Below are 72,089 nucleotides of genomic sequence, written 5' to 3' on the forward strand. Positions count from 1 at the left end.
GGATGGACATGAAGCGGCATGGAGTATCTCCTAAGGAAATCAGTCATGCAGTTGCCAGAGAGGACAGCAAGAAATGCTTTGAGCATCTTCCCTGGGGAAATGAAAACTTACATTCACAGAGAAACCGAACAGAGATAGTTTGTCAGCTTTATCTGTAACAATCCAATTCTCTCAAAAGAGGAGTAAAGGTAAATTTATACAATGTAACATTGCTGACTTATTTATTTTGATGAGGAGTTATAATATCCGGATATAGTGGTTATATATGTTTGATTTAAAAATTATAGTTATCTATGTATCTATGTATCTATGTATCTATGTATCTATGTATCTATGTATCTATCTATCTATCTATCTATCTATCTATCTATTTTCTAGTGCTGGGATTACAAGCGTCTGTCACCATGACCGCCTTAGTGTAGCTATGGGCTCAGAATAGGCTCCTCTGTTGTGAAATTGCAGTGCTGGCCTACAGCTTGCTCTACTGCAGGGAAATGGGAGTCCTTTAGAAGCTGCAGTTTGCCCAAGCTGCAGGGAGTCTTTTCTCCATGCTCAGGGCCTTGTACATCTGGGGCCACACAGGAAATAGAGCTACATGCCTACTTAAGTATATTATTATTGTTATATTTTACCTGGGACTCTGATATGCAAAAGAGCCATCTATAAAACTACTTGGTTTGTCCCAGCTGCAAATCAGTGATGAGCAAATGCACCATTTTCCTAAATACTAGTGCCTTTTCCTTGCTTCCCTGAGAGTCCAATCTATTCTGATATTTTGAACTACTTAGGGTTTTTTTTGGTGGTCATCAGCCACTCTGTGTAGACACTTCCCTTTTGCCAACAGTTTTCTGATGGGCTCTGTGTTCATAGAAAAGCAGTGTAGGCCCTGACGGCTGACATCCAGTCTCTTCTCCCAGAGTACATCTCTGCTTCCGGCGGCTGAGGGCTGTGGTGTCTAGGCAGGGCCTCTGAGTAATTACAGCGTTGGCCTGTGGTCCTTTTTCAGGAAACACCAAGTACCACTTGCCCTAGTGTGTTCCAGCTGTCTTTGTTCAAGGGACAACAGGAAACAGGTGCCCAATAAGGACATCCGGGAGCAGCTACTGCTGGTCTGAGAGGACAGCAAGGCTGACACATATCCACTGCCCTCCTTAGATCCTCTTCAAGCTGCAGGTCAGGGGTGGGGGGGACCTGTGCGCGCGCCATGCTGTGACGAGGCCCTTGCTGCACCCCCGCCACTGACCGTCCTCTCGACCCGGGAATGTTTCTTCAGCTCTTTTGAACTTTACTGCTGGTTCTCTCAGAAACTTCTTCAGAAAGAGTCTCTGCTTTTATAATTTATTTGAGAGAACCGTAGCTTTATTAGCGTCTACCCAGGAATGGGTTTCCTAGGACTATAACTCAGTGTCTAGAATTAAGCTTATTGATTGTAGAAATCCAACTCCTCTCCGAAGTGTTAGATTCTGATGTGTGATGTGAAATCAGGACAGGAGGGGAGGAACTGGGGTGCAGGGGTGGGTGGGTGCGGGCAGGATCTTTTCAGATGTTACAGCTGTCTAATTCTCGCGGCATCCCGACCCGTCTTCCCCTGTCAAGTGGAATTTTGCTAAAATGTAAAAGGAGCTAAAGCCATGGAGCATGACGTGACCATTAAACACCTTGAGCTCATCCCAATGATTTGCTAGCGATTTTGATAAATCAGTGTCACGTGAGGAAAAGAAAAGGCGGAGACGTGGTGCCACAGGGTAGTCAACGTGGATTGCTTTCATCGGCAGCTTGTCTCGGCGGGGTCAGTAACTAAGTCAGCCTCCGTGAACCGGAGCCCGTGGTGCATGGGTTCCCTCTGCCTGCCCTGTGGCTACTCTACTACCTCGGCTGTGTGCTAGCCGTGAGTCACCGATAGCAGAGGCTGAGTCAAGTTGTCAGGTCAGTTTGTCCAGCTGGTTGCTTGGCACCTCTCTGTGTTTTGATGCTTGCTGGTGGCTGTTGACTTGTATGACTAAACGCTCCCTGCATTTTATTTTCAATATATAATTTTTCCAGATAGTGGAAACATTTCCTTTCTATGCCAGTGCTGTGCCCTCACATCTGCTACTGTGTCCCAGAACCTTAGGCTGCGGCCATATTTGGAGATGGTGCCTTTGCTGATGCAATTGGCCCAATATCTATAAATGCGCTGAAAAACACTGACTGATGCTCTCAGAGGGAGGAGGAGAGGACCCAGAAGTGACATGACGGTACAGAAAAGACACAGGTCCACAAGACTCCCAAGAATTTCCGGAGAGTTCTGCAATGTGTCCACCTCAGGCTACAGAGAGAATCAACTCTGCTGCTTTGTTTCATGCTTCCGGGCTCCTGGACGTCAAGCTAGTAAAATCCAGGCCACACGTACTCGTCAGCTCCTGGAAATGAGTGTGGTCTTTTCCCAGCTGGCCAAGAGCTTGCTACTGTCTGTACATCTGTGCCTAATCTAGAGAACGTCACTTCCCTTGTCACACAAAGTGGGTACCAGGCATCCACGCTGAGGGACGGCCCTAACTACTACCCTGTGAGGTCTCCCTGAGCTGTCGCAATCGTCCATGACTTTGATATATTTAAAAGCAAAGACCACTCTCCTTCAAGTACTAACCAGGCCCAGCCCTGCTTAGCTTCTGAGAGGAGGTGAGAGCGAGTGAGCCCCACCAATAGACTAATAAGAAAAGGTTACAAAGAACATGTGAAGACACAGACAACAGCCATGGACAGCTGTTTCACAGGAGGGGTAGAACATGCCCTCCGAGCTTGGAGAGACGGTCAGTGTCACTAGGGACAGGGTAGTGACACAGAAATCAAGACCACAGTGGGACACTATTTCACACCCAAGCACAAGTGGCAGATGCTCACACTGCCAGCTGTAGGGACAGCTCAGCACACAGAGCACCTGTCACGCTTGCATGCTCGCAGAGGACGCGGGGTTCCATTCCCAGCAGCTACCCAGTGGCTCGCAGCCACCCATAACTCCAGTTCTGGGGGAGCCAGTGCCCACTTCTGATCGCCACAGGCTCCATCACATACATGGCTCACAGTCATACATGCAGGCAGAAACTTATACACGTGAAGTAAGTGCATCTAGACATTTAAAAAGCATCTCTTACCATGAAATATTGAAGAGGCTGTGGACTAATGGAGTAACTTATACTTCTGGTGGGGTTCAAGTGCTTTGAAAATAATTTGGCATTATCTCCTAAAGTGAAAGTTGATCGATTCATTGTATGATAATTAATTCTATGTTTAGGTGGGGCTTGTGTGGGGCGGCGGTGGGGGGATGTTGTTGGCTATTTGATCACTCTATGAACCTGGAGATTGTGTTGTTTACGGGAAAAACCTGTTTCCAGTTGTGCTGTGGCTCAGCTGTGGCCACCACACAATTCTGTAAACATGATTAAATAAAACCAGTCACAGGTTAAGCAGCAAAGCAAGCAATTAGTTGACAGGGAATGGACATAGGGAAAAACCGTAGAGTGTGAGGGGAAGTCTGGAGGAAGGATAGAGAGGCACACAGGAAGTAGAAAGCAGGGACACTCAGTGTGGAGGGTTTTTAAGGCATTATGAAGAAAGGACTTTTTCATTCTGGAATGTGAGCTGAAGAGGAACATCATCTGGGTGCTTTCTCTGCCTCTTTGAGCTAGCAGGCTTTCATCCCAGCATCTGGCTCCTGAGTCTTTATTGGTAAAATTGAATAGTTGGAATTAAAAAAAAAACAACAACAATAGAAAAAGGCAGGCAGAAGAAAGAAAGAAAGAAAAGAAAGAAAAGAGAACCTCAAACTGTCCATGCACCTCTACATAGGAATCAAGAATTTGCATGGAGACATTCTTTTTTCTTCTTTAGATGGGTTTAACTATATTAATATGTTTGTCTCAGGATATTTTGAAAAAGCAAATCCAAATAAATGCCTAGTGCCAAGGGAGCAGGTAAATTACAGTAGCTTTATATGTGTTATCTTACTGTAAAGCCAATAAGCAAATATAATTAAATGTTAATAATATAATTTGTGTGCAAAATAAGCTCCCAGCCATCTGGGTAAGATGGCTCAGTGGATAAATCACATGTCGGGCATGTGTGAGGGCTGGCACCCCAGAACCCACACAATCGCCAGGGCAGCCTGGCAGCCTGCTGTCTCCCAGGGGAGCAGAGCAAGATGGCTAATTTCGAGAAACTGATCAACAGTGAAGACAATACAAGCAGACATGAGAAGCCACCAGCGTTGCGTGCTGTGTGCATGGGTATTTGGTATTGAAAGATTGACACAAAAATTATTAAATAAAAGATATAAGAAAAGCATGGCCAATGGGAAAAAAACTGAGGCCGTGTCATAGACTCAGTATTGTGATTAATCTAAACTTAGGCAGGAGAAACACAGCGACTGGGTATTGAGTATACAAGGAAGTTTCTAGCTGATCCAGGACTGGGAGGAACGGGGTGTGGATGTGAGACAGAGACAGACAGACTTGGGGCTGAGAGAAAGGAATGCCAAGGGGGTGAGAGAAGTAGTCTGTGAAGAAAACTTGTGAAAAAAAATCCCCTTTGTGAGGTCCGGGAGGCCAGGAAACACGGACATAGAAGGAGCCGAACTGTGTCCTGTTCTGAGCTCCAATGCAAACCTTTGCTGGTGTCCAAAACCCACCTAAAACTGTGCCCTGTAGATAGACAGTAGACTGTGTAAGTATAAACAACAGAAGTCTATCCGCTCAGCCATGTGGCCGTTATACACTTAATTATTGGGCTTCTGCGTTGTGAAAGAGTGCTACCAGCGGCAGATTGTCAGGGGGGAAAAACAACGAAGACAGTCTGTGTGGAAATAAAATATGTCTCATGGATTTTCCACTTAGAATGTGATATGGCTTGGTCATTAGTATCCTCACAGACAAGTAGAGGAAATGAGGTGAGGGTCCTGTGGCTCGTAAGTACAAGGCGGGACTGTTGTCCAGGCAGCCCTACTCACTCCTGAGACCACAGCTTCAATCTGTTTATAAAATGCCGGGCGTGGTGGCTCACGCCTTTAATCCCAGCACTCAGGAGGTAGAGGCAGGTGGATCGCTGTGAGTTTGAGGCTAACCTGGTCTACAAAGCGAGTCCAGGACAGCCAAGGCTACACAGAGAGACCCTGTCTCGAAAAACAAAAAACAAAAAACAAACAAACAAACAAAAGGTCTCCCATGGATACACATCAGCACCTGCAACAGAGCAAGGGGTGTCCTGACCTCACGCAACAGTAAAATCCAGAACCACCTCCCAGGAGAGAACGGGCGTTCTTGTTGGTGCATCACTGTGACGTTTCTGGTTAAAGTGCTTTGGGAAAATCGCTGCATTGGGTTTTAAGGTCATCCACACTCACAGTAACCAGGTCCTGGGCGCCAGAAGAAAAGACGATTCCCAGTGGCTTAAGTGGAGGTGCCGCAGGTTCTGGACCAAAAACAGCCCAGGCTTAGGTGATGGCTGAATCTAAAGGCCATACAAAACATGTCCTTGTGGTTTCAGGTGGCCCAGGGAACAAAGACCTCCAGGGAGGGGCACACCCACTGCTGGTGGAGTTACCAGACAGATGAACCTAAGCGTTTGTTCTGGGAAGGAAGGACTCCGTCCCCTGTTCCCACTGCCCCCAACACTGGTGTCCTTGCTGTGGCATTTCCTTCTAAAAGCTTCAAGCTTTTCTGGACTTCTTTCCCGCCTAGTCCCATGATGCAACAATGTATCTTTGAATTTCAAGTTACCCTTCCTCTCCATATAACTATTTTAGTATTTCCAGAATTTGATCCTTCCCCTATTGAAGGGGAGGAGGAGGGAGGGAGGGGAGAGGGGAAGAAAGAGGGGAGAGAGAGAGAGAGAGAGAGAGAGAGAGAGAGAGAGAGAGAGAGAGATATTACTTGGAAAAATTCCAGGCAACAGCTATTCCATTTCTTGGAATATACCCAGAAGATGCTCCACCACACAACAAGAACACTTGCTCAACCATGTTCATAGCAGCCTTATTCATAATAGCCAGAACATGGAAACAGCCTAAGTGTCCCTCAGTAGAAGAATGGATAAAGAAACTGTGGTACATTTACACTATGGAATACTACTCAGCTATTAAAAACAAGGAATTCCAGAAATTTGTGGACAAATGGATTAAACTAGAAATGATCTTAATGAGTGAGTTAACCCAGAAGCAGAAAAACTCAAATGGTATATACTCACTTATATCTGGACACTAGCCCAAGGGCATGTCCTATAAAAGTCTTCACCTACCAGGAAGGTGGGATAGATGTGGGGACCTCCTATTGGGACTCTAGGTGAGAGAAATATGGGAGAATGAGGAAATAGAAAGATCCAGAGGGTCATAGAAACCTACAAGAAGAACATTATGATGGGCAGATCTGGGCCCAGGGGTTCTGCTCAAAATATGGCACCAACCAAGGACAATACATGCAGTAAACTTCAAACCCCTACCCAGATCTAGCCAATGGACAGGACATTCTTCACAGTTGAGTGGAGAATGGGGTCTGACTTTCACAGGAACTCTGGTGCTCCATATTTGACCACGTCCCCTGGATGGCGAGACCCGGTGGCACTCGGGAAAGATAGCAGGCTACCAAGAAGAGACTTGATACTCTCAATTACAGTCATAGGGGAGGGGAATAGGGTGAAAGCGGGAAGGATGGAGGAATGGGAGGATACAAGGGATGGGATAACAATTGAGATGTAATATGAATAAATTAATAAATAAAAATGGTGAAAAAAAAAGAAAAATTCCGGGCAAGACCTAGGAGTGCGTTCGTCTCCTCATCCACATACCTTTGACAAGAAACCAGATGCATAGTTTGTGCTGAAGCAAGTGCTTGCCTTGAAGGAGAAGGATTTGGTGAAGCATAGCATCCCTTAAGAAGGAAACAAAGACCCAAAGAGTCAGAGTTGGACGCTTACACATGGCCCTGCCTGAGCCAAGAACCAAGAGCAGTGAGCTGCGGGAGTGCAAGGAGGCAAGTGGCTTGGGGTGGAGAGGTAGTTGGTTGGCCAGAAAGGTCCCTTTCTTTAAATAATCAATGTGGCAGAACGGCATATTCTGGGGTGGTGGAGTTTTATTTCCTTCAGAACATATCAGCTATGACTGACATCCTGTTGAATGAAAGGACGAGAGAGTAAATTAACAAGTCAATATAATTTGTAAAAATTGCCATCCAACTACTGCATCAATGCCAACAAATGAAGCGGACAAAGATCAGCCATCCAAAGAGCCCAGGCTACATTTAAAAAAAAAAGTCACTGTGGAGAAAGCAGGCTCTGAGCGAGAATTTTTAAGGGTGGTTTCACTTGTTATGTCTGTGTTTCAGAGTGGTTTCATGTTGAGATGTCTCCAGTGTGTTCCTTGCCACTAGTTTATATGTTTTCGGATGGTGTCTGTAAACTGCTTCCTATGAAAACAGTGTTCTAACGGAACAAAGTTTCCAAAGACAATAATTACCGTTTTTGCATTGTCTTGCAGAACCAGACACACTATTTGACTCAAAGCTAGAGGTTTATGTTCATAGATAAACACAGACAACTGAATCTAAGCCTGGTTGCTTCCTGGGGCTGCAGTCTGTGTCTACGCATTGCTGGCCACATCGGCAGCAAAGGGTTTGTTAAAACTATTGCTGGTGGCGATTCCATTACCCGAGGGCTTTTCCCCCGCCCCCATCAGACTGTTTTAAGTCTATCAATAAACAGTTTTCACTTTCAATCAGCTTGTGTTGAGACATTCAGACATACCAAGCAGTAACCAGGCAAATGGCAGAGTGGCTGACCACTCTGCTTCCTGACCACCCCACTGTTCATACCCTTCTCCTGCGTCATTAATCAAGTTTCAGTCCTCACAAAGATAAATGATAGAAATGGCATTCCACCAGCCCTAGGCATGCCCAGTGCGTACCTAAATATGACACACTCAGCTAAAAACAAGCAACAATTGTCCAAATAACTGTACCTGGGGCTCCAACACAGCCACCTGTCCAGGCTACACTTCCCCCTTCCCACATTGTCTTCCCCCTCCTCTGATTGAGTGTTCTAACCGGAAAATGTGCTGCATAGATCTGTCTCATGCTGAGACACCTTCCGTATGAACAGCCCCTACCCTTTATCTGCTTATTGGTGCTCGGCTATTTTCTGAGACTAGAAGAAAAAAACCAACCCCCCCCCCAAAACAAAACAAAACAAAACAAAACAAAAAAACCCAAAACAAACAAAGAGAATAATCCAGAGCCCTGGACCTTCCAAGTGTTCTCTCAATCAGACTCAAGTCCCTGCCTGCCAACGCAGGTGCCGCTGGAGTGACCTGAGCTGCTTTCCGTGTATCTTACGAGAAGACAGACACTAGCGCGCTGTTAAGGTCTGGACGTGGGTTCAGCCCCAGAGACTCCCATGCTGAAAGCCTGGAGGTGTTATGGTGAGGCGAATCAGCCATGGGTTCGCCCATTCCATAAACACCTGGGTTCATCAATGAGTTTTGTACTCAGTTGGCTTTGAGGAAGCGAGGCCTCGTTGGAGGAGGCAGGTCACTGTGGGATGTGGTTTTGGGGGTTATATCATGTCCTGGGCCCCTTCCCTCTTATGTTTATTGTTCCTGGACACCATGAGTGATTTTCTTTGCTCCCAGACACGCCCTTTTCTGTGGTGTTTTGATTCCTGTTAGGTCGGGGGGGTGGGGGGTGGGGGGGGTGGGGGGGGAAGGTACTCGACTTGGATTGCAAATGCTAAACCCAGGGCCCTAGATGGAACAAATCCCTTCCTTTCACGAACTGTTTACCTCAGGCATTTACTCAGAGGGGTTTTTCATCCGCCCCCACCCATTGCTCACGTTGCTGTCTGCTGCCAGGTGTCGCTGCAGTAAACTCACAGTTTTCTCCTTGCACTTCGTCGGGATTGCAAATGGCAGGCGGCTTAGCACTCTGTACCACACCCAGTCTTCGCTCGCTGGCTTTGCTTGGTGGCTGGCTTCTGTCTTGATTTGTCTCTTTTGTGGAGCTTGCACAACAGTTGCTCCCTTTTCCCTAATTTTTTTTCTTTTACATTAACTAGTTAATCATTGGTATGAAAACCTTTCCTCCTTCTCCGCTCATTTCTTTCTCTTCTCATCTCTTTAGATCATTATTTTCTTATGTGTTGTAATCGGTCACTGCCATTGCGGATCTTAATCCTTGATTGTCCCCAGGTCAGCAACGGGAGGCCTTCCTGCTGATTCCCATGGCTCCTCCACACGTCCCCATAACTCTTTGTTCACATCCTTTCTGATATAAAACATCATCGTAGGCTCATTTTGAGTTCCATTTGTTACATGCAGGAGATCAGCTTACTCTACGGACCGGAGGCCCGGGAATCTGGTGTGCACGTCACTTAGGGGACACCAGCGCATCCAGGGTCTCTTAGTTGCCTGAGCAACGGTCCATTGTCGTGCAAATATATAACTGCTTCTATCTGTATTTATAGAATACACATAAAAGCACACATTCACTTTTGGCTCCAGTTCAGGTTCAATATCTTAATATTGTTTTCATCTTTTCCTTAACCACATCTTGAATACCTCCCACCCAATGTTATTTCTCGTTTGGGCTATGTGAACAAGCTCCAAGGTACAGTGGTCACTTCCAATGCCTCCTCCGCACTCAGCGGTGTCCTTGGCAAATGTTTCGGTCTTCAAAAAATGTTTCATTTATTATTATTTTTTGCTGCTGCTCTGTTGCTGCTCCTCCTCCTCCGTGTGTGTGTGGGGGGGGGTGGGGGGGCGTCAGGGGACAAGTCTGTGGAGCTTGCTCACTCCCTCCACCTTTTTGTGGGTTCTCGGGATTGAACTCATTTAAACCTGTGATTGATGGAGTCTGTGTCTGTGGACCACACAGATCTGGAATGAAAAGGATTGGCTGTTGTGTTAAGGGAAGGCTACATGCCGCCAGGTGCTAGCCTCTTAAAATGTCAACCTGAGACTATTACGTTTCCTTCCCTCAGAATGAGCCCACTGTGTCATTGTGCTGCTAATCACGGCCAGTGGCATGCTGCTAATTGCTTAAAAACAGTCACTTCCTCTAAAGCAGGCTTGCTGTAGCGGGCGAGCCTGCAGCCCAGTTGGTTATCACATCTACTGGAGCCTATAGAAAGCCAAATGTTTGCTGAATAAGGTTGTGGCTGACAACAGACGCAATGTCCTAGTTGAGACAGTATGAACGGTTTCATTGGGGAAACTGAGTAAAGGCTATACAGGTGTCTCTTTGAGTCATTCCTTACAACTGCTTATGACTTTAAAACCATTTCAAGGCACAACATATTATTAAAAAGAAATCTGCCACTTGAAACTTGCGATGCAGTTGAATTAGGATCTTTCTTATGTATTCCTACAGGTGGTCATTTAATTAAACCAGAGAATAACAGAATAACAGAGTAGGTAAGTACTGGGTTATATGGTTCAAGCCTTTTATTTTAAAATGGGGATACAAGATCAATGTGTGTGTGTGTGTGTGTGTGTGTGTGTGTGTGTGTGTGTGTGTGTCTTCATCTCTCTCTCTCTCTCTCCCTTCCCTCCCCCCTCTCACACACATGTATATATCATCATCATCACCCTAAATATGGTGAAGAAGGGGGCCTGCGCACGTTGGCTGGCCATCCTGTGACAGCCACAGTCTGGTTTACTTGTTCAGAATTCCTGTACATATTATTGTTTCTACAGTTGGGAAAGTCAAGCTCATGTCAAGTTACAAAGCTAAGTAGTGCTGGGCTTGGACCCAAAGGTCCCTGGCCTATACCAGGGTCTCCCTCTTTTCATCCTTTATTTAGAATTAGTGTAGTGCCTCAGCCCAAACAGCCAGCTCTAAATGAAGCTCAGAAAAGGCCCTTATGGCATGTGATGCTCTGCTCTATGCTTTACTTATATGCTATTCTTTTATTTTAAATGTGTTTCCTTTTTCGAAAATAGTATTTTTGTGCTATATTCTGATTGTGGTTTTCTCTCCCCCAACTTTTCCCAGTTCTTCCCTACCTCCCCTCCCCTCCCCTCCTGATCCACACCCTTTCTGCGCTCATTAAAACAAACAGGCATCTAGGGAATAATAATAAAAAAAAACAATATAACATGAAATAGGATACAACAAAACTCAAAAATTGTAGATAAAGGATTTGTACTTGGGTTGGTGTTCATGTTTCTCCTTTGTAGCACGCAGAGGACCTTCGTGCTACACTAGTTTGTAGGGATGAAGGTTATAATTAGATATCAGCTTGACTGCGCCATGTTCATTGAGTTGTGTAGGTGTGTGTGTGTGTGTGAGAGAGAGAGAGAGAGAGAGAGAGAGAGAGAGACAGAAAGAGAGAGAGAGAGAGAGAGAGAGAGAGAGAGAGAGAGAGAGAGAGAGAAAGAGAGAAAGCAATAGGGCCTTATCATCAATTTATGGAGAGCGGCCAATAATTAGCCTTGGAAACAACCTGGGGTGTTTGAGGTTCCCAAGGATCCCCCTTGGTCAGTAACTTGACTGGATTCAACCCATCCCCAATACTGGAAACCTGATTTGAGGATGGGAGATGTCCAGCTGGGGCCCCGTTTCCCCTGTTCTTTGGCAATCTCACTTAGATAAACTTCATCTATGTATATGTTTTAGGAAGCTTCTACTGTATTTGGTTTCCAAATGACCCCTCAAAATGGCCGTTGGTTTTGGCTGTCTCTGCCTTTTTTTTCTCTCTCTCTTTTCCCCTCTGTTTGACTCTCCTGTTCCAGGCTCTCCATGCAATTGATCCATAACTATAACTATATATATTCTATTTCCCCTTCCTGGGGAGGTTCCCCTCCCCCTCTGTTATATCCTTACAAAACGCACTAAGATCGATTCGATAGTTTATTCATGGTTTGTGACTCAGTTTGAAAAACCTCAGGATGTTATTTCCCCCTCACTTTCTTCCTTCTGGTAACACTTTGGAAGAAAGTTTCTTTTCACTGCTGTCCAAAGTCCTCCTCTTTGTTCTGCCAAGACCTTGCATGCCAAATTAAAGGAAACGCTGTCCTGGCTAGCTCTGCTTATTTAAATTTATAATGGCTCAAACAGGATTCTGTAACCTGATTTCTACCAAGGCCTTAAGCCATTCAAGGTCCTGTTCCCCGGCTTTCTTCCTCACCCCATTCCCGGGAGTGGGGAGATAGATCTGTAAACGCGAACCCTGTCATTTTCTGAACGGATGGGTGGTTCGCTGTCTGAGGAGACGTCAAGGCCGTGTCTATAAGAGGCACACGTAGACGAGTGATCCACTGATTTGCATTTGGCTTAACGCCTTCTCTGAGTGGGTGTGTTGTGTGGGAGGAGTGTCGGAGCTGGGCTCTGTGTCATTTGCCCTGGCAATGCTCCACGACACAGAGAGAGCTTGGGTGGCCTGTCATTCCTAACTCGTTTCCTGGTGGATGTCACGATGTACCCCCAACTGTGTCAGCCATCCACAATCTTCCTTGGGTAGTGTGGTATATAAGTACTCCAAGTTCCTGGTCCGCAGTGCTATAACTTCTCAGGCTCAGAAATTCCATGGGTCTGTTAGTGGCGATGTTGGCTTTTGATAGTTGTTGGCACTGACAGCCATTTAGGTCAACAGTGTTACCTGCATTGTCTCATTGCATTCACACAGAAGACCTGATGACACTATTTACTTTACCAGGGCTGGCTGGAGGGTGGCTTTTATTTAGTAGGTTCTTATAAGGATGTGAGGGTTAGAGAATAGGAGAAGAAGGGAAATGGTAAAGATGAAATTCACAGACAGGCACACACACTGTTGTAAACCAAATATGACAATTTTAAATTGTAGAATCTTGTCTTTGCATTTTTCCTTTCAAAAGATGATTGAGCTTGGGTCTCAGATCTGAACTTATTCTGTAATCACATGAGGGCTCAGGTTCCAAGTGAGAAGTATTTTATTTCTTGTCAGGTAGTGGTTCTTAAAATTAGTGCACACACAAACCACCTAGGAAGCGTTTTAAGTGAAATTTCCTAGGCATCAGGGTAAATTTACTTACTATGTCAACAGGCTGGTCTTGAACTTGTGACCTTCTTACTTCATCCTCCTGAGTGCTGAAGGTGTGTGACACCACACCTTGCCCCAGAGTTTGTTTATATATATATATATATAAAACCACATTTAGATCTAGTGGTTTGAATCCAAGTGAGTCATATTTTTAGAAAGCTACCTGAAGGCATTGTAAGGCTATGGAAAAGTAGCCCATACTTTGGCCCGCAGATGTAATGTCCATGCTCTGGAAGCTGAAGCAAGGGGATTACGAGACGACCCCAGCCTGGGTACGTACTGACTTCTGGACCATCCTGGGATACATAATGGAAACTTTGTCTTGAAAAAGAAAGATAATAATATAATAACCTTAGGTGAAGAATCAAACAGTGCTAGGATTCTATTCAAAAATATCCTCGGGCACACTGATGCAATGAGGACACACGACCTTTGCACACGTGTGCTGGTGACTGTGCAGGCTTGCAGCCTTTTGTGACTGAGGTGTTCTTTCCGGGTTGGGTTGACACGTGACTAAGCTTAGGTGGATGGGATGTGACAAGAGCGCATCTAGAGTGGTTGCTAAGAGCCCCGCTGCAGTCTTTCGAGAGCTTTGTCTTCCCCTCTCCATCTTCCAGGCTGACCTTGCCAGGAGACTGAGGAGCTAGAAGATGGTGAAACAAGATGGAAACAGCCCAGTTGTTCGAGCTGCTGGCTGGAGGAGAGCGCTTGGCTTGTACTGAGTCGCGGCAGGAGCAGCAATCAGTCTGCTTCTGCTAAGCCACAGAAACCTGGGGGATTGTTTAGATTTACAGAGCTACAACGTGGATCCTGTGTCCAAGAACGCAATGTTACACTGTTGCTGTGATGGGACAGTTTCACTTAATAGTAGAAGAGATAACTCCTCACTTAGCCCCCTGTTGTTAACAATCTAACAGGACGGAATCCAGGCAACCAGGCCAAGGAGAGCTTCCTAATCAAATGTTTCTTGAAAAGTTTTTAAAAGTCTGTCTTATTTAACATGCAAGGAATGACTACCTTTTCCTTCCTTCCTTCCTTCCTTCCCTCCTTCCTTTCTTTTTTTCCTTTTTGTCTAAAAGAGGTTTCTGGCTTTATTACCTCAAATATAATCACAGATTGTCATTTTTAATTTCGAGGTTCTGAACTCTCTCAAATGTCACAAAAAGAAATGATGTCCACAAATTAAATGGTTCACGAATGTACTTTGTAGCCAATGAGAAAACAGAACACAATTACATGGATAAAAGATGATGAAAACATAAGAATTTGTAGCTGCCATTCTTAAATTTTAATTTTTTAAAATTTATTATTATTATTATTTTTTAAATAAATTTATTTAGTTGTTCATTTTACAACCCGACCAAAGCCCTTTCCCTCCTCTCCTCCTGGTCCTACCCTCCTCTTCCCCCTTTCCTCCTCCCCTTTTCCTCAGAAAAGGGGAGCCGCCCCCCTACAAACCCACCTGCCACATTAAGTTGCATCAGGACTAAACACATCCTCTTACACTGAGGCCAGACAAGGCAGCCCCATTGCAGGAAGGATATTTGATCCCATTGTGAACCCTGAGATCGTGAACTGTAGAACCTTGTTTCTTGTTTAGTGTAGTTGAGCCCTAACAACACACCTTTAATCCAAGAACTTTCTTTTTATTGCAAACAAGTGATTATGGTATGACTTAGCCCTACCTAGCACACACCTTTAATCCAAGAGCTTTCGGTAAAATTAACCCTAGGTCAAGAGGTGGAGCAAGAAACCAGCTGACAGGATTAAAGAGAAGGGCAGACTTTGAACTGAGGGGCATTTAAGACAGCATGGATAAGGAGGCTTTTAGGCTTTTGAGCTTTGAGCTAGCAAGCCTTTGGCCTTGGGTTTTTTGGCTTTTTACTCTTGGGCTGTCAGCTGAGCTAGTGAGCTTGTTGGACTTTTTCCTCTGAGACAGGAACTGAGTAGGAAGAAGGTCAGCGGGGTGCTTTCTTTGCCCCGCTTGACCTAGCAGGTTTTCACACCAGCATCTGCCTCCTGAGTCTTCTTTGGTAAAATCAAACAGTTGGGATTTCTATTTTTTAAAACAACACATCCTAGCGAGGGGAAAGTGATCCAAAAGCAGAACAGAGTTCATGTCAGGGACAACCCCTGCTCCTCCTGCTAAGGGACCCACATGAAGACCGAGCTGCCCATCGCTTGCATCTGTGTAGGGGTCTTAGGTCTAATCCACGCATGCTCTCTGGTTGGTGCATCAGTCTCTGTGAGCCCCCATGGGCCTAGGTTAGATGACTCTGTTGAACTTCTTGAGTAGTTCTTGTCCCTTCTGGGACCTTCTATCCTTTTCTCCACTCTTCCATAAGACACCCCAAGCTCCGCCTAATGTTTGGCTGTTGGTCTCAGGATCTGTTTTGATCTTCTACTAGGTGGGGCCTTTCAGAGGACAGTTATGCTGGGCTCCTGTCTCAATCATAGCAGAGAATCATTTATAGTTTCAGGGGTGGGTCTCAGACTGGGCCAGACATTGGTTAGCCATTCCCTCAGTCTCTGCTCTGTCTTTATTCCTGCACATCTTGTAGGCCAGATAAATTTTTCATAATTAATTAATTAAATCACTTTACATCCCAGTTGTAGCCTCCTCCCTTCTCTCCTCCCATTCCTACCTTCCCTCCCTCATTGTCCTATTTTCCCTCTCCTACTTCCCAGAAAAGAAGACCCCTCCCCCACCAAACCACCCCAGCACGTCAAGTCACATCAGGACTGAGAGCATCTTTAACCGCAGTGGCCTGGCAAGGCGGCCTCTCCAGGAGGGAAGTGATCAAAAAGCATGCAACAGAATCTTCGACAGAGACAGCCCCTGCTCCCCTTACTAGGGGACCCAGATGAAGCCAGAGCTGCCCAGCAGCTACATCTGTGTAAGGGGCCTAGGTCCAGTCCATGCATGGTACTTGGTGGAGGCTTTAGTCTCCACAGGCCCCTCTGGATCCCAGTTAGTTGGCTCTGTTGGTATTCTTGTGAGGCTCCTATCACTTCCAGGTCCTCTTCTCCTTTGCACAACCCTTTCACAAGGCTCCCTGCATTCTGTTCTGCCTAATATTTGGCTGTGCATCTCAGCATCTGTTTGGATCTGCTGCTGAGTGTAGCCTCTCAGAGGACAGCTATGCTAGGCTTCCGCCTCCAAGCATAGCAGAGTATTGTTAATAGTGTCAGGAGTTGGCTCTCTCCCATGGGATGAGTCTCACATTGGGGCAGGCATTGGTTGGACATTCCCTCAATCTCTGCTCCATCTTTACTTCTGCACTCAACTGAAGAATGGATAAAGAAACTGTGGTGTATTTACACAGTGGAATACTATTCAGCTATTAAAAACAAGGACATCATGCAATTTGCAAGCAAATGAATGGAACTAGAAAATATCATCCTGAGTGAGGTAACCCAGACTCAGAAAGACACACATGGTATAAACTCACTTATAAGTGGATTTTAGCCATATAATACAGGATAAAGATACCCAAAGAAGCTAAGTAACAAGGAGGATCCAAGACAGGATGCTTAAGGCTCAGTCAGAAGGGGAAATAGAATAGACAGCGTAAGTGGTTGAAGAGAGGGAACAGGGTAGGAGAGGGAGCATGAAGAGAAATGAGTCTGGAGATCAGACATTGGAGGAGAGGGTGGTAGTGGTGGTGGTGATGGTGGTGATGGTGGTGGTGATGGTGTGGTGCTGGTGGTGATGGTGGTAGTGGTGGTGATGGTGGTGGTGATGGTGGTGATGGTGGTGGTGATGATGGTGATGGTGGTGGTGATGGTGGTGATCGTGGTGGTGGTGGTGGTGGTGATGGTGGTGGTGGTGATGGTGGTGGTGGTGATGGTGATGGTGGTGATGGTGGTGATGGTGGTGGTGATGGTGATGGTGGTGGTGATGGTGGTGTTGTTGGTGGTGATGGTGGTGTTGGTGGTGGTGATGGTGGTGGTGATGGTGGTGATGGTGGTCGTGATGGTGGTGGTGATGGTGGTGATGGTGGTGGTGATGGTGGTGATGGTGGTGATGGTGGTGATGGTGGTGGTGATGGTGGTGATGGTGGTGGTGATGGTGGTGATGGTGGTGATGGTGGTGGTGATGGTGGTGGTGATGGTGGTAGTAGTGGTGGTGGTGGTGATGGTGGTGATGGTGGTAGTAGTGGTGGTGGTGTGGTGGTGAGGACAGAGGGCCTGCAGAAAGAAGAGAAACCATGGGCAGAGGCATCTCTGTGACAAGCTGGAGACCTAAGACAAGGTAGGCTTCTGGGAGGCTATGGGGGTGACTCTAGCTGAGACTCTTAGAAGCAGGGGTCAATGGAGACTGAAGAGGCCACCCTCTAACTAGACAGGACTCCTAGTGGAGGGAGGGGAACACCAATCCACCCACAAAAACTTCAACCCAAAATTTACCCTGCCTACAAGATGTGCAGGGATAAAGATGGGGCAGAGATGGAGGGAATGGCCAACCAATGCCTGGCTCAACCCAAGATCCACCCCATGGGAGAGAAGCCAAACCTTGACACTATTAATGATGCTCTGCCATTCTTGCAGACAGGAGCTTAGCGTAGTTGTCCTCTGAGAGGCTTCACCCAGCAGTGGATTGAAACAGATGCTGAGACTCACAGTCAAACATTGGGAGTTTTGTGGAAAAGTGTGAGTGTGTGTGTGTGTGTGTGTGTGTGTGTGTGTGTGTGTGGCGGCGGGAGGGGGGGCACAGAATAGGAAGGCCTGGAGGGGACAGGGGCTCCAGAAGAAGACCCACAGAGCCAACTAACCAGTGCCCAGGAGGGGCTTGCAGAAGAGACTGAAGGACCAACCAAGGACTATGGCCCTTACACAGATGTAGCCGATGGGTAGCTCAGGCCTCATATGGGTCCCCTAGTTAGGGGAAGGGGGCTGTCTCTGACATGAACTCTCTCGCCTGCTATTTGATTACTACCCCCTGGTGGGGCTACCTTGACAGGTCACAAGGGAAGAGGATGTGCTGTCATGATGTGACTTGGTGTGCTGGGATGAGTTGTTTGGGGTAGGCTCCCCTTTTCTGGGAAATAGGGAAGGGAGGATAGGGGAGCGAGGGAGGGAAGGTTGGACTGGGAGGAGAGGAGGGAGGGGGGCTATGGTTGGGATGTAACGTGAAGAAATAAATAAAATAAATAAAACTGGCAGATATAATTGAGCTTTAAATAATTAACTGGGTGAGTCTCATCTATCTAAACGAACCACAATCCTCCCCTTTGTTATGAAAAATTGCTTTGACTTTTATAATTCCTTTAAAATTACAGGAATTTACAGAAAAGTTTCAGAAAAATAATCTCTGTACTCAACGATTTCTGAATTTATTCCTAATTTTAATTGCCACTATGTGGAATCTAGAGGTGACATTTTGGAGATCTGACTTCACAGTGTCCAGTCTTTTAGCCCCTTAGCATGTTAGGCCATCTCTCATTCCCCTCAGCAGCATTTGTAGTTTTTCAGTATTTAAGTTCTCAGTTTTATCACTATATATTTTATTTGTTGGAATTAAAAATGTTTTTAAAGCCAGGCAGTGGTGAGTGTACACCTTTAATCCCAGCCCTCCGGAGGCAGAGGCAGGTGGATCACGGTGAGTTTGAGGTCAGCCTGGTCTACAGATCAAGTTCCAGAACAGCCAGGGCTACATAGACCAAGCTTGTGTCAAAACAATACAAAAAGGTAATTAAAATTTATTTGCTTTCTCATTGATAGCAGGTAGTAATAAAGTTGTTTTCTTACAGAAATCACATCCTGCAAGTTGTTATTATGTTCCCATGCAGCGCCTCCTGAAGATCCCTCTGTTTGCTACATAGTGACTGTGTTGTCTCTGAGCAAAGGCAACACAGTCTTTTCGAGGAGAATCCTTTCTGTTCTTTTCTTCGTTTCAAGAAGAATCCTTCCTGTTTTTCTTCTTGCCTCAGAAGCTGGAGAGTAATATTGAGTAGAAAAGATGGCATCAGATGCCCTTGGCCTCGGGGGACAGCATTTAATGTTTCAGCATGAAGTGCCATGTTTGTGATGGAGAGTTATTTGTCTGGCTGAAACTGTATCTTGCTATGTACATCCCAGGCTGGCTTTGAGCTCACGGTCTTCCTGCTTGGTCCTCTCTGTGTTGGGATCACAGGCATGTATCACCACATGTGGCTTTATTTCATTACTTTAAAAACAAGAATAAATGTTAGATTCTTTGAGAACTTGCCCCTAGGCCTACTTAGATCCTGCTGTTTTCTGTGTTCATGACATATTTCTCTGATCATTTTGTAAGTGTTAAGCTTATATTGCATGCTCAGAACAAATTAATTTGCCCATGGTGAGTTGCCTTTTGACTACACAATGGAAGTTAGTTTACTAAAAGTCTGTTTAATATTTGACATTTATGATGATATTGCTCAAGAGTATTTTCTGTCAGAGTCACGGTGATGCAGTACAGAGTGACTGCGCATCCTTCCTTTCTGTCTCCAGGGGCAGTTCATGTAGGCCTCAGCTTGAAGGTTTTAGAACTGTGTGGTTACCTCATGACATTGTCTTTGTGGCAGGTTTGAGATTTTGATATTTCAAATTCAAAGATTTCACAGATATTGGTGATTATGATGACTTTTTTTTTTTCTTGAATGAGCTTGGTGTTTCAAGGCATCGCTTCCTTTCATTTATTAGCAGGAAGTTGTGCACAGCCCTCTGCCGTAGACTCTGTCATGATGCCGCCTCTCTCCTCTTGATGTCACTGATTCGAATCTCCTCGTCTTTCGCTGAGTCTGCATGACGTCATCTCTGTTTCTTTCAGAAGATGTCCTTCCGCCTCGTGGTTTCTTGTTGAATCCATTACAGCTGTGGGCATTGCATTTCCTTTTCTTTTGCTTTCAATCTTTCTTTTTGTCCATCCTTTAGGTGAACACAGGTGTCTTAGGCAAAGTTCTTTGGCTATGAAGAGACACCATGACCACGGCAACTCTTATAAAGGAAAACATTTCATTGGGGCTGGCTTAAAGTTCAGAAATTTAGTTCATTATCATCATGGAGGGAAGCATGGCTGTGTGCAGGCAGACGTGGTGCTGGAGAGGAGCCGAGAGCTCTACATCTGGATCTGCAGGTAGCAGGGAGAGAGAGTGAGCCACTGGGCCTGGCTTGAGCATCTAAGACCTCAAAGCTCACGCTCAGCCACACACTTCTTCCAACAACACCACACCTATTCCAACAAGGCCACACCTTAAAGTGTCACTGCTTGTGAGCCTGTGGCAGCTGTTTTCATTCAAACCACTACAATGGGTAATTGTTTCAAATCTACTTTTCTTTTTAAATAGTAATTAAAAAAATTTTAAGCAGCAAATTCAGTCATTCTGTAATCTAAATGTCTTGCTAAGTATTTACTGTTTTAGTGACATCACACAAAATTTGCTGTGCTATACTTTTATTTTTATTCAATTTAATAAGTTTTGAATTTTTCGTTTAGAGTCTTCTTTTCCCCATTGGTTACTTAGAAGCATGCTATTCAGTTTCCAAATACTTTCTTTTTTCTATTGATTTCTAATTGAGTTGGATTCTGCTCAACAAACAGACTTTATACAACTTAAATTCTTATAAATTTATGGAAATTTATTAATCCCAACACCGGGAAGGCAGAAGCAGGCAGAACTTTGTGAGTTCCATGCCAGCTTGGTCTACACTGTGAATTCTAGGACAGGCAGGGCTATGTATAGAGTACCTATACAAACAAACAAACAAATAAACAGACAAAATTTAATTTTGAGGCCAAAATGTTTGTCTTAGTGACACCCCCACCCCCAGTTTCTGGCTGTCCTGGACCCGCTTTGTAGACCGGGCTGGCTTCTGCCTCCCTGAGTGCTGGGATTAATCACCTGGCTGGTCCCGCATGCTCTTAACAAATCTTTCTTTGTGTTGTTGGAGGAAGAGCTTTGTGCTAACGCAGCCATTAGGTACTTCTGTTTAAACTCTGAAGACCTACTTCATTCTCCAGCTCCTGAAAGACCGTTGCTGAACCCTGCAGCCATAACTCAGGCTAAGGAGAAGGAAGGCCGTTCACTCAGGCCACTCCCTTCCACTGGGATCTACGTGAGCAAAAGTGTTGTTCCAGGTTGTGAGTTCCGCATTCTTAACTGTGACTGGGACCCTTAAGATGCTCAAAGAACTGTGCTGTGAGGGCAAAAGCAAAGCCTTTGCTGTGGAAATGCAGCTTCAGGGAACTGTTCCTTCCTACCACTCCCAACCCTTTCCCTACATACATACGTATGTGCTTGACTCTTTTTGTACACGTTCTGAAGATACTGTTGTTGGAGAGCGATTTTGTATTTCCGATCTTACATGTTTCACACCCTCCTCCCCCAATACTAGACCGTAAAAACACAGGCACATCCCTAAGCTAGAACACAGAAAGACACCAGTTGCCAAGCGTGGAGCTCATAAACTAGAGAAGTGGCCCAGAGGTTGTCATGTACATCCAGGGCTCGAGGGAAGGTGATGAGTTCAGGCGCGTACCTTTTCTGTTTTAGAAGTACAGCCTGTCTTTTGCACTCCGTGGTTTACACAAACAACAGAGCAGAGCCTGACAGCTGAGTCCGTGGAGTGCGTGAAGATTTGTTCTTACCCGTGGGTGCCTTACAGTATGGCTTACCTTTGGGACAGCTATTTTAAAATTTTAGTTTGACTATTAAATTAATAGATTTTAAAAACTTTATGTCAGTGTTTAGATTAGGTCAGAAATGGTTTCCTGAAGTTACTGTTTATAGATTCTTTTAAAGATCCCTTGGGCAACGTCAAGACAGTTGCATGCGGACAAGCCGCTTGAATTATAGCGCATCAACTTTAATATGTACCTCAGGAATGATAGGGGTCTTAAATAGCCAGTCATATTTACCAGAGAAACCTAGAGTTTTCTTAGATTGCCGACCTCAGCATGAGGAGAAATGCAGGGTGACAGAGCCTAAGTGGCTCTTTTCAGATATATCTCACACTGATTATCTATATTTAAGATGCAGAACAGTCTTCCAGGAGCTATTTAATTAAGTGAAAGTAAGTCTGGTCCCTTTGGAACCAAATGGTTCAGTGAGCAAACACATACCAGAGAGTGGGGTGGCGGGGTGGGGGTGGGGGTGGGGGTAGGTGGGGGGAGGAGGCCTTGTTATGAGCGTCATAGGCACAGTGACACTTCAAACCCCCACATCAGGGATCCTAAATAGTGATTGGTTGAGAAAACTATCAAACTGAATTTAAATTTCGGCAGGTACAAGATTGTCGTGCAAAAGCCCAGGACAGTGTGCCACTCTCAGCCTGAAAAGAGAGATAAAGAAATCTGGATCTTTTTCAGTCTCCTTGAAGGCTTTCAAGGTAAGATGGAATCCCCCTGCCTCTGCAGGAGCCAATTGCCTCCTGCTGAAAGAATGTCCAGCTTCAGAGACGGCAGCCTTTGGACTCTCTTGTCTAGGGTAGACATTAAAAGATAACGGATTAGGTAGGAAAGGATGCAAAGACGTCTGGTAAGATGCCACTTCACTGTGGAGTAGCACTAACTGATTTTTTGCCCCCAGTATATTGTTGACGCATCGTTGCTTATCAGAAAAACCCAAGACAGAACAAACACTCTAATTGTAATGATCTTAAAAACCAGAACCTGAAATGTTTTTAGGTATAATTCTCTGTAGCTCTGTTACTGTTATTTTTACCCGGGAAAAGATATTTAAGAGAGTTAAACAGATTCAGAGGCGTTTTTCAGCCTCATCGTTGGACCGTAAGGAGCGATGGGATTTAACAAGCAAGGATCACAGTCTTTCTCCTGGAGAGGGGGATGGTGGGAGCCTCAAACATCCAACTCTTCCTGAGAGATAAGCTGGGTTTGGGGTTTCAGTTAATTCTTCATAGTTTCAAGGTCTACCTGGTGTGCACAATTAAAGCTCTGTCGCAAGAAGGAAGGGCTGTGGGTTTTTTCCCCCAGGGCTCAGTATCTGGCTGATATTAGTCTTCAGGGTGTTTGCTGTCTGGAACAAATAAGTAGATCTCTATTTAAATTTAGCATCTTGACTTGAAATCACCGTAGGGCCAGGGGAAGTAATTTCCTGGCATTTGACGAGAAGGTCCCAAAAGCAGACCCTCAAACATCTCTATGTAGAACATGCACAGGTCTGATATCTGTTAAACTCATTTTTCTGCTTCAAACTTCATGAGAATAGGTTTAGAAAAGCAGAGACGTGTTGCCACAAGTTGGCGAAAACCAAGGTGGAAATTTGAAAATTATGTGGTCACTTTGGTTCTGGTAAAATAAATTAAATAGCTCACGTTTTAACTATCTTTTATATTTTTGGTTGTGAGCCTAGCCTTTAACGGCTGAGCCATCTCTCCAGCCCTTAACTATCTTTATAAATATTTTTACTAGTTCCTTGAGAAGTTTATGCCATCTGTTCTGGTCATTTTTATCACCTCCAGCACTTCCCAGATCTACCTTCCTTTGCTCAAACAACTTTTTTTCCCTTTTTGTAAACAACAAAACAAAACAAAAACATCAAGGCCAATTTGTGCTTCCCAAACATTCTCAGATGAGGGTCGTCCATCCACTGAGTCATGGTCGACGTCCCAATGGACTACACTCTAGAGAAACCCACCTGCCTTCCTCCTCAGCTCCTGCGCTAGGAATGGGTCTCTATGCTCAGCTTTCTGCTCTTGGGCACCCCTGGCTTGCAAGGTCTGGAGCACGCAGTCACAATTCTGTGAGGAGAGCTCAGGTGTTAAAGGTCTGCCTCTGGCATCCCAACAAGGCCCTGATAATTAAGCCTTGCATTTCTCAGTCTTCTTATTGACATATTCACACTGACTTGCTCGTCACCAGCTGTCACCTAATGTGTGACGATGATAATTTAAAGGGAAAATTTAAAGGTGGTTCCTCAATGCTAATGTGTTGGCCATTTCCGCTGGGGTCTTTGACATTGTTGACCAGCCTTGCCCACAGGTACAAGTATCATATAAAACAGTGCTGGAGTGGAAAGTGGAGGTCGGGGGTGGGAGGTGGGTGTGCGGGAAGTCTCAGATGGTCAGACTTTGGTTTGAGATGTACCTATCCATGGACTTTATTGTGTATATATCTTTCCAGGGCCAGGGACCTTCAGGTCACAGAGGTGATAGGCTTTCTGTGAGTCATGACTGGGTTTGGAGCTGCCAGGCACACTGTAAGCTCAGCTTGGTGGACAGATGGCCCTTGCCCCAGCCCCAGGGCCCTGTCTCAAGGCACCTGAGCCTCATTTCAGTCAATGGGACAACTGAAGGGACCCCAGCTCTTCTTAGATTTCTCTTAGCAGCTTTTCACAGAGGCCCCGGAATTGTGTTCTCCTCCCGAGAAGCAGTAATTCTTAATATAATATTCTACGTCACTATTAACCCTGGATTTAATCCCGGCCATTTTATGACATGCAGGATTGTAATCATTAAGTCTTGTGGGAGGTCACAAAATAGGAGGAAGCAATCCCTTCTATAGTAACAATATCATGGCACAAAATGAATTAACTTTCAGTAAATAGGAACTTAAATTTTTGATCCACATAGATTTTTATATTTTTATGGGCTCTATTCTGATGTATGAAAAATATGTATCTGGTTCTGAATTTGGATCATGAGCGAGGTGGAAGATGTTTCTGTTAGAAGCTCCCTCATTCAGTGGGAGATTGAAAAGGGCCTGGAAAAGTAGAAGCAGTTCCTCACCAGCCACCCTTGCATGGTGTCTTTGCATGGGGAAGACAGTGATAATCAAGACATTCGCCTGGCCCCAGGGACCTGAGGTCCGTGAAGAGGAACATAGGGGTAGCCAGGAAAGTACAAAACAGTGCAATGTGCTGCCAGCGAGCTCGCACAAGCTGCTGGCTGTGCCAGAGGAGAGCTAAAGAGACCTTTAGGATGCTCTTCTGCCCAGTCTTGGGCTATTCTGATGTGACTGAGGAGACGAAAGCCCAGTAAAGCTATCTGAAGCAGAAACAACAGATAAAGGGGGATAATTTGAATTCAGGTATCTGAAACCAAAGCCTGTGCCCTTCCTCCTACTCTAAGCTTGCTTAGCCCACAGGGTTCTTCCTCTTACAGTGTTGATAGCCCAGCTCTAGAGATCGGGTGGCGTATTGTAAGGGCTTTATCTTTTAAATCCACTCTTAGTAGAACTAGTTAGCATTGCTTACAGCTAGTCCAGAAAGGAGGGACCACCGCACTCATGGATAACAGCACAGGACCAAAGCCCTGCCTGTGTACTCCCGTGGCGGTTGTCCCCGTTGGCAGAAAAAGCCAGAAGCCACAACAGCGTTGAGCGTGCTGAGGCTCCCACAGGCTCCCACAACCAAACCAGGCTTATTCTGGGACCTGAGAAGTCTTCTCCTGTTTGTACTCTCTCATTGTCCAAATGGAAAGACCAAAATAATGAGTTACTGTGGTTATTGTTTTTCATCTCATGAACTGTTTTGGGCCCTTCTTTGTTCTTAACAGACACTGACTACTACTCATTACAGAAATGAAGATAATTATATATATATGTATTTGGGCAGCCGCATGGGCCATTCCGGTAAGTACATCTTCCTAATCAAGCCTTCTTAATTTGCTGTATCTTTTAGCCCAATACTGAAATGTACATATTCCCTCATGGTTTTACAGAGGTTGAGTCGGAACACTCATACCCAAATCTTAGATTTTTGTCAGAACTCTCACATGACATCATTTGGGGCCTCCACAGAAGGCTCTCAGGTGACCAAGCTCCTGCTCCCTGTATTCCTGTGGAGAAATGCCTCAGCAGAGGATGATACAGTTTTAAAAGTTTTTTTTTTTCAAACTAACTCAGTGCTCAGAGGTCACGAGGTGTTGTCTATCTCTGCTTCTTTCCATATGGATTTCCTTTTAATCAAATAGCTTAAACTGTTTTGTAAAAATTGAAGAAAGAACAAGAGTTAAAAGTCAGATTTTTTTTTCAACGTAAGTTCAAATGAGTGTTTCCCGCGTGCTAGCTTTATATTCACTGAGCAAAACCTGGAGCGTATAAATAAGTGCAAATGCAGAGATATAAGAAAGTCAACCCATTTATAGTTTCATATCATTTCAAATAACCAAACGTTGTGTTGTTTCTGTAGCTGAGAATTTTTTCTTTCGTTCGTTCTTTCTTTCTTTCTTTCCTTCCTTCTTTTTCTTTTTGAGACAGGGTTTCTCTGCGTAGCCTTGTCTGTCCTGTACTCACTCTGTAGACCAGGCTGGCCTTGAACTCACAGAGATCTGTCTGCCTCTGCCTCCCTGAGTGTTGGAATTTCGGGTGCAGCACCGCCACACCTGGCTTGCAGTTGAGCATTTTTGTAAGCCCTTTTAAGCTCACTCTGTCGAGTACTGAGTACTTGATGTTGCTCCTTCAGTGCCCCACACTCACTGCTGTCTCAGGGGTTTTGGGCTGATTGATGGCAACATTATAAAACTCCTCAGTTGCTCAGTTGGAAGCTCCACATAAGCACTGTGACAGGCTCCTTTTCTTCTCTACATGGTTAGATTATGCTCCGACCTTTGTATTTACCTCTTTTCTTCATCATAAAACAAGAACCTGTGCAGTACCCATGTTTTACCTCTGCAGGTTCCTCAAATAATACCACTGGAAAGACACATCGCTGAGAAATCTGTGAATGTAACCTTTTCAGCACACTCAGGAACTGCCGCACAGGTAAGAGATAGAAACACGAACGCTTCTTTCATTTTTTGTTTTCATGCTACTTTCACACTCCATGGCTTCATCCAAAGTTCCCACCGATTTTTTTTTCAGTTGGTTTTATTTGAAACTGATGCCCACCATTGATTTTTGAATCATGTCTCTTTTTCAGAATGAGTTACACATCAACGACACCGCTAAAGACAGCAGTGACCCCCCAAATGGGAGTGAAATAGGACAGCAGGTGTATACCAAGGATGGTCACACAAGAAAAGGGAATGGCTCTGAGTCGACAGATGCAGGAGGGGACAGTTCTACGCAGCCCATTTTAGCAAACGAAGGGGGGAACACTGCGGATGAAAACGAGGACGTGGGAACACAAGGTCATGATGGGATACCTGCCAAAGAGAACAGCACAGCAAATGGCATCAGGGGCCAAGTGAGCCTCACTGAAAATGCTGGGGAACCAAGGGATACGGAAACTGGGGGTGCTAGCAAGGTGAGCCAGAACGGCAATGCCACCCTTGTCCAGGAAAATGGGCCTCAAGTAGCTGGAAGCAAGAATAGTACAAACCATGAAGTTGGAATACATGAGGGTGAGGTTGCTGCCACAGGTGACACAGTGCCTCAGAGAGAAGAGGAGGGAAGTGGGAACAAGGGGGCTGAGGTAACACCAAGCACAGGGGAAGATGTCGGTATGGACAATACTGATGGGAGTCCCAGTGGGGACGGGGAAGATGAGGATGCAGACATGGGCTCTGGTGATTATGAGGGCACAGAAGCGGGAGACGGAAAGGGAGATGGGGACAGTAAAGACCAGGGGGGCCAGTCTCATGGGGGGAAAGACGGCAACAGAGGTCAAAGTTCGGTTAGTAGTGAAGACGACGACTCTAAGGAAAAAGGAGGCTCCCCAAATGGGCGTGATGGAGAGAACGCCTCTAGCAGCGAGGAGAACAATGGTACCCAAGAAGGCAATGGTGACCAAGCAATGCAGGAAAGCCAGAAGCTCGGTCACAAAGACAGCAGGGGCACAGGAGGCAGAGTCACCAGCCAGCCAGAAGCATGCCCTGCTGGGAAGAGCCGCGGTCAGGTTAGTCTTTAAACTGATTCCTTTCAATGGCAGTTGACATCCTCTCCTCTACACTCAGAAGGCTGTACAAAACAACAGCAACAACAACAACAACAACAACAACAACAACTCCAGACAAACACAAAATAAAACCCCAAACACAAAAACTAGTCAGAATGCTAGAAGTCAAGCTGAATACTGGCCCAACGGTTCTGTGTAAAATGTTTTGTTAGTGTTACATTTGTTGCACAAAGTGATGAGCCGCTCTGCGACACTGGCATGGGCACACTTCCACCTGATGCAAGTTCCTATGAGGGAGAGACCTGGGTGGCTTATCAGGACTCAGACCTGGGTCCTGAGCACTCTCGTGTTCTAGATAAGCAGCTTACACAAACTACTGCTTGTGCCGGCAGCCAGAATCCAGTCCCTAGGGTCATCTCCCCAGACAGCTCTCCTTGGACCATCGGGTTTTGCAGCAAATAGTCACCAATTATCCATTCTTCTCTACTTTGTTCCACAGGGAATAGAAACTGAAGGTCCCAACCCAGGCAACAAAAGTAATATCACCAAAGAATCTGGGAAACCCAGTGAAAATACAGACAGCAATGGACACCGTGGAACAGACGTGGACAAAAGAAGTAGCCCAAAGCAAGGGGGGCCTGACAAGCCCCAAGGGGCTGGTGAGAAACCAGAAGCCCGCAGTAAAGTAGGACCCAGCAAGATGGGTAGTGGCAGCAACAGCGCTGTACATGACAGCTATGATTTCGATGATGAGTCCATGCAAGGAGATGACCCCAACAGCAGTGACGAATCTAATGGAAGTGATGGTGCTAACTCAGAAAGTGAAAACGAAAGCGACAGCCAAGGAGATGCTTCTTACACCTCTGATGAGTCAAGTGATGATGGTGACGACAGTGACTCAGATGGGGGAGAGGATGACAGGAGTGATGACACAGCTGATGCTGATGACAGTGACAGCAATGGTGATGATAACAGTGAGAGTGATGACAAGGACGAATCAGAAAGCAGTGACCATGACAACAGCAGTGACAGTGAAAGCAAATCAGACAGCAGTGACAGCAGTGATAGTAGTGACAGCAGTGACAGCAGTGATAGCAGTGACAGCAGTGATAGCAGTGACAGCAGTGACAGCAGTGATAGTAGTGACAGTAGTGACAGCAGTGATAGTAGTGACAGCAGTGACAGTAGTGACAGCAGTGACAGTAGTGACAGCAGTGACAGCAGCAGTAGCAGTGACAGCAGTGACAGTAGTGACAGCAGCAGTAGCAGTGACAGTAGTGATAGCAGCAGTAGCAGTGACAGTAGTGACAGCAGCAGTAGCAGTGACAGTAGTGACAGCAGCAGCAGCAGTGACAGCAGTGATAGCAGTGACAGTAGTGACAGCAGTGACAGTAGTGATAGCAGTGACAGTAGTGATAGCAGTAACAGCAGTGACAGCAGTGATAGTAGTGACAGCAGTGACAGCAGTGATAGTAGCAATAGTAGTGACAGCAGTGATAGTAGTGACAGCAGTGACAGCAATGATAGTAATGACAGCAGTGACAGCAGTGATAGCAGTGACAGTAGTGATAGCAGTGACAGTAGTGACAGCAGTGAGAGTAGTGACAGCAGTGACAGCAGCGATAGCAGTGACAGCAGTGACAGTAGTGACAGTAGCAACAGCAGTGACAGCAGTGACAGTAGTGACAGCAGTGAGAGTAGTGACAGCAGTGACAGCAGTGAGAGTAGTGACAGCAGTGACAGCAGTGAGAGTAGTGACAGCAGTGACAGCAGCGATAGCAGCGACAGCAGTGACAGTAGTGACAGTAGTGACAGCAGTGACAGCAGTGACAGCAGCGACAGCAGTGACAGCAGCGATAGCAGTGACAGCAGTGACAGTAGTGACAGTAGCGACAGCAGTGACAGCAGTGACAGCAGTGACAGTAGTGACAGCAGTGAGAGTAGTGACAGCAGTGACAGCAGCGATAGCAGTGACAGCAGTGACAGTAGTGACAGTAGTGATAGCAGTGATAGCAGTGACAGCAGTGATAGTAGTGACAGTAGTGATAGTAGTGATAGCAGTGACAGTAGTGACAGCAGTGACAGTAGTGACAGTAGCGACAGCAGTGACAGCAGTGACAGTAGTGACAGCAGCGATAGCAGTGACAGCAGTGACAGCAATGACAGTAGCGACAGTAGTGACAGTAGTGACAGCAGTGACAGCAGTGACAGCAGCGACAGTAGTGACAGCAGTGAGAGCAGTGACAGCAGCGACAGTAGCGACAGCAGTGACAGTAGTGACAATAGTGACAACAGTGATGAGAGTGATAGCAAGTCTGGCAACGGCGACAATGCAAGTGACAGTGACAGTGACAGTGAAGGCAGTGACAGTAACCATTCAACCAGTGATGACTAGAGCAAAGAGAGCCCCTGAGATCCTTTGTGAGAACGTTTGGTGAGTAATAGGCAGTAAAGATTCCTCACTCAACAAAGACAGGAGAGAAATACACTGTGTGGAACCCACAGAGGTCACAGGGAATCCAGCCAGACTTAGATTTGGAGCCAAGTTCCAAGTCTTTCAGAGAGAATCTGGGTGCACCACCTTTGGTGTATTTATGTTAAAATAACTTTCATCTTCAGGAAATAGTTTATAAAGTATAAATCTAAACACAAAATAACTAAACAGAAACTGAATTCATCGCTTACTATGATTTGAATGACAGATGCTTTAGAGAGCAGAGCGAGCAATGTCCAGATAGCCTGCAGCAGGCCTCATTCGGCAGTGGTCGGGTACCAGAGAGCTAGTTTCCCTGCTGTGGAGTGAGTGATGCTCTTCTGTGACATTCAACTCAGCTACTGTTTCAGTTGCTTGTTCCAGTGGAAAATACATTTGCAACATGAACAAAACACTGTAGCAACTATTGGCCCTATCCAAGGTACTGATATAACCTTGGTGGCGGTAAAATAGAGTAGCTACAAATTAAGAAAATTCTGAAGAATGAGTGAGAAAACAGTTCTGAGGATGGCTCTACTAAGATGTGGCACATGCTATTACATTTCTGCAAAGGACAGAAATGTACAAAGTCCCCAGGCCCCTGCAGTGCTGTGTCTTGCTGCCAGTAGCTGCGTTCAAATCTTAAGTAAATGAGCAACATGCATGACTTCAGGAGGTGGGGTCATAGCCGGAGTTCACCATGTCCCACGGTGCTACCAGCTGCCTTTAAGTCAGTCTCACAAGTCAAACTAGGTTCACAGCTTACTCAAGAATTGTAAGGGTGGGTGAGAACGGGGCGGCCCTCCTCTGTGGGCACATTTGGAAGTAAGAGGTGAAAGAGTAAACCACAGGAGGTGTGAACTGGGGTTGTCCCAAGGAGACCTTAACCCCTAAGCCTTACGGATATTTTTCAAGATTCAGAGTTGTGCTTTGTCATTCCGCTATCTTTTCCGCGTAAGCAGTTTTGTCAAAGCTGTTAGCTACGTTCTGACCGCAGTCGACTCTATTCTCACTTGACCCAGAGTTTCAGAAGAGTCACTTTGCCCTGGTGCTCACCTCCTTTTGCAAGAGTTTCTTAGTTAAGGAATATTGCCGAAGGCTTTTCACATGCTGCTATCTGTAAACTCATTTGTGACTCCTGACACTGTAAAACGCCAGGCTTCTGTGCTGCCACAGCCGCGACACTGACTCCAGACCTTTTACCGGAAGGTAATAATGGTTCAGGCTTTGACTTCTATTAGACCTCACATGCCTTTGTATGCTTCAACTTGTGAATCGCCTGCCTTTAGGACCTGTCACACCTGCTCATCAAAGCTGTGGTGATCACTAAGCAGTGGGTAGAACACTCATTGTAAACTGTGTAAGAAATGTCAATGAAGAGCTAATGAATTACAATAAACGTTTATTTATACAATTGCTCACTGGGAAAAGTCTTCACTCATGGTTTGCAAAGCTTCCTCCCCAATGGTAAAATCTTGTGTATAAGATTTACACTCCTCTTTCTAATGTCTCACAAACATTCCAGAGATGCTGTCTGCACATGTAAACGACCACGTTCACCTTTAGAGAGTCTGAGGCAGCCAACTCCACACAATCACCTTACGCTTAGCAATATGCCGTGGATACTGTCTCACTGCACGCAGATCAACCTTGCTTCTGCGTAGCTCTACTCACTTCGTGAACTGATGAGAGACATGTACTCTGTGCTCAGGGTGCTATCCTGTGGAGAACTGCCTAAGTCCTGATCCCTGTTCCATTGCTGTGGAGAGACACCGTGACCACATAAAGGAAAGCATTTCACTGGGGCTGGCTTACAGGTTCAGAGGGTGAGTCCATTACGATTGTGGTGGGAAACAAGGCGGTGTGCAAGCAGCGGGGAGAGGACCTACTGGGCTTGGAATGTCGCCCCCAGTGACACACTTCCTCCACCGAGGCCAAGCCTCTTAATCCTTCTCAAATAGTGCCGATGACCAAGCGTTCAAGTATATGAGTGTATGGGGGCTACAGTTATCGAAACCACCACAGTCAGACATGCATCTAGCCGGTTCTCGGCAAGCTTTCTCCCTAAAGAGCGTTTTAATGAGGTTAGATGCGTAGGACCTAGAATTATATCGGAACTCGTGAAGGGAGATCATGGTCTTAATTTTCTTACACAAACACATCTGCATTTGGAGTTTCAGGGCAAGAATGAAGAAGACACAATTTTAAAAGGTCTTAAGATTCGACCTTCTGAATGCCAAAGAAGGATCATTAGGGAAAAACTTTACTTTGGTTTCTGGAGCAAATAAGAATAAGCAATCTCCTCATATTGCTCACAAGAACAACTTTTAGAAAATGTTTTATTTCTAATCATGTGCATTTGTGTGTGCCTGTGTTTGGGTGTTCACACAAAGCATGCAGGTGCCCATGGAGACCAAAGAGAGCATCTAGTCTCTGCGAGCGGGAGTGACAGGCAGTTGTGAGCTGCCTGATGTGGGTGCCGGAGAGCGAACTTGGGACCTTTATAAGCCAGCACATCCTTTTAACTGCTGAGTCATCTCTCCAGCCTCCGAGAGCAGCATTTCCTAAACCCCATCTTGCTAATCAATTAGTAACTTATTATGATTATATCAACTTGATGAGTTACAGAAATACTTAAGAAAGAGTAAGGAAAAATCATAATGCAAGATGGGCAGTGTGCTATGAAACTCTATATACATGCATAATACATACACACACACACATACATACATACATACACACATGCCAATATGTCTACGTGTGCACATGTTAGGAAGCATGTGCACTATCTTTCTAACCCTTGATGCGGTTAGAAAAGCCATTAGTTTCAAAAGATATCACTGCATTGGTAATTTGATACTAACTTTCAACATTTGCATTTCTCCTTTTTGAAGACAGAAACTTAAGATAGCAAAGGGGCACTGCAGATGTAGCTGAGTGGATGGAGGGTTTGACTAGCATGCATGAAGCCACCATTTGGTCCCCAGCACCACAAACAACCCAAAACCAGGCAGAGTCTCATCCTTGCAATCCCACAATTCTGAAGTCAGAACCAGAAGTTCAAGGTCAATTCACCGCAGTGTGGATAGCACAGCACAGCACAGCACAGCACAGCATAGACAGCACAGCACAGGACAGCACAGCACAGCACAGCACAGCACAGCACAGCACAGCACAGCACAGGACAGCACAGCACAGCACAGCACAGCACAGCAAGAAGGGAGGGGAGGGAGACACAGAGACAGAAAGAGACACAGACACAGAGAGGCAACACACAGAGAGACAGAGAGAGGGGGAAGGAGGAGGAGAGAGAGGAGAGAGAGAGAGAGAGAGAGAGAGAGAGAGAGAGAGAGAGAGAGAGAGAGAGAGAGAGAGAGAGAGAGAGAGAGAAGAGAAGAGAAGAGGAGAGGAGGAGGGAAGAAGCGAGAGGGAGGAAGGAGGAAGAGAGGCAGAAAGAGTCAGACAAAGACAGAGAGTCAGAGTCACACAGAGTGAGACTGAGAGATACACATGTGTTCCCTGGATTTAATGATGCCATGGAGGTAGGACCAAAGTTAGCATTGCTGTGGCTTCTATCTGCCCTGGGGGATCATTGGGAAGTTAAGCTATCTTCTTGGCTGCATACATAGTCATGTAGGCTTCTCTCTGTGTGACCAAAGGCACAAAATCAGAAGACAGGCTCTTACAGCTTGTCTTTCCACCTGCCCTGGTAATCCCTACACACCTGATCAGAGCATTAGTTAGGAAACACAGTGAGGGCCTTCTGTTGTGGTAGCTGCTCAACGTAATTCTCACACTAGGTGAGCAAGAGAGCACGCAGGAAATCATACTTCACCATATAAATACATTTAAAATTATTAACTGCGGTGGAATTTCCCAGAAGTCAACCTTGCTTTATGATTTGCCTTGGAAGTTTTGGAAAGCCTCAGACCAAAATAACCAGGAACACTTTTCCTCTCCCTAAAAGGAGCCAGAGCAGAACAGAGCTCAAGAGCCGTGGATGAAAATACCATTGCGTTCTCACAGGGATCTGTTCGCTGCAGCTTGGGAGCAAATCCTCAAGGGAATGAGACAAATCAACTACACAATGTTCCCTCAGACAGGGAGGGAGAGGAGGAGAGCCAGTCCCCGTGTGCAGCTACATACCCCAGACTACTGGTTCAAAGTCTATATGTTCCCCCCACCCCCAAATGTTTTTGCATGAACTCCGGCCAGCAAGTCTGGGTTGACAGATGGCCCTGTCACAGGTGCTTCCAAGACCATTATTTTGGGGTTTGCTGCTGGCTTTCCTCTCCTGCCCTTACTTTGTCTCCTTCTTACCACCCTCCGCCCTTTGCCCGTCAAAGAGCAGAAGACAGTGGGAGGAAGACGGTGGCCTTCGCAGAACTGAGTTCCCTGTGGGGTCCTTTGTCACGCTGCTCTGTCCCCACCCTTTCCTATGCACTTGGTTTCTGCTCTGGACCAGATGGCTCCAGCTCCATACTCTCCTCAGCTAAAGTCACCGGATCATCGTTGGTGCCCACTAACTTTATCTCCTCGTGATAGAATCAACCTGACCTACAGGCGACAGACGATCTAGCCATGGCAGACACCCACTCAGGTGCGCCACCAAGGCACACTGACTCCTGGTCTAAAATCCTGATTGTAATAATAAGTAGATTCTTCTTTTGTTCCCAAGCGACAGATTCCCCCTTGAGTGATTTAGCCCTCACAGCCTTCTTACTCCATTGTAGCAAATGGATTATCGTTTTCCCACCCAGCTCTGAGATAACTTCATGTCTGATGTCCCTGTCAGTGAAGGAGGAGGTGGCACCGCAGGGAAACTAGAGGGTGTGTCAGCAAAGGAAAGGACCGATACGGTAAGACCCAGGAGGCAAGTATTGTTTAATTGTTAAATGAAGCAGTGTGTGGCAGGTTTTGAGTAAAGCATGGATGTGTGGTAAAGGGATTAGTGTCAGACTCCGGCTGGGAAGCCTTGTTCCTACTGACATAAACTCCAGTTATTTCCCAGGAATATTTGAGTTTGGAGAACTCACTGTCTGTGACCAATAAAGCACAAGTCATTCAAAGATGGGTGCTGTCATGAACTCTCATGGCTCCACCATCCTCGAGAGATGTCACTCAAAAATGAGTGCTGTCATGAACTCTCATGACTTCAGCATTCTTGAGAAGCCATTGACTTCACATGCCCCGTTTCTCAGTCTGATCAGTGGAACGTACATCCTTACGTCCAGCCCTCTGGAGGCGCGCCTCCCTTAAGCTCACATGGCTTATCTTGCTAGCCATTTTCTGATGCCTGCCTGTTCCGTGACTGTCACTTCTTCCCCACCACTTCTCCTAGGAGTTTGGATCTCTTCTTCTTTTGCTGACCACTGTAGCCTTAAACACACTGCCACTTTGTCCGTGTCCTTGTCTTTTGTCCGTAGAGTCCAGAGTCCGTGCTTAGCTTCAGACACAGCTTCTCTACTCTCCCTGCTCCTGCCCCAGAAGAGAGGGAGGCTTTGGAAAGCCTCTGTTGTTCTGTCTGTCACAGACTCCTGCTGAGTCTCTCTGTAGTCAGGGCCTGGAGTCCTGCATTCCCCTCCCTACACTGACTGAGTCCATCTATCAGAACTCAGGCTCTCCTGCAGTTAACTCTGAAGCTGTCTTTTCTCTGATTCATTTCCTTTTTTTCTTCTAAATTTGGGTGTTAGTTTTGACAGACATCTCTTTTGCTTTTTACTTTGTCTGAAGAGCAGTTAAAGTAACTGGTTTGGTTTTTCCATTTCAAGAGAGCTCAGTCTTCCCCTGCCCTTATCTGCAGTTGGAGGACAGACTTTCATTCTTTAAGATGGTAAAAAGAGTAATGCAGCTGCTTTGTTCAAACAATGAGTCTTATTGCTGTCTCTTTCCATTTTGACTAGACCCAAGACAAACAAAATAAGAATCAAAAATGGCAAAAACACAGTACCTACATTTGAGAATGGCTTGAGTGATCCGACCCTGTCTTAATCAGATAGGGAAACTGCACCTTGGTGGTGTTCAAGGTTTGTGTGTAGACAATTTTTAACCATATACTGCTTTCCTTGCTTCGTATGGCATCAGAGGTGTTTTTGAAGGTGACATGGCCCCATCTGGGGTACGGGCACAGCTCTGGCACTATCACCGCCATATCCAACCTTTGAGAACCCTTGAAATAATATTATAATCTGACATGGATTTGCATGAACAGATTGGATGCCTTTCCAGTCTCAAAACAAAATTATTGAAAATCTGAGGCTCTGCAACATCGTGCCACAACTAGTAACTTGCTCCCGCTGTGTTTTCACTAATGTATAGATCCAAGATAGATTTGGAATAAGATACACTGGTAGTTCTTTGCCATAGGTAGTTAGAGATGTAGCTAGCTAGCAGATGACTGCCAACCATAAACCACGCACCTGCATTCTCTTGCCGTTTATCGGTAGGTGAAAGACGCTTTGCCAATGAAAGCCCGAAGAGCAGAGTATATAATTCTGGAACCCATGAAAAAGTGGAAGGGAACCAACTCCTCAAAGTTGTCCTCAGACCTGTACATAGATGTTGTGGCACAAGCACCCCCACCCCAGCCCCACCCCATATCCCACACAATAATGATAATTAAAATATTTAAGAAAATGTTACGCATTTCATAAGTCTATAATTTGGAGAACTTTGTGATCAATGAGCGAGTTCCCTTGTCATCCGTAGCAGTACTGACACACGTCCTGAAATTACTTAAGAAGTTCAGATATTAACTTTATATGTTAGTGTGGCCAGCCTGTGTTGATGCACGGGACCTGGCCAGACACTATTTTACATTTTTTTTGTGATGGTATATGTATAGTTAAGGTGAGGGAGAGGCAGAGGGAGACAGAGAGAGACAGAGGGACAGAGAGGGAGACAGAGACAGAGAGACAGAGTGAGGGAGAGAGAGACAGAGACAGAGAGAGACATCTCCTCTTCCTCAGCTGGCCCACCTGTGTCTTATGTCTTGCCACCTGCCTCTTGGCAACACTTTCTTCTGGAGCTTACACAGGACATTTTGTAGGCAAAGAAATCTCAGATGACTCAAGTCCTAGGCAGCATCTGAGCGGCGTCCTCCACTGAGACACACCTGCCTGAGTCCACCCGTGGAAGTCCATGGGATAACAACTCGATGCTCTCAGTCACTAGGCTTGGGATGCTGAGAGATACCTGTGCTTCCTCAAAATTCATTTGCTAATTACTGATATGATGAGAGACACAGGTTATAGAGGTGAAAGCTTTGTGAACTAGAGCTAGATTTCTCTATTTCCCATTACTCAAAGACACAGCAACCAAAAATCTGTAGTCCAGAAGAGGGCCTTCTCCCGAAAACAGCATCGTGGCACACCCATCTTCATCCAGACCTGCGAGGATCCAATCCCTGTTGTTATAGGCCACTCAGCCCGAGATGCTTTATACGACAGCATCCGAGACTAGGACAGGTGGTCCATCAAATGCAGTAAGTACATGGAACAGTCGAATCAGTTCTCCCCTCCTAATACCCAAAGTACGCCAGGGCTATGTGCTGCGGCCATCGCCGAACCTTGCTGTGATGTGCGGCCTTTGTACCTTGCTGTGATGTGCAGTCATCTTTGTCCTTGCTTAGCTTACTATGGACACGCACTCTGCTCTGATCAGTGCTCCCTCCACAGAGCCCAGAAATCAATGTGATCAACGCACACCTGCTACACACCAAATGAAGGCAAAATGGCGGGCGGCGAGCTTTATGAGTTGTGACCACAGATTTGAAGAGAAGGATTTAAAAGCTATGTAGGTTGCTGACAGGGATAAGCAGGGTATTTCCAATATGGCGGACCCTGGTTAGAAGCAGAATATATTGAGGGCTGGAACGGCCAGATAAACTTGACTAGTTTATGCAAAGTCACAGGGAAATTAAGAAAAAGAAGGTGAGATGGGGGTCCACAAGGAGGTAACGTATTACTGTAGTTGTCACACTTCAGGTGTTGCATTTTTAACTTAAAAAACCAAAAATTTCACGTAGAATATTATAAAGTAATAATAAATAGGATCTGGGAGGAACCTATTGGCTCCTTTAAATTTCACAAGAAATATATGGCCATTTAACAAAGAACCCATAAGAAGTGCGTCTGGCCTGGTGGTCAACACATGGCTAGAGAAAGAGGAGAAGGCAGGAGAGGAGGATAAAAACGCAAAGACTAAAAGCACAAGGGAAATGGAAATAAGAGTGAGTTATTGGAAACAGAACTAGAAACTAGATAAGATGAGCACATAATTAGATTAAAATTCAAATTTATGTGTGTACTTTTAGGCTCTCAGGAAACGAGCCTAGCAGATATGCAGATATTTTATTGGCAAGAAAGAAAGAATTGTTTTTTGGCCTTGAGATGAATGTATGAAAGCTTTGAAAAGGTTAAGTATATATATATGCGCGCGCACTCTCGAGAGTGTGTATGCAAGTGTGTATGCATGTATGCGTGTGCATGTGTGCATGTGTGTGTGTGTGTATATATCCACGGTGTGTGTGTGCGTGTGTGTATGTATGTATATATTCATGTTTGTGTGTATGTGTGTGTGTGTGTTTAAGGAAGGCAACTCTAATGTATGTAATAATTACTGTTGCCAGAGGTGCTATTGATGGTTATGCCTCTCTCCTCATGAAGTTCAGCTGCCCCACAGTGGCAAACGACGCACCTGACACACTGCCAGGTGAGTTAGACACCCATTTACTTTCCCATCAAAGTTCTTACATTCCTACGGCACGTTGCTGGTGCAGCTGATGAGTATTTTCATCACATTTTTCAAAAGGACAGACTTTTCTTAATAGATAAATATCATAATTTGTTCTTTATAAAGAGCTACAAGTAAAGGAGTGAATAACTGGGAAAAATACACTCCACCAGAATCATGTGGGGGACCAGGACCAGCAGACCAGCAGCTGACATCTAATAGGTTGTGGGGTGCTGTGGGGTGCTGTGGTCTGCGCTGCTCCCTCAGTGCCAGCGCACGCGATCAGGCTTAAAACCCCTCAGCTCAGGGAGGGGCAGGAGCCACACACAGGGACGTCGGGAGCTGCTGTTGTTGTCTGGTCTGCAAATCATTTAAGGTCGGCCAAGGGAAGACGTGGACGGAGTGCAAACACCAGCATCCGCTTTTATTCTACCAGCAATTTCCTCAAGACCAGGACGTTCTCAGGTCTCCAGATTGAAAAAGAATCAATTTTTGTGGTAGATTAAAACTCAACGTTTTCAAATAACCAAGTTGTGGGACTGCAAATTCAAAAGTGGACTCTATGTAGCAGCAATCTTCAAATGTTTAAAAAGAAAATTGGAGAAGTTATTCATATATACTCCCAAGTGTCAAAACCACTGCCACTGTGTAGCAAAAGCCAACTTAGGTACAGCACAGAGAACAGAAAGTGTCCTGAATGCTGAGATTTACGCCGCTGTCGCACTATGGTGGATGCCCGGCAGCTTAGTATGCAAAGTCCACAGCTGGGTGTGAATGCTGATGGCTTTTCTCCCCAATGGCTTGCTTGTCACCTCCCGGCACTGTGGACACCAGGGAGTGCAAAGGACCTTTTCCTTTCAGTTCAGTTTGATTCCTCTGCAACATAATACTTCTGTAAAGATAGACCGCCCTTTACCTCCAATTTGGTTCACTTCATACAGGAATGGACAAATCCCCATGTTTTCCCTTTATTTGCAGACTTTGACATAATTAGTAGGTTAGCTATCTCCACCCTAAGGTGACCAATTAATACTCCGTTTTATTTTTGTAAGAACATTATGGAATCAAAGGTTGAATTATACACTAGCTTTCCCTGTGCTGTGTTTTTATTGTTTACTTTTTAGCTGGTGAAGTCTATTCAACTTGCGTCCTGCTGTGGAACCCTGCTATTAAGGTCGAAATATGGCATTCTCAGAGAGCCTCTGAGCTCAGTATAAGACAACGGGGTTCCCTCTATGTCTGATCTCAGGAACCCCAGATCCTCTAAAGAGAGTCACATAGCCCTCAGGGAAGATTGTAGGCAATCCCTGGGAACATATACAGAGTCCCACAGCCAGATAACACTCAGAGTGAGAGATCTTGGGACACTCGGGTCTAAATGGCGTGTCCCCGTCAAGTCTCTCCCCTTAGAGCCCAGGGAACCCAAAGGAGAAGGAGACAGGAAGAGCGTGAGAGCCAGAGGGGCTGGGGATACCGAGAGCAGGACCCTCCGAATGAGCATGATCAAAGCACATATCGATTCCCGGAGACTGGCTGCATGCTCAGGGCCTGCCCAGGTCTGTCCCAGGTGGAGGTTAGAGCTGAAAGGAGAAGTGGACACATGCCCCCATCCCTAACCTGGAAGCTATCTCCAGTTGATAACCGCTGCCTGTGAAAAATTAGTCTTCTCCAAGGGAGTCTCACTGGAGAAACAAGCCGCTCTTAAGGGCAGGCTGTTTGCCCAACAGTAGATGGCCAATAGAAAATGAACTCAAGGGCATCTATGGAGATTCTTTATCTCATAAAAAATTTGTGTTCTGTATACACACACACACACACATATATACACACATGTATATATATGTGTGTATATTATATACATATATGTAATATATAATATATATTAACACATACATTCTTACCTCCCCCACATGCTTACCCTACACACACACACACACACACACACACACACACACACACACACACCACACACTCTTACTCTACAAGTCCTTTGGGTATGTATACATTATTGCCTTCCAGTTTGGTGTTTTTATGGGATTCCTAAATGAGCAAGTAAATGGGTCTCCCTGAGTCTACATCTGTTTCTTGTGTGTGTGTTTCCCCACTGTGCTCTTTTCCTTCTGTTTGCTTGTTTTGTCCTATTCCAATGTGTTAGTTTTTGTTTAATTTAATTATTATCTTTTCAGAGCATGCTTGTTTTCTAATGAGAGGCAGAAAGGGGGTGGATCTGGATGGGAGAGGAGGAGCGGGGATCACCGGGAGGAGCGGGGATCACTGGGAGGAGCGGGGATCACTGGGAGGAGCGGGGATCACTGGGAGGAGTGGGGATCACTGGGAGGAGCGGGGATCACTGGGAGGTGCGGGGATCACCAGGAGGTGCGGGGATCACTGGGGGAGCAGAGGGAGGGAAGTGGTGACTAGGCTATATTATGTGGGGGAACACCTATTTTCAATTAACGGAAAAAGAAAAAGGAATGTCACAAACCTAGGGATGCAAGCCCAGTGATGTCAGCATCAGGGAGCTGGGACAGGAGGGTCTTTCAAAGGTCCAGGCCAGCCTGGGCTACAGAGTGAAACCATCTATCAGAGAACAAAATGAACGAGAGAGAGAGAGAGAGAGAGAGAGAGAGAGAGAGAGAGAGAGAGAGAGGAGGGTTGCAGTACAGGCCTGTAACAAGCCCTGGGGAAATAAAGGCCGGAGGCCTAGGAGGAGTCGGTTCAAGGCCATCCTCTGAGTTGATGTCTAGCCTCTTATGGGGGAAATAAAAGAACCTAGTGAACAAGCAGAGAAGGCATTGGGCAGAAATGGCACAGCGGCGGGTACACAGCAAATCAGGCCTCCAGTACAACCAGCAAGGCCACACCCCTCTGGCTAGTGACCTCTGCCTGTGTTGATCCCTCAGGCAGCTGGGGTGGCTTCAGAGTTTTTTCTTTACCTTTAAAACCCTGTGGCTTTATTAGCGTGTGTCCTGGTAGACTGGTGAGGTATGAGGACGGGCTCTGCACCACACAACCCGTGTAGGAACGAGCCAGTCATGGAGGTTCGTGCTTTTAAACTCCGTGCTAGGGAGGTGGGGAGAGGAGGCGGCCTAGCCTGCTTGGTGGCCTCTGGCTACTAAAAGGTGTGTCTGTGGGGCTTAGCTTCACGGGACTTAGTACAGAGATTTGCAAACAAATCTCTGGAGCGTCAGTCAGTGAGGAAGTCTAGGTGAAAACGCTCTCTCTAAATGTGGGTGGCATTGCTCTATAGGGTGGTGGTGATGGGGGGGTGGGGGATGGCTGGACTGTATGAAAAAGCGAAAGGGGTTTCGGGAGACCTTTGGACAGATCTGTTAAAGCAGCTTTTATTCACCTAATTTAATTGTCTCCAAGGCTTACTGAAGGAGAGATAAACCTGTTTTTGTTATGATCCCAAGTGTGGGATTGGAACGGTCTTGTGAGAGAACAGGTGATGTTAATCCATTAGTAGACCAAACACCTCGTGAGGGAGCTTGATTGTTGCCAGCTGAAAAGATCCTCGAACAGACTCTGGGAGGAGCTATAGAAATGAGCCCTGGGGGAGGGGGCCTTTGGAGACTTGGGATAGTTTGGCTCTTAATCGCTTCACTTCAAGACGCTCCTAGAGAGAACCGCTTGAAGGAAGGCTTCAGGGCTCCGGCTCCTGCTGAGGTTCTGGGTTCTGGTTACTCCAGGTTCCAGCAGAAGAAATTCTGCTGATTACGCCAGGAGAATCGTTCCTCGGAACTGATATCCTTAAGGTTTTGTTATTGTGTTCTTTAATCCTCTTCTCCCATTGTCTCGGTTAGTCAGGTTATAAGGGACGTACGCTCGGCTAATAAGTTCATAATGCTGTGGTTGACTTTTCCCTAACACACAGATGCATACACATGTGTACTCACCATGCCCCATACGCACCAGTACATATGCTAACACGCACACACAAACAAACACACAATGTGTCTTGGTGGTGGCCATTCTAGACTGATATTTATGCTATCTAAATACTGGCGTTAAATCTCTTTCAACTCAGGAATACTTTATCTAATTTCCTTAATTATGGAACTTTTGGTTTTGGTGATATATCTACTGTCACCTATAAAAATCCTCAGAGCTCTTATTCTCTAATCTGGAACTTAGTGACCATTTTCAATACATGACATTATCTCTTTGTGTAAGTGCATGTGAATGTGTATTTGTGTGTGCATGTTTGTGTGTCTGTAGACATGTATGTGCACAGGTATAGTCATTTGTATATGCTTGTGTGGAGGGCAGAGGTTGACTTGACCTACCTCCCTTTATCAATATCTATCTATCTATCTGAGCTAGGGTGTCCAGGAGCTTGCCCTTTCAGCTAGACTGGCTGGCTAACAAACTCGTATGACTTGCTTCTTTCTGTTCCTTCCCTCAGTGCTAAAATTAATTACAAGTGAGTTGCTTTTATTTGGATTCTAGACATCAAAACTAAAGAGCTGAACTCAGGCCCGGATCTTGCACAGTAGGCTCTTTACCCGCTAAGCCATCTCCCCAAGGCTGCCACCCTAAGTTTTGAGACAGTTTCTTCAAGGAACACAGAGCTTATTGCTTTAGCTGAACTTGACTGACAGATGGGACCCAGGATGCTTCTGCCTCTGCTTCCGGTGCTGCAGCTGCAGTTGTGCACCACACTTGCCCTTACATGGGCATTGAGGAGCTAGATCAAGGCGCTGCTGCTTGCACGTGAAGCACTTTATACACTTGGCCATTTACCCAGCCCTATCACATTGTCTTTTAAGCACTTTCCCCACTCTATTTCTTTTATGTGCAAAGCATTTTCTTGTTTTTTTTTTCTATTTCTTTTAAGGGATTTTTATAATTTTTTCCTTCCTGGTTTCATTTTAGATGTTTTCATTTACAAAATAATTTTTCTTCTTTTACTTTAGATCTTTTCTTGATTCTTGACACTTCACTTCTGAGCAACTCAAAATTTAATTTGTTCTCATGACTAGTTGTAGTAGTTTATTTGTTATTTTAAGAGTAGAGAATAATAGTATTCCCTCCTGGACTTGGTCATCTTGTCTATCTGTGACGCTTAGCCTTCAGAATAGCTTTCTACTTTTTCATGCTTTGACGGTTTCATACAAGTATGACGTTTAGTCATTTTCTTTTTATTTGTGGCTTTCTTGCACTCATGGCACCAGAGCAGTTTTGACCCCACTCACTTTGTATTTTGTGGGAATGGCCTGCCTCGCAATATTAAAACCTCTCAAAAACGGCCTCAGCACTGCCTGCTCTCTACATGTCTGCCCTGACCTTCAGATCCTGAGGTAGGGCCTGCATTCTTGTTCTGACTCTGGGATGGCCCTCTGCCTGGTGTGACCCCATAGAATGTGGAGGGAGCAGCATTCAGGGTAGCTGTGAGGGCCCTGCCCACCATCACCTTGTGAGAATACCAAGCGATGCAGGCAGGTCACAGCCAGAGCGCAGTGACAGTTTCAGCTGAGCTCTCAGGCAACGATCTCATGGTGGCAGCTCCTGGAAGTCTACCAGCCAAACCCCTGAATGGGCTGCCAGTTGTTTTAAAGCTACAGTATAAACTACTAAACATTAGGATGGTCTTTTTTTAGATGCAGCAATAGATAATAAAACACACTATTTTATCTCAACTGCTGTCTCATGTTTAGTTTGTTAACTCACTGGTTCTCAGTTTGGGTGTGGGATTTGGAGAGTCGAAAACAACGTCCTCCCTCCCCAAGCCTTCCCAGAATCCACTCTCACATAAGATTATAAGGTTCTTCTGATATAGACCTCAGGCAGGACTCAGGACCGTGGAGCCACGAGGGAGTGTGATTCAGAACCAGAACAGAACACGTGGCACTCAGAGCTTCTCCCCATGCACACTGGCCTCCTAACCAACTCTGTGAGAAAACAGACTCCTCCCCCTCACATCCTGCGCCCCCCCCCCACGTTTTAAGTTCACAATGAATAACTCTAATAATCTACATATTTCAAGAAGGTTTCCAGGTTGTCGTATCTAAAAAAAAGTGAGTGTGAGTCATGTAAGCATTTCAGTCAAGGTAATTGTATACCTCAGTCCATCCATTCATTCAAAAAAAAAATATTTCCTGAGGACTTATGATGACCCGAGAACCATCCCTGGCTTTAGGAGCATTGCGGTATTGTGTATACTTCAGTTAACAAAGCAAGCCTCCTTACTCTTGGGGAAATTAGAGCCTGGTGCTGTGTATTATATCATTCAAGTGTTTACTTAGTGGTTGTGCTGTTGTTATTTGAGCGATGCTCCTGAGCCGGTGCCAAACCCACTTCCAGAACCCTCAGCCAACTTCAGTCCACTCCTCAGAAAGATTCTAGAAAACAGCATTTATTCATTCCGTTTCATTTTTGGTGATGGAATAGACTTCCTTGTCAACACCTCTCTGGGTATTCAATTTCTCACTCTCATTTCAAAGATTACTAAAATGTGCTAAGTATTTTCAGGGGATAATGGAAGATTAAATTCTTTTTTGTTACTGTTAAAAATAAAAGTTACATATACAGGAGGAGGAGGTCCCCCTCAGTCACAGTCGTAAGGGAGGGGAGTAGGGGGAAAGCGGGAGGGAGGGAGGAACAGGGGGATACAAGGGATGGGATAACTATCGCGATGTAGTATGAATAAGTTAATAAAAAGGAAAAAAAAGGAAAAAAAAGTTACTGAAGGGAGGTACTTTAACATTTCCTATTCACATGGAATCGTGCGAGTGGTACTTGCTTAGGTCAGTAAGAATTTGGAGTCTGTGTATGGATGGGGAAAGGGTAGGCAGGAGAGGCTGTTAACAGAGGAAGTGAAGAAATATAAGCCCCTATTCTCAACACTAAAAACTTAGAAAATGTAGTTTTTATGGCTTTCCTCACGTGCTACCTGGAAATATACATCAACAGGAAAGTCTCTAGCCCTCTCTGACGCTCCTTTTCCCATCGTTGGGCCTTCTGGGATCTGTTCGTGGGCAGGAGACCTCATCATTGTTTGTAATGTCCACAAGCTTGCATGGATGCGGATGACATATATTTAGAAAACAAAATAAAGCTTTAGGAAGATCTTCAATTTAATGGAAACTAGTCTAGTCATTTGAGAACCACAAGAGCTTTTTAGAGAAAACCTACTTCTGCCAGCTGGAGGAAGTGTGGGTGTATGGGGTCTCAGTGACACCTGTGATGTCACTCCCCGCCAGCCTGGGGCTGATTGGCCGTGAGGAGCTGCAGCAGAGTTTAAATTCTGCAGTGTCAGACAAGCGCACAGAGCAGCAGCTGGAGAGCGGCTACCTTGAGAGTCTCTGTGAGAACTTCAACCTGGGTTTTGACCTTCGGAAAAGACCTTGTGAGCTAGACAGGGTAAGGCATTTTCATCATTTAAATTTTAAAAATAACTTTTGCTTTGGTGTTTGAAAACTATGAAATATGTAGATGGTACAAGGTGTTGATTTCCAGAGTAAGACGGGGAGAGCTAAGCTTTGAGTAAAACAGATTCTTATTTTTGTTTTTGCGGTCAGTGTCACAGTAGAAAATGATAATGGTATTAAAATGACACGTTAGGTCAAAGAAGCCAGGTGTTTTCCCGGCTGTGCTCTAATTAGATCTCTGTGTAATTACTTCTGAAAGAGAACGTTTGCTAAACAGGAGGCTGATGGGAAAGTCCCCTTGGAGTTAAGCTTTAATTAATGAAACAAACCTTTTTATATGTAGCTGTCTTAGATGTGGAGACACAAAAGGGTATAAAGTAGTGTGGTAGGAGTTTCAAGACGCCGTCAGGTAAGGTAAGCAGCACTTGGCCTCGTTCACTTTGAGAACCATGGTAGTTGTTATGAACTGTGCATGCCCATGAAGGGTGATGCCAAGCCCCTGGGGTGATCCAAGCACATGGCAATTACAGTTTGGACTTGCAGTTGGATATTCGTGTTGGTATAATGTGTCACTTGTAGATACAGTCCAGTAGATGCTGAGCAGGGCTGCCTCTTAGGACATTTTCTGGGCACACAGGTATGTGTATATACATATATGTACATAGATATTCACACGTGTGTGTTTGTATGTATATATACACACACATAATCCAATCAGACATGATTTCACTCTCCACACTTGATTTCATCAATAGCTGGAGTGTCTGTCCTCCACAACAGTGTGGTCAGGCCACAGAGCGTGGTCAGGCCACAGAGCGTGGTCAGCCACGTGTTCCCTGTGACATCCAGAAGGTGCTTCATGGAGTAAGCAAGCTGTCCTCTTCAAGAGCAACAGCTCCTGGTCACCTCCAGTTTCTGTTTAGTGGACACTCCTGGGGCCTGTCCTTCCTTAACCTTGTTGAGTAAGAATGTGTGAACAAGGAGTTTTCTAAAGGTCATTTAGTCGGCTTACTGTTCACCAGTGGTGATCTAGAACAGGGCGTCTCTGACATTTAGGGGGTTTTACAACCTATGTTTGGGACACTTATCCCACAATGGATGACGGCAGGCATATACTATGGGGCTGATGGCAATTGTCTGGAGGCAGTCACAATCACTAGAAAGGTGGGAAATTTTTATTTGTTTCTTTAGCTCCCTGAATTACAATAGAATTGAGAATTCCATTTATTTTCAAAGAGCAACGATGACAACATTAGAGCAGGTGCTGGTTGGTTGTAGTACAAACAGTCACAGTTACTCTCTTCCTAGTGTAAGTATTGCATCTCAGCGCCTAGGACAGTGCCTGGCACATTGGCTGCTCTCAACAAATATTTATTAATGATTAATAAATAAGTACATTGCGCATTAGTGTTCTCAGGGCTAGCAATAAGGAGGAAATAAGCCTAAGTTATTTTCCAAAGGTTTAAAAATGAGCCTGTGGCTTTTCATTCTCCTGTTGGCCCATCCCTTCATTTCAGTTTACACCAAAGAAGATCTGTTCCTTAGAAGTGGAACTTAGCTTTGAGGACATTCTAAAACAAGCTGCTTTACTAAACACAGAGCTTTGAACATCCTCGGAAACACAGTGCCTTTCCAGATCCTGACTGTAGAGCTTTTGACCTCCAGGCTAACAACTGAGAAGGGCCGGAAGTCTCCAGAACAGGGGCTTCCCAACAGATGTGACTTAAGTCATGGCTGTTGAACTCCATCACTTGGACGCTCTCATAGAACAACCACACCTCAAATGTAGAAATTCCGTGACTGGGGACTGGGGGAGAGCTTACAGCTCAGGACTCAGGAGACGCAGGCCTCTAGTGACCTCGTTAACCTAATATTTAGAATCCTGAGCTCGTGTCTGCTTCTGCTCTTTCTTAGAAAGTAGCTAAGAAGTTTACAAAAGTTTGGTGTTTTCACTTGGAAATACGCTTCACAAAACATCAGTAGTACAAGAAAAATACTAACTGAAAACCCAACATAGGCTTGAAGAGCCGACTTTCCTCAATGGGGCTGTGTTCTCTGGGAGCCAGCATCAGCTCCCTTGTGACTCTGGGATGTCTTGTTTTCTTTCCCTAGTCTTCTATTTGGGAAATTACTGTTTTAGGTCAGGATATAAATGGTATTTCTAGAAGCCTGAGCAAGTTAGGGCATCTTCCCTAGGCGGCACACCACTCTACTCTTGAGGAACTTGAACAAGGACACTACACCCTTCCTGGTGGAAAACCTATAACCTTAATTGGTTTAGAGTAACCGCATCTGGCAGCTCCACATTGTCAGCTATTGGACAACAGAGGAATTAAAGAGATGCCAGAGAACTCAGTAGTCGTTGCTGTTTTCTGGGACATTTGATACTTAGGAAGTTATTCGAATTGTAAAATCAGGAAATTGTAAACCGCAGGAAATTTGTATAACTCTCCTTCTGTCTGTGAAACCAAAGCTATTGACATGTAGTTATTTTGGGAAAATTGCATTTTGGAATTTTTTTTTAACCTTATAAGAAGAATGAATCTAAGAACTTAAAAAAATGTTTTGATTGTAAGAAGCAACATCTGTTGAATTAGACTTATTTTAGGTGCAGTTGAACATTTTTTATATATGTTTTTCTTGGTTGATGTTAGGTGAAAAACTCAAGAATAAATTAACATAACATGGAAACTATGTAGTATGTTAAATTACAATAAAGAAAAAACTTTTTAAAAAATTCCCAGGTGATGCTACTAGACAGCCAGTGTGGGAAGTCTGTGGCTTCGATGTGTTTTCACTGTATAGCATGTGTTCATATGTATAGCATGTGTTCATATGTATAGCATGTGTTCATATGTATAGCATGTGTTCATATGTATAGCATGTGTTCATATGTATAGCATATACTCATATGTATAGCATGTGTTCATATGTATAGCATGTGTTCATATGTATAGCATGTGTTCATATGTATAGCATGTATTCATATGTATGGCATGTATTCATATGTACAGCATGCATTCATATGTATAGCATGTATTCATATGTATAGCATGCATTCATATGTATAGCATGTATTCATATGTATGGCATGTATTCATATGTATGGCATGTATTCATATGTATGGCATGTATTCATATGTATAGCATGTATTCATATGTATGGCATGTATTCATATGTATAGCATGTATTCATATGTAAAGAAAGAAACACTTGAATATGGAGTCTGCAATGAGTGTGCAGAATTTAAAAAAAAAACACATGAAAGTGAGCCAAGTGCGTCTGTTTGAGAAGCTGTGATGTTTACCGCGGCAGGAAAACTACTTGCCTTCAAACCATTTTGGTAACTTTCTACACCAGCATTGGGCGGGTCTACGCGGAGAGGAAGAACAAAGTTCCCAGAGACCCGCAGCTCAGTCCGCCTGTGCATCTCAGCATGACTCACAAGTGTACCCCAAACCTCTAATTCCCCAGGGCCCTTTGGGTCCTTCTGTGCTGTGAATGACACTAAGAGAGTTTAGCATAATCATGCACAATGTGTGACCGAGGGTGTCACAGTAGGCATCACGAGCTTTCTGAGTCTGTAATATGAAGCCGGCCACAGCGTGTGGCTTGAAGATCAAAACAGGAGAGTGCAAAAGCAAGTTATTTTTGTCTAGACTTTATTATATGGCTATAAAAATGACTGAAGACTCACACACACACAGGCACACACATGCACACACATGTACGCATGCACGCATGCATGTACGCATGCACGCACATATGCATGCACACCCGCATATACACACATGCACGCACACATACATATATGCTCACACATAACATCCATGCACACACAGAGGGGGTTAATTTTAGGAGAATAAACTGGAAATGTCTCTATTCTCGCTTCTTCACCCTTTCCCCCATTTATATCTTACGAGGCAGTGCAGAAATATCTACAGGTCTCCTCTCCAAGATTTTTGCCTCTCAGGAGTGAGGTTTTCGTTGACTTTTTAAACAGCTTTATTTAGGTGTGATTTACATAACACTTCCTCTATTTGATGAAGCAATCTTCAGAGTGGGGTTTAAGTACACTCGCAGGTGTGAACATTGACCGCAGTCCCTTTAAGGATATTGTCATCACCTACAGAAGACATCTGCACCTCCCACCCCCACCCCTCATCGCCCCCTCCTTCCAAGCCCTGAACATTCAGATCTGCTTTCTGTCTCTAGAGATTTGCATATTCTGGACGATTTATGTAAGTGGAGTCGCACATTTGTGGTCCTTTATATCTGGCACTCTTGAGTCTGCACAGTGCTGCCAGGGCTCCTCTGCTCTGCGGCACACATCAGGGCTTTGCTCTGCCTCATGGCCGATGCTATTCCACCGTACAGACGCCATGCATATTCTCCACCCATTCACTCATCAGATGAACATATTTATGAATTTTTTCTTTGCTAGAAAAATGTAAAAAAAAATGAAGACACCCTGATCTGTTTATTATGAAGTGAAACATCTATGAATTTAATTACAGGTAGAGGCATCACGTTCAAATATGAAGGCGGCAGTGCTGCTTATGTTCCTCTGGGGGTCGTCCTGTGCTCTTCCAGTAAGTGTTGATCTCTCTTATCTCTCTAAAACAACATCATTTTCCATGGCTGTGAGCCAGCTGGCTGTGTACTTTCAGTAACATGAGAGCAACAGTCTTTTTTCAATAGCTGTTTTATTTTGGACATTAGCCAAGTCTAGTCTGTTCACTTCCTTTCATATAGCTGTATGACCGTCATCATCTTCTTCACAGCAGTGGTCTCCAAAGGGTCGTCCCTGAGTTTCAGAACCAACACTAATTAGGACTCTAATAGAAATTCGTATTTTTGAATCCTACCTCAGATCCACTATCCAGACTTGTAGGAATGGACACAGAAAGCTGTGTTAGCAAGGCCACCAGGTGATCCTAAAATAGGCTAAAAGTTGGCTGCTACTGCTCCCCATATGTGAAGTGCTGATAAACACTGCCTGAGGAGTTGCCTGTGGGTTGACTGTGTACTTTCTGTTTTCTAGGTTGCCAGATATCAAAACACTGAGTCTGAAAGCTCTGAAGAGTGGATGGTGGGTAGAAACGAGATGTTCTGAAATATTCTAATTTTAATATGTGATTAGTAAAAAAGGACTGATGCTAACAGGGTGTAGACACAGCTAACCTGCGGTTAGGAAGAGCGACTGGTGCTAACAGGGTGTAGACAGAGCTAACTTGCAGTTGGGGGAGCGACTGATGCTAACAGGGTGTAGACACAGCTAACCTGCGGTAAGGGCGACTGGTGCTAACAGGGTGTAGACACAGCTAACCTGCAGTTAGGAAGATCCAAGGTGTTCAGGTCATCTAAGAAAATAATGCTTCGACATCCACTCAGTGTAATTTGTGAGGAAACGTCTTTTGTTTTGCTCTTATAATGATGGGCACCGTGGTACAGGCAGATGACTAACAATGGCATCTGTTCTTGAAAGATTGGAACCCAAAGTCTGTGTAGACAAGAGAGGGCTATAAGGCAAGGCACAGGGTGCCAGAAGGAAGGATGAAAAGACACTGGAGTCCTTGTCATGACGGTGATGTTTGCTGGTGCTGACCTCTCAGTTACTCTACCTACCGACTGCCAGTCATCCAAGAACCACCGCCAGGCAGAATCCCAAGCATTCTGCGTTGCTTCCACTTCTCATTTTTCTACCGTCACAATGGATGAGGCATATTTTATCTTTACCAATCAACAGAGGTGGAGGCAGAGAGATCAATGTAGCCTGTCCAGCTTATATAACTAGTGAATGTTGGAGGCTGACTTTAAATTATGACATTTCACTCGGTGTGACAGATTCCTCCCAGAAGGGAGCCAGGCCTAGGAGGTCTGCAGCTCCCAAGACTGGCACCAGAGGGCCGGGCTTACTACTAAGTCCGAGCACTTAGATGTCAAGGCTAAGACTTAGTGCAAGCACTTAGAGGTCAAGGTGAAGCACAAAGTCTGAGTACCAGAGGTCAAGGTGAAGAAGCACTGAGTCCAAGCACTTAGAGGTCGAGGATGAGCAGGAAGCCTGAGCAATTGCTCACTGTTGCCATGTCACAGGATGCAGCGTGGGCCCATCGCTCTTGGTACTCACCAAACAGGGAGCCCTGCCTCAAGTGAGAATAGACACTGCAGGACAGACCATGAGCTTTTTGTCCTTTGACTGGATAATTTTAAAGCCCCCATGTAGATCTTCCCTTTCAGGTAAATAGAGACGTAGGGACACACCTTGCTCCCAAGTCACATATCAAGTCATACGAACAGCAGTGGTGTCTCCTCTCTTCTGCCGTTAATTCCAAGGGATAGCAGACGGAGTGGTTTGTCATTGTGTCTGCTTGCTGTATCTCAGAGCAAAGACAGATAACTGCAGCTTTTCCCTTCTGAGATACCCCCAGACAAGCAGCATTGAGAGGCAGGTGGAAGGCACGCCAGTAGCAACTGCTCCCTTTCTAGTTAGTGCATTGAGCACGTCACAGGATTCTTCCATGCTTAAGGTGAAGGAGAAGAGCAGAGATGGTGGAGTAGCACATAGGAGTCTTCTGTGCTTAGGGTGAAGGGGAAGAGCAGAGATGGTGGAGTAGCACATAGGAGTCTTCTGTGCTTAGGGTGAAGGGGAAGAGCAGAGATGGTGGAGTAGCACATAGGAGTCTTCTGTGCTTAGGGTGAAGGGGAAGAGCAGAGATGGTGGAGTAGCACATAGGAGTCTTCTGTGCTTAGGGTGAAGGAGAAGAGCAGAGATGGTGGAGTAGCACATAGGAGTCTTCTGTGCTTAGGGTAAAGGAGAAGAGCAGAGATGGTGGAGTAGCACTAGGAGTCTTCTGTGCTTAGGGTGAAGGGGAAGAGCAGAGATGGCCGGGTCGGGGGCAAGGGCAGAATTTGCCCAGCAATTGTGAACAAATGCTCACAGTTACGTTTATTCTGAGACTAAGAAAGGGTGAGAGGAGCCACCATTATGACTGTTGCAGTTACACTCAACACTTGCCCTTGATGCAGACGTCAAAGTGTCCTCTGCCGACTCCACAAAAAGCTTAATTCTTTCATCAGTTCAATTTTTTCTGTTCTTGAATTTTGTAAGGTGGAAATACTCGAAATGGATTATTTCTTTGATTTACCATATTTTTTCGGGCCATAAGACACAATCCACCCCCCCACGCCCTCTGCTAAAGTGTTTGTGGGGGATTATGGTGCACCTTATGGTCCAATGACTATGTTTACTATTTTTCTTGTTTTATTGCTCTAAAAACTGGGTGCGTCATATAGTCTGAAAAATACAGTATATCATACTGCCTGGTTCCAAAGATGCTCCCGTGCCATAGGCTGAATCCACGCTCACAGCCGGCTCTTATCATTACACAGTGCACAGTGATTTTCTTAACGTATGGATAAGGGACCGACAGTCAGTTGAGGTGAGTTGCTGCCCTTCTGTATACAAGCAGCCGTTGCAGACCGCCTGAGCCGAAAGAGATGAGTTAAGCGAGACCTAACTCCAGATCTGAATCCCAGTGTTTCCCTATTCATATTTTCTTTCGGTTGTAGGGGCAGCCAACTTCAGAGCAGACATTTTTAAAGTGAAGTGTTGGAAATACAATGATCATCCATGTCTATTTCAACATATGTCAGGTTATTACTTATTTTGACCTTAGATTTTAGAAAGTTTTTCATAACATGAGACCATGATGCTTACTCTTCAAATTAAAAATCACCTGAAATTGTTCTAAGTATTTGCAGCCACATAGCCCAACTCTGAAGAATAACTTGCTTTCCTTCCTTTTACACAGGGCAGTTTGGCTCAGTCACCACCACCCCCAACGGTAACTATTTCATTTATTTTTATCATAAATGTCTCATGAAGTAATGTTAATACTCTATCCCCTTCCCCCATTCTGAAGGTAGTAAATATAAATGTGGAGGAAGTTATATGAATCGTATTTTTCCTTGGGAATTACAAAAGGAAAATAAACATTTTTTCTTTTCCCTTTCAGAACAGTGAGTCATCAGAAGAAAGTAAAGTTAGCTCAGAGGAACAGGTAATTAAACATGCTCCCTTGGCTTCTCTGGCTACTTAGGAACTGAAGGAAAATGATGGGAGATTAAATTACCTGGCGGCAGTTCTAAATATAATATTTTCTAACCATTGGTTATGCAGGATAAACAGTTCCATAAAATAAAAAGGGAAAAACGAGAGAAGAAAATTCAAATGTGGACATGCCGTTCATTCCATTTTTATCATCTGAGACACTGTGTCCCTAAATGCCCCTCTTTGTTTAAAAAAAAAAGACAAATAACTAAAACACACACTCATACACACACACTGACCGTAGTAGATAAGTAGCGACTTTACTAAACACAGCTGCATTAGGGGTGCCTGTCTTTTTAAGGCAGTCCTACCATAGTCCTAGGGGATAAGAAAGGCAGAAAGCTAATATCTTTAATTTAAAAGTCTCTCTCTCTCTCTCTCTCTCTCTCTCTCTCTCTCTCTCTCTCTCTCTCTGTATGTGTGTCTGTCTGTCTGTATGGTGTTGTATAGTTGTATATTGTGGATCAAAGCCAGGGTCTCACACTTGCTACACGAGGGCTCTACCCCTGAGCGACCTCCCCAGCTGTGCCCTATAATACACAGCCCCGTGGGGACCCTAACAAATGCGTGAATGTGCTTCTTCCTGAAGTGTAGACTCACTTTGCACCCGCTCAGGGCCAGACCTGGGAGATGAGTCACGGGCCTGCTTATTCTTATTTACTAAATAGTCATCGAAGAATACTATAAAAATGTAAAACCACAGCATTTGGGGAAACGACCCTTTAGGGGAGAATTTGTGATTTATTGGTGCAGTATCCTCTCACTTCTCAAGGAAGGACAGAGAAAGGTTCATGTGTGCTTACCGAGGCAGGGTAGGGTTGCAGCCTTGAGAGATATGCCGTGCGAAATAGGATGCAGCTAGGAACGCTGACTCGTGCCTGTAACTCCAGCACTCAAGTAAGTGGTTGAGGCAGGAGGATCTCACCATAAGTTTAAGTGAAGCCTGGGCTACAGAGTAAGTCAAGGTCAGCAAAGACTACAGGATAAACCACTATCTCAAGAAAGAAGAAAGAGAGAGAGAGCAGGGGGAGGGAGAGGGAGAGAGAGAGACAGAGACAGAGAAAGACAGAGAGACTGAGAGTGACAGAGAGAGACAGAGACTGAGAGTGACAGAGAGAGACAGAGAGACTGAGAGTGACAGAGAGAGACAGAGAGGGAGAGAGAAAGAAAGAATTCACTTGAGCTTTAACTGTTCTTCCTTCTCATTTAAGTTCTGGTAGAGAGGTAGGAGCCTGGGAGGAAAGGGAGAAAGAGCTGGTACCTTTTCTAGCTAGCTCCCTCTGCACCAGCCCCGGACACTGACCACAGCTGTTTACCTTGACTTCAGGCAAATGATCTCACTGACAGCACCGAGTCTGGGGAGGACCTGGGCTCAGACAGAGGCCAGTATAGACTGGCTGGTGGTCTTTCTAAGAGTACGGGGCCGGAAGCTGATAAGGATGATGATGAAGATGACAGTGGAGATGACACCTTTGGTGATGAGCCTGAAGGACCATGGGGAGGACCTGCTAGGCTGGACAGTGGTGAGGACTCTGCAGACACCACACAGTCCAGTGAAGAATCACAAGAAAACAGTGCCCAAGATACCCCAAGCGACAGCAGGGACCACGACAGCCAGGGTGAGGCAAGTGACTCCACTCAGGACAGTGAGAGTGAGGAACATCGGGTGGGAGGTGGGAGCGAGGGAGAGAGTAGCCACGGGGATGGCTCTGAGTTCGACGATGAAGGGATGCTGAGTGATGACCCCGAAGGCTCCAGGAGCGACCCAGGCCACCCCAGAATGAGCAGCGCTGGTATCAGGTCGAAAGAATCCAAAGGAGACCATGAGCTGTCGAGCGCTCAGGATTCTGACCACACCCAGTCTGTGGAACTTTCAAGCAGGAAGCCCTTCAGAAGGTCCCAGGTCTCTGAGGAAGATGATGGAGGGGAGCTTGCTGACAGCAATAGCAGGGAGACCCAGAGTGACTCCACAGAGGACACCGACTCCAAAGACGGAAGCAGAAGTGAGTCTCAGGAGGACACCGCTGAGAGTCAGCTCCAAGAAGACAGTCCGGAGGGACAAGAGCCCAGCAGCGAGTCCAGTGAAGAGGCTGACAGGCTGTCCCAGGAAAGCAGCAGCGAGTCTCAGGAAGGGCTGGCCAGCGAGTCCAGGGGTGACAACCCAGATAGCACAAGTCAGCCAGGAGACCAAGAAGACAGTCAGTCCAGCGAGGAGGACAGCCTGAACACATTCTCCAGCTCAGAAAGTCAGTCCACAGAGGAGCAGGCGGACAGCGAGTCCAGTGAGAGCCTCCGGCTGTCGGAGGAAAGTCAGGAGTCGGCCCAGGACACAGACAGCTCCAGCCAGGAGGGCCTCCAGTCTGAGAGCGCTTCAACAGAGAGCAGGAGCGAGGAGAGCCAGTCTGCGCAGGACAGCCGTTCTGAGGAAGAGGGCGACAGTAGTGACTCTCAGGACAGTAGCCGATCCAAAGAAGAGAGCAATTCTACCGAGAGCACTTCAAGCAGCGAGGAAGACCACCACCCCAAAAACATGGAGGCTGACAGTAGGAAACTGACAGTTGACGCTTACCACAATAAACCTGTCGGGGACCAAGATGACAACGATTGTCAAGACGGCTACTAGTGTTAGTTTGTCTAAGAGATGGCTCTTACAAAATGTACTGGGAGCCTAAGAGTAGGGAGTTCACTACAACTATAATTTATTGATGTTTTAGCCAGAAGCAAAACCAGGGCCATTTCTTTCTGTGTGGAATTGCTGGACATGACACTGTTTCCTAAGGTGCCACCCACTCCCTAGAAGTTTAAGTCTGTGGAATGGTGTCAGAGCACACACAGAGAGAGTGGGAGGACGGAATGGTGTACACAGTAGCTTCGCAGGTGAAGTGGTCCATGGGTCACTACCCGACAGTAATTGAGGTTCTGTTAAATACGAGGCCGTGCTGGGGATGTGGGGATGCTTCAGGCTCACGTTTGCTCCCAAGGAGCTTGTCCCAAGGAGACATACAAAACTAAAACTTATCAAGACTAAACTAAAACATGAAAGCACACAGATGGAGAGAGCCCACACCATGGTTGAGGTGTGGACCATACGTGGGAACACAGCAGGGGCAACCAGCTTTGCCTTGGAGAATTAGAGGCTCCACAGTAGCAAAGCCTGGAGCTGAAGGTTATATAGAAAAATCTCAATTGAAGACAATGTAATTCTATTTATTCTTGAGAGAAACAGTATTAAATCTTATGCAATTCAATATTAACCTTGTAAAAGTCTTCTTGAACTACCGCACAAGGGCATAGCTTGGATAAACTCCGCTTCACCTTCTGTGAGCCTTGCCTCACTGACTCAGTGGCGATGATATGAATAATTTAGTGGGGAGATGGGAGAAAACATAATTTTAACAATGATGTATAGTTTTACTTTTTCCAGATTATTCATCTGCAGTGCAAAAACTATCCCAATGGTTCTGTACACAGGACTGGTTTTTGTTGTTGACTTTTTTTTTTTTACCAAGTGCCAAACATGTTTCATAAGTGTTACCTCATGAAAAGTTTTGTAATAAAGATAATAATTTCCATAATTGTATACTTATTTCTTATGGTGCCTCTGGTTAGACAATTATTTTTAAAAAATTCCAGTTATTTTGTTTTCTCTCATTAAGATAAAAGTACTCATCTTAAGTTACTTCCTGAAAATTGTCTTTATAATTAAGGTAACATTGTTATAGAAGTACACGTTGAAGAGGCTGGAGAGGTGGTTTATTGGTTAAGAGCTCGTCCTGCTCACGTGAAGAGGCTGGACTTGGCTCCCAGCACCAGCCTTTGGTGACCCACAACACCTGTAACTCCATGTCCAGCGTGCTTTTGTGCCTCACACCTCCAAGTGCAGCTGAAGTCATGTGCACACACTACCCCCCACATATGCATAATTGAAAATAGAAGCCTGTGTTCTTAATGACAGTTCACTGAGCATGCCTGCTACAGATGAGGAGGGACTGCAGTAAGTTCTTAGCTTTGGTGGAGACACATGGGGTTGCGATTGGTTCTCAATACTCTGTCAGATGCTCATCTGTATCCTGGGAGAGAAACAAAATCCTTAAGTACTTGTTTCTCTGAGGGCAGCTGCTTCCCCTCAGCACTTGTGTCTTTCCAGGGTGCTTTCCCTCAGGCATGCACCACAGCATATGTGAATTTTCCTACTAATGTGTAAGAGAATCCAGGCTTTGGTATGATTCCTCCCCACCCCCGCCTTTTTCCTCCCAAGGTTAAAGCTGTGCTTCTTGAGGATAGACACATGAGCACATATGCACATTTAAATATGCAAATGTGTTCTCTAGTCCTTCCCTGTGAGATGTTGATTCAGCAGGTCTGGGGCAAGACCTGGAGTTGTTCTGCCATAGCCCGTCCGTACACGGAAGTCGAGGTTCTAGGCTTTTTTGTAGTGATTAGCAGGGTTCCTGCAAACTCAGAATGACAATTGCCCCATTTGTTCTCATGACTCAAATGTCCCATCTCACCCTAAGTGACTTGGCAGGGTGAGTATCTGACACCAGGGGACTTGTGTATAGTGGCTTGCAGCCTCTGAGACATCAGTGGCAAGGCTTTTCCTGACCGTGAGGATGATATAAGGTCTAACTTGGCTTCTCTTCCTGGACACTGGGGTATAAAAGAAGAACGAACTCCCAAAGCGGTCAGAACAAAACCAAGATGCCCATCACCCAGGCACCCATCACACAGACACCTAGCACATGGGCACCCGTCACACAGGCACCCGACACGCAGGCACCCGTCACGCAGACACCCCTCACGCAGACACCCATCACGCAGACACCCCTCACACAGACACTCATCACACAGACACCCCTCATGCAGACACCCATCACACAGACACCCCTCACGCAGACACCCACCACACAGGCACCCCTCACACAGACACCCGTCACACAGGCACCCCTCACACAGGCACCCCTCACACAGGCACCCCTCACACAGGCACCCGTCATGCAGACACCCATCACACAGGCACCCGTCACGCAGACACCCATCACACAGGCACCCCTCACACAGGCACCCGTCACACAGGCACCCCTCACACAGGCACCCATCACACAGGCACCCCTCACACAGGCACCCCTCACACAGGCACCCCTCACGCAGACACCCATCACACAGGCACCCCTCACACAGGCACCCGTCATGCAGACACCCGTCACACAGACACCCGTCACGCAGACACCCGTCACGCAGGCACCGGTCACACAGACACCCGTCTTAATAACTGTAGTGAGTCTTTGTTCCCTTCAGCTAAGAAGCCAAATGAACCCAGATTCATAATTTACCATAGCTGAGTTCGCCCAGGGCCTTTAGCCCGTGACTCCTCAATCAAGCTACTTCCCAGTTGTTTCAATAGGAAGACTAATAGGAGGAATTTTCCCCATGTTCATCATAGAAATCCACTAAGTCAGAGGATGATATATATATATATCATGATATATATATCTCATGAATATATATATCCATACAACCACAGTTAAACATTATATAATTAATATATGTATATTATATGTATACATAGAGCATATGGACATTATTGTATCTTGCAGCTGGAAGTTGTATAGAAGCGTTTTTCAGAGTAGAGTAGCCTGGATGCTCTTAGCTTTGAAGGTACAGAGGCTTCTGTGTGAAACTCCTACTGAAGGATGCGGTGCATAGTCCTAGCCAACCATAACCGGTGTGCTAGTTAACTGGATAAAAAAGGGTCACCTGGGGGTTAGTGAAGGATGTGTGTGACAGTGTTTACAGAGACAACCAGATTATGAGACGTCTGACCCAAGCAGTGCCATCAGCCACTGGATGGAGTCACTGTATGACGTCACAGTCGGGAGATGGAGGAAGCAGGTCACCACAGGTGTTTGGCCTGTGACTTGCGTCTCTCCCTGGCGCCTCTCTGAGCAATTCTCCTGCTTCAGCTCTGCTGTGGGGTGAGATGTCCCTACCATGACAGACTAAACCCTTGGAACTGTGTGCCCAGATAAATCTTTCCTTTCTTTGGTTACTTAGTAGGGTAGTTTGACACAGTAATTTTGTTTATAGCGAGAAAGAAGACGGATGAAAGGCTGTGTAGATGAAAGCGAGAACAAAATGCTCGATAGCTTTCAACTTATATAAGGTGAGACCCCAAAAGACACATTATTTAAGGTGACACCCCCAGAGATGAATGGGGACCTTCCAAGTGGACTGAGGCGCCAGGTGCCAGCTTCCTTTCCCACTAAAATAGCTCTAAATAGTACAGTTCTCACCACTCCACTGGTCCCTGTCGTTCTAATGTCATCAGGACCAAATCCTTCCTTAAATGACCTATTCTTTCTTTAAATAGTGATGTAGTCAAGTTAGCTTATGTGGGAGCCATTCTGTTCTCACTGATGACGTCATGTCCAGGCGATCTTAAGACTTTGCTCCTAGATGAAAGGTTCGTATTAAGTCCAACATCAAGTTCTCCAGCGGAGTGGGCACTCTGTGCAGCTGTCAGACAAGAAAACACTGCTGACCTTAGGTATCACTAGCTACAGCCCACAAATAAGAGCCACTGGCTTAGCCTGCATCTTCGTATCCCATGTGGAAGATGAGACACCGAAAAAGTTGATACACTTTTTCATATCATCAAGGGACTCTAAATGTTAGTCTCGTGCAAAGACCATATCCAAACCCCCTTAACATCTGTGACATTGTTGACACTTGTGAAGAGCATAAAAGCCTATGGACTTCATTAGAGTCTCAGAAAAAAATGATCCACTAATACGCTGCTGGGATCCACTCAATGGAATGAAATAATGACAGCGGAAATAAAAAGATCTGACTAGACTGTTCTGTTGCACTATTGTGCTCAAGAAGGACCCAACTCAGCACTGAGGGGCAGACCTGCGAGTCTAAGGTGATCCGTACTCTGTATTCTAACAGGTGTCACTCTCTGGCCGGCCAGTAAATAAAACCATGTCTTAGATGCCATTTTGATAAAATGAAAACAAAATTTAAGCATCTGAATAATTAACAGACACATAATAATATTTTAAAAATAAAATAAAATTTAGACAATATAGCTTTTTAATAGTCTAGGTAAAGATTTAAGTTGGACTAGACGTGTGAGACTGATTCTGAGTTGGACATAGATGCCACAGGGACCAACAGTTTGGCAAGCCCACCCTCCTGTCCTTTGTGCTAGTGATAGAAAGCTCTGCTTCCAGGGCTGGAATCTCAGGTGGAGACTCTGCATCTCATTCTTTGTGTGAATGCATGCATGTGCACACGCATATACAACACCCCCACTCACACACACAACACATACACTCACACACATGTACCACACACCAAGCACAGACACACACACCACACACATGTACACATACACACGTAACACACACACACACACACACACACACACACACACACACACACACGAAGGTGAAGTCCTGGCCATGTGAGCAGAAGTGATATGTTTTGTCTCTTTCTTCTTTCCTGTTGAATGGACATGTACAGCCATTTAAATAACCTCTTTACACTTAAAAAAAAAAATCACTCTTAATTGTTCCATCCATGAATGACAAATCACCTTCAAGTTTATCTAATGAACTATATTCTGAAAACTCATTAAAAGAGCTTAATCTTTATCTTGACTAATATATATTATATAAACATATAACATACACTAATACATTATATGTATATAACACATGTATTTGTATAGTCAGAGAGCATGTGAATGTGTTTATAATTGCATAATATTCTCTTCTTCCTAAAATACTGAGTAACTATTTACTAGCTGAATAAATTATTTACTAGGCTTTAGAATTATTGATTTTTTTTTACTGGTTCTTAATTTTATTTATCTATTAATACTATTCAGATGAAATTGTTTTAGACAGAATTATCAATGTGACATAAAACATACATGATATTCAGTTAAGACCAGTAAAATGTTGGTCTTTGATGATGAGGGCAATGTGCAGTTCCTCATGCTGTGGGAAGTTCTGCCATTTTGTGCCAATGCCGCTTGGTAAGTTACTACATCAAGAACTCAAATTATTGGGCAGAACTTTACCCTGAGATCAGGATAGTTCACACGCAGCGGTAGACCTGGCTGCTATGAGATGAGGATGCAAACATCTTGCTTCTAACCCATGTGCGTGTCTAGTAACGCTGGTTCCTGGGCCTGCCTGCGAGGGGCTTTTAAAAAATCCTTTGTTCTGGCTCCATTCAACAGTTCTGAAATAACCATCATGGTGTTAGTCTTGTATTTGATGGAGTGATAACGTGTAGCCAGTGTCGAGAGCTTGTACTAGCATCTACCAGTCAGCTCTGGAACCTTCTGACTGTCCTTGGGCCCATGGCCAGGTAGAGAGAAAACAGTGAACAAACTATAACCTGCTCACTGGATGGACTGGCTCCCACTCAGTTGCACAGGCCTGCTTGATGATGTTGCTGACAAGAAGATAACAGGCGCATCATCTGGGCATCTGCCACACGCACCTCATTGGCTCCCACACGATAACAAGTCAGGCACAGCCACTCGTCAGGTGGCTTTTTGAGAAACCACCTTTTCTCGGTTTAGTTAAAGTCTGACTTCTCTGAGGTCTCCTCTTGCTGTTTTTCTATCAGCACTGGCTACATTGTCGAGATAGATCACGGTTTAAATGTATAAAAGGTTTCCTCCTGCCCTTGTGCCAAGACACAGGAGGCAAGAAAATGTCACGGCCACAGAGGCATCTTCAGACTACAGCACCCGTGGTCAGAAAGCCTGGCTGCGCTTCTCAACACAGATCGTGACTATTATTCTAAGCAGCTGAGTATGCACGAAGTGTTCAGAGGCCCTATTGTGCTTCTGGAGTGGACTGCTGCCATCCTCTTGTGTAACACAGGCTGAGCCCGAGACCTGCAGGAAGTTCCCGTGGAGGAGGGAGGCTTGGGGAGCACAGTGGAAGGTGAACAATGTCTCACTATAACGTTATTGTTGTGTCCTTGTCTCCTTCCTGCCATGGGTTTTGCTCTACCCTCACTCTGGCCGGCCATAGCATGTAGGCTTATATTCTTCTGTGCTGTGGAAGTGCAAGTAAAGGGAAATACAACTTACCTTCCGAAGTGACACTCTGGTCCTCAAGGGATTGTTTTCCTATCTCTTTCCATGTAAGGGCAAAGGGGTTTGAGTCACTCCCCCGAGTCTTCTCTGCTCTCGCCTTACGAAGGGGGAGGCTTGATGGAAACAAATGACCTGGAAGGATGAGCAAGTTCCAGAACAACAGACAAGGGAAAGAGACGCACAGAAAGAGGAAGGCACAAAATAGAAGCTCAGGCCAAGATGCCCTTGTCACCTCAAGAATGGGATTCCTTTTGAGTTGACAATTTGCCTTTTCAAGAGAAATGTGAAGAACTATTTCCGCCATTTTCTAGAAATTGTGTGTGTGTGTGTGTGTGTGTGTGTGTGTGTGTGTGTGCAGTTAAGGACACTGTTGAGAGTTTCTCTCTGGGAAGCGACTATGCTTCCTTTGCTTTTCAAATGTGAGGAGAACAACCAGGGCACTATGGAGCGTTGTGGTCAATACAGAGCTACTATGTACTCAAGTGTTAATTGCTTGTCCCCCCAAGATCTTTACTGTTCTACCAGCAAACACTCTCACACTCAAGTGATGCTGTGTAACCTTACTTCCCAAGTTATCCCTGACTGGCCAATAAAAGTTGCCTACACCTGGGCTGGGCAGAAGATCGGTAGGCGGAGCCAAGGATCTCGTGCTTGGAGGGAAAAGGATCATGGGAGAGGCTAAGGGAGGAGAGAGAGGAGAAGGTTGCCATGGGTTACCGTGAACAGCCCAGCCCCAGTGTTTAAGGCATGTTAAAAATCTAACAGGGTTCTGTCTGTTATTTCTATAATGGCGGGTTAAATAATAACTGCTGATTTAATAATCATATGAATCAATATTAAATAGTAATACTGTCTACAACAGTGGAGGGAATAGCATACTCACCACGATGCAGAAGGTCTCTGCTGTGATTTGCCCATTGGCAGACACAGTTTGGCCAAGCTCTGCAAGCACAGGCATTTTCCATAGTCACGGTCAGAGTGACTTTCGTATGCTCATTGATATACATATCTTTTAGTGTTTTATAGTTTTCACATCACCACAAATTACCAAAATTATCTTCGCATCTTTCATTTTCCCTTAGTGGTGAAGCAGCAAGCAGCTCTGTGCTGAGACCATTTTGCTACTTACCATCCTTAGATGATCTGATCCGAGTTAACCAGGTGAAAAGAGCATCCCTCCCCAAAAGTCGGCCAAGACGCCCTGTCCTTTATTCTGCTGGCCAGCCTGAGTGGAGGAGCAGTCGCAGGGTCTGGGGTCTGTTCCATTGCAAAGCACATTTGACTAAGCGGGAGTTCTTGACTTAATGCTGTAATTTGATGGCACCACCTGAGAGCAAAACACACTTACTCAAAGACAACAGTGATCCCCCAAACTGCAGCCTTTCCAGAGCTCAATGTACTTACAATTTAACAATCTCATCAAAAATTAAAAGATGAACATTATCATTAGGTATAACTAGACTCTCCCTCCCTCCTTCCCTCCCACCCCCTCCCTTCCTCTCCCAGGCTTGCTTCAAGTTCATGATTTCTGCGCCCTCGTCACCGCGGTGCTGAGTCAAGGGCGAGGGACTGCGGATTTAACTCATGCACACACACATGCACACACATGCACACACACCATAACACAGTGGGTCCTTTGTGCTAAGAGCGCAGCAGCTGCAGCAGCCGCGGCAGTGGTTTATTCTCTCCAGGGTTCCAAAGAGCCTTCTTATAGGCAGCAAAACAGGAATCCTCCTCCCAGGTGAAATCCCTCAAGAGGTGATTGCACACAGGAGAAAAAGTCTCGAGGAAGGGAGGGGCGCGTTCTCAGAGCAGTAAACACGACTAGCTAACCAAGATAAACACAGACATGGAAGCTGCTAGAAACAGGACATGAAACAGCAAGACAGGCCGGTAGCCCAGTCGGGCCTGGTTCCTACACACGATGTAGCTCAGACTGGCCTCAGACTTTTCATCAGTCTCAGACTCTTGAGTAGTGGGGTTACCTATGTATGTCACCATACACACATTTCTATTTCCTTCTTTTCTTCTTCTTCTTCTTCTTCTTCTTCTTCTTCTTCTTCTTCTTATTATTATTATTATTATTATTATTATTATTATTATTATTATTATTTTTATTCTTATTCTTATTCTTATTCTTCGTCCTCCTCCTCCTCCATTCTTTAATAAATATTTAAATACTGAAACTAACATTTGAACAAATATGACCCAATGGTGTAATTTCTATCAACTCCAGCAGATGGCAGCATTGCCTGCTGTTGTAGCCCCTGAGCCCCTGGAGGGGACCGGGCTCAGGAGAATGGGTACTTATTGGATAAAGTGCATGCAGGGGGTTCCTACATCAGAAGGCCCTTGGCCATTATGTGCCAACAATAAGCTTATAAGTATATTTTATACTGATCTACCTTGGTCTTCTAATTTAAAGACAGGCACCCGTGTACAAGCCTTGTGCGTGCTGTCACAGTCTCTGTCAGTCCGTATGTGCATCAGTGTCAGCCATGGCAGGAAGACACCGTTTCCTTGGAATCACCCATCGTCTCTGGCCCTCACAGCCTTTTTCCCTCCTCCTCTACCGTATAAAACAAAAATCAATGAAAAGCCAAGTTAAGCAAGCAAGCAAAAACCGAAACCCCCACATTACCTCTCCTTTACAAGCCTCCACTTTACTATTGACAAAGCTTTCATCCTTAAGCTAAAGGTCAAGTGTTTTCACCCCCCAGCTCCAGTTTACCTGCCTGTCAGCAGATGAGGGGTAAGAACACACGAGCCCTGAACTTGCCATTCAGACTGGGGTCACGTCACTCTCACCTGCTTCTTGAGTGCAAAAGATAAGACTCACGTGTGAAAGATGCCCTCACTGAAAGGAAAGTGTAGTTCTTCTTATCAGTGGGATGGGGAAGTGTAGAGGCTGAAGGGGCTGGCAGCAGATGTAATGTGACATGAACCTCACTTTTATCGTCACTTCTCCGCCCAGCTAGCCCTTCTCCAGCCCCCTTTCCTTGTCCTGTCTCCAGTGTGTGTGTCCAACTCTGCATCTCTGGGTCTTCACATCCTAGCTAAGGGTTTCTGCTCTTGCTGAAAAACAAAAACAAAACCCAAGTGTAGAGATGCAGTTTTGCTTCTCCCATAGAGGCACACAGCACAGAAACAGGAAGTGAGTACAGTGAGGGGACTCCCACAGACTGTCAGTTGGGACTGTTTAAGTGGTGGGAAGAACTAAAGATGGAAGGAAACAGGACTGAAATGCAGGAGGCGCAAGGAAGACGATCAGTAGCCTTCTGCCCCCACTCCCACCTCAGCTGCCCTATGTACGCTTTGCTCTTCTTCTTCGACGACACATGTTCCCTTCTTTTGTTGACACATATGGGGAGAGGTGTGGTTGACAACAATCCAGACCCTGAAGGATAGATAAACCTGTTTTTTTATGATCCCAAGTGTGGGATCGGGATGGTCTTGTGAGAACAGGTGAGGTTAATCCACTAGAAAACAAGCCACCTCGTGCGGGAGCTTGATTGTTGCCAGCTGAAAAGATCCCGTGAGCAGACTTTGGGAGGAGATATATAAATGAGCCCAGAACTGGAGAGAGGGCTTGTTGGAGACTTCGGATAGTTTTGGCTGTTCATTGCTGCACTTCGAGACACTCCTAGAGAGAACTGCTCCAGGGAAGGCTTCAGGGCTCCGGCTCCTGCTGAGGTTCTGGGTTCTGGTTACTCCAGGTTCCAGCAGAAGAAATCCTGCTGATTATGCCTCCTTGAAACTGATATCCTTACGATTTTTGTTATTGTGTTCCTTAATCCTCTTTTCCTATTGGTTTAGTTAGTCAAGTTATAAGTAATGTACACTCAATTAATACATTGTAATAAAATATATTAGTTAAAAAATTAAACCAAAAAAAAAAACCCTACAAGACCCAACATTTAAGCCACTACAAATAATTTTTTTTTGGTCTGTTCTAGGGAAAGATCTCAACTTGCTTAACTTGGACCGATCCACTGTTATCACTGGAACAAGAGCCAGTCGTTTAAAGTGGATGTAACGTAGCATGCGCAGAGAAGCAGGCAGTTTCAGTTTCCAGCTGTGAGATGGGGGTGCATAGACCCAAGAGACCTAGACACTGAGACCTAGACAAAAGTCACAGCCTGCGATGCCTTTGTGATGTGGTGTCATAGTGATGTGCTGCCGTGGTGTGTGGTGTGATGGTGACACCGTGTCACAGTGGTGTGGTGTCCTGATGACGCAGTGACATGGCAATACGGTGCCACAGTGTGGTGGTGATAAGGTGACTGTAGATATGGTGCCGTGGTGTATGTTGTCATGGCGATAAGGTTCTATGTTGTCATGGAGATAAGGTTCGATGGAGATGTGGTGCCATGGCATGTGGTGTCATGGTGACATGGTTCCGTGATAGTTTCCACAGAGAGATGGTTACGATCATGTGGGTGCCATGGTGATATAAAGGAAATAAATGAAAAGGATATGTAGACAAGATATATTTGAAATAAATAATTTGGAGGAGTGAAGATGGTTAGATAAGAGGGGAAAGAACAAACATGTCACAACTTGCAGATATAAAAAACAAAAATGAGAAAGAATTATTCTTGGGAATATGGGAGGAAATTTTGTATGTATTTTTTTTTTTTTTTTGCGATGCTCATAATTTTAAAGTGGTCCAGAAAGGCTACTTAGATTTTTTTTTGGTGGACGATCATAACATATTTTGAGAAGATTTAAAATTAGTTTTTACAACCTCCAAATTGAAGGCTTAGTACATTGTCTTACATAACCGGGTCTTGTAATAAAGCGGGATGGAGACTCGAGCCTGGATTCCTTTGTTATTGCTTGTCTGCACGTTATCTTAGGGCTTGCCACTTGGGGTTGGATAAGCACTTGGGGTGCTCATCGCTGGGGAAGGCTAATCCCCCTACACCACCCATGGCACTGTTTGATGGCTTGTAGCTCCTCATCTAGGGCTTAAAAATCTCAATTCCATGTTCTATTCACTTACAAAGGTACTAAACCACCCCAGACTCAATTCTGTCTCATAACTTGTTATTCTGTATTCTAAAAAAAAAAAAAAAAAAAGTCACACGCGTGCCCAGAGGAGTCTTGGCTAATCTAGGGCAACGGAAATTCCTTGCTGAATCCCTGAGTACGCACAAACCCCTGAGATTCTGAGCAAGGCTTGTGTCCTTCGCGTCCCCACACTTTGGTCAAAGCTCTCCTGGGTCCTCTTAGCTGAGCCCTCAGGTTTAGGACACGTTAGATGACAGTACAGTCACCTCACAGTTCAGGTGGGACTGGATCTGCTTCCCTGTAGGCTGGCGGTTCGAGGCCACCCTCAGCTTCTTCACAGGTGGACCTCTCTGCATGGCCTACCAAGAAAGGACAAGCTGGATGGAGTGCGGGCCTCCACGGCCTGACCTCAGCAAACACGTACCATGTGAGTGCCTAGCGCCCACAGGGGTGAGAATAGGGTGCTAGCTCCCTGAAGCTGGAGTTGAGGATCGTTTTCAGCTGATATGTGGGTGCTTGGAGCCAAATCCTGGGCCCCTCTGCAAAAGCAACTAGTGCTCTTAACAACGGGGCTGCCTTTCCCACCCCAAAGAACAATATTTTTACTGACTCCACTTTGGGATGTTACGGTCAATAGCTACAGTGGTCATCACTATGTTGACTACAGATAATGTTGCGGAGGACACAAGCTCTTGTAGTCTCTTTTATATTTATCCACAGAGAAATTCTTCTGAACCCTCATTTTCAGGAAAGGCTGTGTCTCACAAGCAACTCATTTATTCTAAACTCACATACCCTGTGAAGTGCAGATAAAGTTTCTCTCTTCCCACCTAACACCGGGTTTAAACACATGCCTGTAGCCAGCTTTGTGTATGAATAGTAACTCGGATGTGTCCTGCCTCACATGCGTTGATATCCTAACTGTCCCCTTGGTTTTCTTTTATTTTCTTGCCCTTGTTTCCCCTTTACTCAGATTCGCTCATCTATTTGGTTTCTCCGAGCTTGTGTGTTTTCGCAAGCTGCCTTGAATTGTTTTACAGAGAAGAGCCCTGTTTTTCAGAAGCTCTCACAAGACACACGATACCAGTTGGACTGCTGTGACACGGTGAGCATCCTGGTGGTGAGTCTCATTGCACTGTGAAGACACAGTGGGTCACAACTTTGGATAACCCTTTACGTGTTGCAGAGACCCCCCTACCATGTGAGATGCTTCTTAGCAACCTGTTCATTTTGGACTGCTGTGATCTTAAAAAGCAAAACAAAACAAAAACCAGTCATGACAAAGGTTGCATACTCGGGATGCATTCTTAGCAGACAGCAAGCAGCCACCAACTCCAAAGCTAAGAACGTCAAGAGAGACCATCTGAGACCTACAGCAGTGTCCCCTGCTCTGCTAAACAACGCCCACCTGTGGTCAGTGCCTTGATGAACTAACTCTTTTGTTCTGTAGCTATAAAAAGTTCATGCAGTGGTTTCCACATTAGAGCATGTTATTCGGGACAACCTAAATCCTTGTCCGCAGGTCAAGATCACTTAAATTTGGTTCAGGAAAAAAAAATCCTCTCATTTCCTTTGAGGTAAAAAATGTGTTTTGTATCAGTGGTTCTTGATCTCGCCGTAGGGTTGCAAGCACAATCCAGTTTCACCACAGAAGCCATTGCAGGGAGCACCAGGTTCTGAGGGACCTTCATGGGCAGAGGTTCTTCCTAGGGTCCAGATGGTCCCTTTGCTTGGGAAGGGTCTGCTGTTTATTCTGTGCTGGTTGTGGGGCACCCTGCTGTTTGTCAGAGTGGTAGATTGGAGCACTTATCCTGTGGAGTTTTTTTTCAAAACACTTATTTGCTAGCACCCAGTCTTCTTTTCCCCTGTCTTTTCTGAGGTCTCTCCCACTTCCTGTGAACTGGTCCCTCTCCCATTGGAGATCCCATGAGCGTCTGATCATGAAGACAGAGCTTAGTGAAGGCACCGGGCAGTATATATATATATATATATATATATGGAAATATGGAAATTTATGGAAATATATATATATGGAAATAGCACCTTAAAATGAAAAGGTAATACGTTATTGCAAACACCTCAAGCATTAATACAATATTTCATGGGATATTTCAAAGGATAAAAATAACTATGGACTCCAGAAAAAAATAGGCATTATGTTTCAGGAGATTGTCCCAGGGTGCCCTTGGCTGATGAGAATGGTTGCTTTCCTCACCCGCCAACTTGGTGTCTTCGTTATATCAGCTTTAGATGTCATATTTCTACTGTACCTCACACGTTACATGTTATGTCAGTTCCAGAGGGTTAGAAACAAGTCAGAACTGGATCCTAATAGCTACTGATATTGATAAGATTTGGAGATTCCCTTCTTGGCTGTGATTTTTCCTTTCTTTATAGACTGCTGTCCCGCTTACGCTTGCCAGCTTTCAGTCGTCTCCCAACCTTATTGTGCTATTCTTATATTTGAGCTGCAGGAATTTACACATATATGACATTTGATAAATAGTGCATATGTATATTTTTAACATCCTTTCATTTTGTATATTGTCACAATATTTTTGATGACAGTCAGTTTTGAAATTAATGAATGAGAGACCACTAAGTCTCGTGTTACAAGTTGGACTGTTTGTACTTCCGTGTGTAGTTTATTATCTGCTGCACATTTCCTCAGGGTGGCGTTGTCTACAGATTTGGGAAGGTTTGACTCCAGAGCTCACATCTGTGTGGCATCTGCACCTATGAACTCGTATTTTTAATTCCTTCTTTGGTATTTCTGAGTAGTCTTTTACAGTTTTCAGATAAAGCATCTTCATATTTTTGTTTACATTTATTCCTAACTATTTTATATTTTTAGTGTAAGTATTCTAGATTCATGTTTGTAATTTCGTAGACTTTTTCCTTTATCGGTCTAGTACGAGACTTGTAGAGGTAATTAGCAAAAGATTAACTGTTGCTTTCATTTATTTTCTGTGTGTCTCTTGTTCTTTTTCTTTTTAAGTTGATCATCACTCTTTATTATTTTCATCTTCATTTTAGCTTAATTTGCTTCTGTTTTCTTTTTTAAATGCAGAATACAGGCCATTTGTGTTATTTTACTCTACGGTTTCTTTCTCTCTGCTCCTTTTGGGCAGAGAATAAGATCGGTTGTCACCTGTCCCCACTAATGGTTGTTCATTGTAAGAAGGAGCTTCTCTGGGGAGGCCTGAGAGAAGCAGCCATCTCTGGTAAGAGGCACGCCAGCAGGACTCAGTTTCGTACCGTGTCAGTTTGGCAAAGTAATGGCAGTAGGCTCTCCCCTAGGGTCGTGGCCTGTCTAGCCACAGAGTCTTGGCCCCAGTAATGGTGACTTGTATGGGTTTTAACTTGTGCCGTGGTCCTTCAATCCAGTCAGGGAGTGATTTGTGACTTCCATGACATCCATGGCATGACATGTCTTGGCAGGCTGGTCACTCTTGGAGCTTA

At 45.2% G+C, this 72,089-nt stretch overlaps 2 protein-coding genes across 2 annotated transcripts; both read left to right on the forward strand.

Annotated features, from left to right (window-relative positions):
• Positions 1–25,540: 25,540 nt before the first annotated feature.
• On the forward strand, positions 25,541–30,192 carry DSPP (dentin sialophosphoprotein; the record flags this gene model as incomplete). The annotated part of the gene is given in 6 exon segments (XM_084760423.1): positions 25,541–25,591; positions 26,636–26,722; positions 26,880–27,797; positions 28,297–29,209; positions 29,373–29,374; positions 29,377–30,192. Coding segments are annotated over 6 exon segments (2,787 nt in total).
• A 16,088-nt stretch (positions 30,193–46,280) lies between these two features.
• Positions 46,281–58,059, forward strand: DMP1 (dentin matrix acidic phosphoprotein 1). The gene is made up of 6 exons (XM_084760607.1): positions 46,281–46,368; positions 50,895–50,969; positions 51,422–51,469; positions 54,192–54,224; positions 54,396–54,440; positions 55,818–58,059. Exons 2-6 carry the CDS (start codon positions 50,916–50,918, stop codon positions 57,111–57,113), a joined length of 1,476 nt encoding a protein of 491 aa, XP_084616733.1. The 5' UTR covers positions 46,281–46,368; positions 50,895–50,915; the 3' UTR covers positions 57,114–58,059.
• The last annotated feature ends 14,030 nt before the right edge of the window (positions 58,060–72,089 follow it).

The sequence above is a fragment of the Acomys minous genome (genome assembly GCF_964271855.1).
Source record: "Acomys minous genome assembly, chromosome: 15".
In the NCBI taxonomy this organism is placed as follows: Eukaryota; Metazoa; Chordata; class Mammalia; order Rodentia; family Muridae; genus Acomys; species Acomys minous.

What these genes read in the sequence shown, in the direction of transcription:
- DMP1 (XM_084760607.1), top strand. Translation starts at nt 50,916, where the DNA reads ATGAAGGCGGCAGTGCTGCTTATGTTCCTCTGGGGGTCGTCCTGTGCT. An exon ending in GGTCGTCCTGTGCTCTTCCA is followed by an intron (nt 50,970 to 51,421) that starts GTAAGTGTTGAT and finishes TCTGTTTTCTAG; the next exon opens with GTTGCCAGATATCAAAACAC. An exon ending in AGTCACCACCACCCCCAACG is followed by an intron (nt 54,225 to 54,395) that starts GTAACTATTTCA and finishes TTTCCCTTTCAG; the next exon opens with AACAGTGAGTCATCAGAAGA.